The sequence below is a fragment of the Oncorhynchus nerka genome, linkage group LG4 (genome assembly GCF_034236695.1).
Source record: "Oncorhynchus nerka isolate Pitt River linkage group LG4, Oner_Uvic_2.0, whole genome shotgun sequence".
NCBI classification, from domain to species: Eukaryota; Metazoa; Chordata; class Actinopteri; order Salmoniformes; family Salmonidae; genus Oncorhynchus; species Oncorhynchus nerka.
In genome coordinates this window covers 69,644,518-69,716,606 of record NC_088399.1, presented here as the reverse complement: position 1 = coordinate 69,716,606, position 72,089 = coordinate 69,644,518, and the positions used below count along the sequence as shown (strand labels likewise).

Sequence of the window (72,089 nt, the reverse complement as noted above, 5' to 3'; positions counted from 1 at the left end):
GTACTTGTGGATGTATTTCAAGGCCTACCTTCAAACCCAGGGTCTCTTTGCTTGGCATCATTGGAAAATCAAAAGAAATCAGCCAAGACCTCAGAAAAATATTGTAGACCTCCACAAGTCTGGTTCATCCTTGGGAGCAATTTCCAAACTCCTTAAGGTACCACGTTCATCTGTACGAGCAATAGTACACAAGTATAAACACCATGGGACCACGCAGCCATCATACCGCTCAGGAAGGAGAAGTGTTCTGTCTCCTAGAGATGAACATACTTTGGTGCAAAAAGTGCGAATCAATCACAGAACAACAGCAAAGGACCTTGTGAAGATGCTGGAGGAAACAGACACAAAAGTATCTATATTCACAGTAAAACGAGTCCTATATCGACATAACCTGAAAGGCCGCTCAGCATGGAAGAAGTCACTGCTCAAAAACCACCATAAAAAAGCCAGACTACGGTTTGCAATTGCACATGGGGACAAAGATCGTACTTTTTGGAGAAATGTCCTCTGGTCTGATGAAACAAAAATTGAACTGTTTGGCCATAATGACCATCGTTACGTTTGGAGGAAAAAGGGGGACGCTTGCAAGCCGAAGAACACCATCCCAACCGTGAAGAACAGGGGGTGGCAGCATCATGTTGTGGGGGTGCTTTGCTGCAGGAGGGACTGGTGCCCTTCACAAAATAGATGGCATCATGAGGCTGAAAATTAGGTGGATATATTGAAGCAAGACATCAGTCAGGAAGCTAAAGCTTGGTCGCAGGGTAGCCTAGTGGTTAGAGCGTTGGACTAGTAACCGGAAGGTTGCAATTTCAAATCCCCGGTATTGGAGTGGCCATCACAAAGCCCTGACCTCAATCCTAAAGAAAATGTGTTGGCAGAACTGAAAAAGAGTGTGCGTGGAAGGAGGCCTACAAACCTGACTCAGTTACACCAGCTCTGTCAGGAGGAATAGGCCAAAATTCCCCCCAACTTATTGTGGGAAGCTTGTGGAAGGCTACCCGAAACGTTTGACCCAAGTTAAACAATTTAAAGGCAACGCTACCAAATACTAATTGAGTGTATGTAAACTTCTGACTCACTGGGAATGTGATGAAAGAAATAAAAGCTGAAATAAGTCATTCTCTCTACTATTATTCTGACATTTCACATTCTTAAAATAAAGTGGTGATCCTAACTGACCTAAGACTTGGAATTTTTACTAGGATTAATAAATGTCAGGATTTGTGAAAAACTGAATTTAAATGTATTTGGCTTTAGCCGTATGTCAACTTCCGACTTCAACTGTAAATGGTTAACTTATATCACCAATTTCCACTTGAAGCAGAAATCCTATGTACCATCTCTGAATGTGCAAGACACAAGTTTAGCATTTTAGGCAGAAATCCTATTCAACATTTTAGTGTGCTCAAGATGCCAATACATCTGTTATAGCCTAGTGTAGGAACTGTGAGCTACGAGTAGCCTGGCCCTACATAGTAAATGAACTATATGTAGCCAGGCAGTCTCAGTGTCAGCTCTGATGATGATCTTGCTAAACGCAGGACTTCTGTTTGAGAGAGAAACACATACTTCACTCCGCAGGTCCTAACAGCACATACAGATAACTATATAGATAACTTCAGGAAGTGTTTATACCTTTAGCAGATGGTTTTAGATGCTTCTGGTCACATGACTCTGTCTACACACCTGCAATCCCTCTTCTGTCAGACATATAGGAATAATGATGGGTAGAACCTGTTGGAGATTAACCGTGGGTTCTAAGATAAGGCTTTATACTACAGAGAGGGGAGGAGGAGGGATGGGGGGGGGGGGTGAGAGGGAGAGAGAGAGAGCGAGAGAGAGAGAGAGAGAGAGAGAGAGAGAGAGGATGGAGAAGAGTAACTATGAAAGTGGAGATGAGTTACACAATAGCCTGCTGACCTACAGATGTTGAGCCGCTGGGGAATGTTATTACTGGTACCTGACATATCTCCTTGACCCTGAGGAGCCTGTCATGTGACGTCAAAACGTCAGTAGGCTATACCTGTGTAGGCATCAGATCATGGAATAAACCCTGAGCGTGATAAAATGTATATCTCTGCCTGTTTATGAGTGCTCCAACCTGTTCACCAGGAATTTGTATTTTTTTGTAAAAGTTTTCTTTGGTAAACCCTATCACTAGATTACTGTCATTGTTGTTGAATACCCCTCTAGCTTCTTGTGTTTACTGAACTCTTAACTCCACGACTCCATATGTTGCTTCTCAATCCCATAATAGTTGTAGAATACACCGAACTAAGAAATGCTAACAACCTAATGACTGTAAACATAGCCTATTGTATTTGTGTTGATAGCGATGGTGAAAGGTGTCAGGTGGACTCTTTCAGTGTTTAATTTTATCAGCCGGGGTTGACGTCAGCCCGTCTATTGTAAGCACAGTGCACAAGCATGCAGCAGCCACGGCAGGACTCTGGTCCACCCTGTGCATGCTGACTGTTAATATTCTCCCGAAACGATGTGTCAACCACCAGACAGAGGATAAACACGAAGCTAAACCACGAGACAGGCCAGGCGCACCACTTAGACAAATTGAACATTACTGTCATGATGGGGGAAACGTAAGGTAAGCTAGGAGGCTGAATTTTAGTGTTTTGCACTGCAGAAGACGAGGATACAGGGGCTGAATGGATAACCATGGCAACAGCAGCAGGAGAAGCGGTGAGCAGCAGCTTACAGCAGCGATATAACCACTGAACACAGACAAGGCATCATACCTCCATAGATCTGAAAGGCAAGGGTCGCTGTAGGTTGTGAAGCCAAAGCCTTGTGGATATTAGACAGTGGTGGACACTGGTTATTGCGTGGGGATTCGCAGCGCATCAGTGAGCAAGGTAAGGTTTGTTACATTGTAGCTAGCATCCTCATTGTCCATCACAGTGCAGTGGGACAGCCAGAGAATATAACGGGCCGGCTGTTGCTTGCCGCTGTATTGTGAAACAGAATGTTTTGACAAGGTTGTAACAGACCTGTCTGCTAAATTGTTGCCGACGCTCCAGCTCATAATTTAGTTGCGGTTAAAAGGTTGATGAGTCTATAATAGCAGCGTGGGCTGTAACAGCATCACTAAAATACCAACAGTAGAACGTTGTGTCTTCCACGCACGCACTCACTCACTCACTCACTCACTCACTCACTCACTCCTCACTCACTCACTCACTCACTCACTCACGCACACGCACACGCACACACACACACACACACACACACACACACACACACAGAGCAAATCATTTTATGGAAAACATTTGGCAAACCCCCATAGCTGCTTAGTGGAGGGCAGTTGCTTTGTCTGCTACACACTGCATGCAGCTGTCCGCTTGGTGAACAGTCTACTTTCCTAACACCTCAGCAGACCCCTACAGCAGATTCCTGAAGTGACAAAACAAGGATTTTCCAGCTGACTTCAACCCACCCAGGTCCATCCGCTCCGGGCCAAATGTAGTCAAACCACATGGGACTTTCGTGTGAAGACAGCATTGACGTTTCACACAATCTGCTGTTAGACAGATCTTATTCCACCTCCATCAACCCTCCAACCACTGTACCAACAGCCCCAACCGCTGTACCAACAGCCCCAACCGCTGTACCAACAGCACACAGGCCACAGCAATGTTATGTTCCTTGGCTAGTTGGATGACTTGATGGGGTGAATTACTATGATATATTATATTAGAGCCTTTGGAGAAATGTTACACATTGTTATCAGCACAGAACAGAACTGCAAGTTCAGTAAGTCACTGCAACCCTCACCCACTCTTCACCCTTCCAGAAATGTGTGTGTGACTGTGAACGAAACGAGTATTTCTACAGTAGCTAATGTCCTGAGAAGAAGTTGGCCCGGAGTTCACTATCACACCATTGACATAATCTTCTCTCTCCGTTACACAGTCAGTTAGACTCTCCCTGAATCACATATTTTTGCTGCAGCTCCCTTCCTTACTGGGTGCTTCATTCCTGGGGATTGTGACTTTTAAGAAGCGGGTAGTTCACACATCTCATATAGCCTAGTTCCAGTCGGTGCATGGAGGGACAGATCAGTGTAGAAGTTCAGCATGAGCCTACTGCTATTCTTGTAGCTCAACAAAACATTTAGGCTGATTTGTCTTTAAACCAAGAAAATAGCCATTTCATTTATTGTGTGGCATGGAGTATAAGGATACCAGTGTGCTGGAGTGTCTATTCTGTGGCACGGTGTTGTTGTATTCCAGTGTGTTCTATTTATTTGTAGGGACGGTGTGTTTGCCTTTTATTCTAGTCTGCTTCATGAGATGGAGGTTCATTATGAAGTGAGTGTGTGAGATTCATTTCCTGTCATGTGACGGTGTTGTGTAAACATTCAGCCGGTTGTCATGACACTGCGACTGTCCAGAGTGCAGGTAGGAAAGTCTGTGGTGAAAAATAACATTTGAATCCATATTATTGTGATGACCTTAATTTTTCTAGACTATTTCAGGTCTACGAACTACTTGTAGGCTAATGTACGAATACTATGAGCGTACTGGGGTTTGTCCTTATTTCAGTTGTTGAAATGTCAGTCTATTTGCAAGCTGAACATACAAGCCAGGTCAGTGAGAGAAGAGCCAGGGGCTTGTTGTGCTTGCTGTGGTTGAGAGATTAGTGGTGACCAACTCAAGTCCCCCATAGAGCACTAGCATATAACCTGTAATAGCCTCATAGAGCCCCAGCCTCAGTACTGTAACCTGTAATAGCCTCATAGAGCCCCAGCCTCAGCACTGTAACCTGTAATAGCCTCATAGAGCTTCAGCCTCAGCACTGTAACCTGTAATAGCCTCATAGAGCTTCAGCCTCAGTACTGTAACCTGTAATAGCCTCATAGAGCCCCAGCCTCAGCACTGTAACCTGTAATAGCCTCATAGAGCCCCAGCCTCAGCACTGTAACCTGTAATAGCCTCATAGAGCTTCAGCCTCAGCACTGTAACCTGTAATAGCCTCATAGAGCCCCAGCCTCAGCACTGTAACTTGTAATAGCCTCATAGAGCCCCAGCCTCAGCACTGTAACCTGTAATAGCCTCATAGAGCCCCAGCCTCAGCACTGTAACCTGTAATAGCCTCATAGAGCCCCAGCCTCAGCACTGTAACCTGTAATAGCCTCATAGTGCCCCAGCCTCAGCACTGTAACCTGTAATAGCCTCATAGAGCTTCAGCCTCAGCACTGTAACCTGTAATAGCCTCATAGAGCCCCAGCCTCAGCACTGTAACCTGTAATAGCCTCATAGAGCCCCAGCCTCAGTAGTGTTATAATACTCTGCATTAAATAGTCATCTGAAAGTGTGTCTTTAACCCAAGCAGGTGGCACTTTGTCATGATTAGGGTTTAATGATTTCTACCTGCAGGCTCAACAGAACGGCAGAATATGGCCACAAGCAGCAGCACATTAAAGGGTCTATTGTAATTGGACTTCAGAGCATCCCCATCAGCTACTAGCATGGTAAATGGTGAAGAGCATTTTAGGGCTGAACCCATTTAGTCGACTGGTCGATTGTTTGACCAATAGGCTGTAGATGGACCGAGAGGACAGTGACAAATAAAAACATGAACATCATGCCACACAAGACACCTGTCTTATTGGTGCCTGTCTGATTGGACTGATCCATTTGGAGGCTGTGGGGATGGCACAGTCCATCAGTCTGACATGTGGTACTGAAATTCTATATGGTTAAATTATGTAAGAACAATGGTGCAACGCGAAGAAAAATGATACTATTTTAAAACAAATGCACTTTCTCCTGCGTCGGATAGTGGTCGCTGTCCGCGGTTCTGAAACACACCAGTGCACTGTTGAATTGGCACCTTTTCCTCGACCATGTTGCTATGTGCATAATAGCAAAGTTTACCAGCATATCGGAGTTGAGAGCGGATGCAGCAGCAGAATGCGGAGACGAGAAAAAAGCCCTTGTCTTATTGCCTAAGGAAAGTGGCTAGAGAGGAAACCACACAATGAAACCCCATAGCATAGGATATGCTATAGGTCAGGTCCTATTGGTCACGTGCATCCGATGCATACATGTGTCACATAAAGAGAGCGAGGGTTGAGGGAATAGGGAATGTTTTTGGTCACAGAATGGCTGTAATTATGTTGCAGCTTCAGCAACATGGACAGTGTGATAAACACGTTGATGTTCTGTGGTGGTCGCTGCAGCAGGGAGAAGAGAGAGGCAACGGGTGTTTGTCACAGTCACTTGCTGTCTTTTTTTAACACGGCGCAGCAAGTCTGAGCCCGGCCTGGCACAATCAAATCAATTGCTGGTCAGACTCCCTCTAGTCATCTGTGTGTCTTAATGATTTAACCAAACAGTGTGCTTAAAGCATCAGATAAGCTTAGTGAATCGAGTTGATTTGATTGAAACACATAGGATGTATATATATATGTGGAAAAATACACGTTTAAAAATTCAGACCAATCGATTGGTCGACAGAGCAGAAGACTCTTGGTCGACCAAGATTTTTTTTAGTCGGGACAGACCTAGAACATATCATACTGGACAACAATCTCCAGGTCTTAGTATTCTGTCTAGACTTCATCTGTCTTAACACTTGAACTACATTTTAAGTGAAGGTCTCTTTGAATCACAGAGGATCTTTTCTGGCTTATCTTGTACATACAGTCAGCGTCATTTAACTGACTATAGAGAACATTTTGATTAAACTGAGAGACAAAGCCACAGCAGTTGACCCAGCCTGAGACAATGGGTAGCTGGACCAGTGTAGGTGAGGGACAATGGGTAGCTGGACCAGTGTAGGTGAGGGACAATGGGTAGCTGGACCAGTGTAGGTGAGGGACAATGGGTAGCTGGACCAGTGTAGGTCAGGGACAATGTGTAGCTGGAGCAGTGTAGGTCAGGGACAATGTGTAGCTGGAGCAGTGTACTGTAGGTCAGGGACAATGTGTAGCTGGAGCAGTGTTACTGTAGGTCAGGGACAATGTGTAGCTGGAGCAGTGTTACTGTAGGTCAGGGACAATGTATAGCTGGAGCAGTGTAGGTCAGGGACAATGTGTAGCTGGAGCAGTGTTACTGTAGGTCAAGGACAATGTGTAGCTGGAGCAGTGTTACTGTAGGTCAGGGACAATGTGTAGCTGGAGCAGTGTTACTGTAGGTCAGGGACAATGTGTAGCTGGAGCAGTGTTACTGTAGGTCAGGGACAATGTGTAGCTGGAGCAGTGTTACTGTAGGTCAGGGACAATGTGTAGCTGGAGCAGTGTACTGTAGGTCAGGGACAATGTGTAGCTGGAGCAGTGTAGGTCAGGGACAATGTGTAGCTGGAGCGGTGTACTGTAGGTCAGGGACAATGTGTAGCTGGAGCGGTGTACTGTAGGTCAGGGACAATGTGTAGCTGGAGCAGTGTAGGTCAGGGACAATGTGTAGCTGGAGCAGTGTTACTGTAGGTCAGGGACAATGTGTATCTGGAGCAGTGTAGGTCAGGGACAATGTGTAGCTGGAGCAGTGTAGGTCAGGGACAATGTGTAGCTGGAGCAGTGTACTGTAGGTCAGGGACAATGTGTATCTGGAGCAGTGTAGGTCAGGGACAATGTGTAGCTGGAGCGGTGTACTGTAGGTCAGGGACAATGTGTAGCTGGAGCAGTGTAGGTCAGGGACAATGTGTAGCTGGAGCAGTGTACTGTAAGTCAGGGACAATGTGTAGCTGGAGCAGTGTACTGTAGGTCAGGGACAATGTGTAGCTGGAGCAGTGTACTGTAGGTCAGGGACAATGTGTAGCTGGAGCAGTGTAGGTCAGGGACAATGTGTAGCTGGAGCAGTGTAGGTCAGGGACAATGTGTAGCTGGAGCAGTGTACTGTAGGTCAGGGACAATGTGTAGCTGGAGCAGTGTAGGTCAGGGACAATGTGTAGCTGGAGCAGTGTACTGTAGGTCAGGGACAATGTGTAGCTGGAGCAGTGTTACTGTAGGTCAGGGACAATGTGTAGCTGGAGCAGTGTTACTGTAGGTCAGGGACAATGTGTAGCTGGAGCAGTGTACTGTAGGTCAGGGACAATGTGTAGCTGGAGCAGTGTTACTGTAGGTCAGGGACAATGTGTAGCTGGAGCAGTGTACTGTAGGTCAGGGACAATGTGTAGCTGGAGCAGTGTACTATAGGTCAAGGACAATGTGTAGCTGGAGCAGTGTTACTGTAGGTCAGGGACAATGTGTAGCTGGAGCAGTGTACTGTAGGTCAGGGACAATGTGTAGCTGGAGCAGTGTACTGTAGGTCAGGGACAATGTGTAGCTGGAGCAGTGTTACTGTAGGTCAGGGACAATGTGTAGCTGGAGCAGTGTACTGTAGGTCAGGGACAATGTGTAGCTGGAGCAGTGTTACTGTAGGTCAGGGACAATGTGTAGCTGGAGCAGTGTACTATAGGTCAGGGACAATGTGTAGCTGGAGCAGTGTAGGTCAGGGACAATGTGTAGCTGGAGCGGTGTACTGTAGGTCAGGGACAATCTGTAGCTGGAGCAGTGTAGGTCAGGGACAATGTGTAGCTGGAGCAGTGTAGGTCAGGGACAATGTGTAGCTGGAGCAGTGTACTGTAGGTCAGGGACAATGTGTAGCTGGAGCAGTGTAGGTCAGGAACAATGTGTAGCTGGAGCAGTGTAGGTCAGGGACAATGTGTAGCTGGAGCAGTGTTACTGTAGGTCAGGGACAATGTGTAGCTGGAGCAGTGTTACTGTAGGTCAGGGACAATGTGTAGCTGGAGCAGTGTTACTGTAGGTCAGGGACAATGTGTAGCTGGAGCAGTGTACTATAGGTCAGGGACAATGTGTAGCTGGAGCAGTGTTACTGTAGGTCAGGGACAATGTGTAGCTGGAGCAGTGTTACTGTAGGTCAGGGACAATGTGTAGCTGGAGCAGTGTTACTGTAGGTCAGGAACAATGTGTAGCTGGAGCAGTGTTACTGTAGGTCAGGGACAATGTGTAGCTGGAGCAGTGTTACTGTAGGTCAGGGACAATGTGTAGCTGGAGCAGTGTTACTGTAGGTCAGGGACAATGTGTAGCTGGAGCAGTGTACTGTAGGTCAGGGACAATGTGTAGCTGGAGCAGTGTTACTGTAGGTCAGGGACAATGTGTAGCTGGAGCAGTGTACTATAGGTCAGGGACAATGTGTAGCTGGAGCAGTGTAGGTCAGGGACAATGTGTAGCTGGAGCAGTGTTACTGTAGGTCAGGGACAATGTGTAGCTGGAGCAGTGTACTGTAGGTCAGGGACAATGTGTAGCTGGAGCAGTGTACTATAGGTCAAGGACAATGTGTAGCTGGAGCAGTGTTACTGTAGGTCAGGGACAATGTGTAGCTGGAGCAGTGTACTGTAGGTCAGGGACAATGTGTAGCTGGAGCAGTGTACTGTAGGTCAGGGACAATGTGTAGCTGGAGCAGTGTTACTGTAGGTCAGGGACAATGTGTAGCTGGAGCAGTGTACTGTAGGTCAGGGACAATGTGTAGCTGGAGCAGTGTAGGTCAGGGACAATGTGTAGCTGGAGCGGTGTACTGTAGGTCAGGGACAATGTGTAGCTGGAGCAGTGTAGGTCAGGGACAATGTGTAGCTGGAGCAGTGTAGGTCAGGGACAATGTGTAGCTGGAGCAGTGTACTGTAGGTCAGGGACAATGTGTAGCTGGAGCAGTGTAGGTCAGGGACAATGTGTAGCTGGAGCAGTGTAGGTCAGGGACAATGTGTAGCTGGAGCAGTGTTACTGTAGGTCAGGGACAATGTGTAGCTGGAGCAGTGTTACTGTAGGTCAGGGACAATGTGTAGCTGGAGCAGTGTTACTGTAGGTCAGGGACAATGTGTAGCTGGAGCAGTGTACTATAGGTCAGGGACAATGTGTAGCTGGAGCAGTGTTACTGTAGGTCAGGGACAATGTGTAGCTGGAGCAGTGTTACTGTAGGTCAGGGACAATGTGTAGCTGGAGCAGTGTTACTGTAGGTCAGGGACAATGTGTAGCTGGAGCAGTGTTACTGTAGGTCAGGGACAATGTGTAGCTGGAGCAGTGTTACTGTAGGTCAGGGACAATGTGTAGCTGGAGCAGTGTACTGTAGGTCAGGGACAATGTGTAGCTGGAGCAGTGTTACTGTAGGTCAGGGACAATGTGTAGCTGGAGCAGTGTACTATAGGTCAGGGACAATGTGTAGCTGGAGCAGTGTTACTGTAGGTCAGGGACAATGTGTAGCTGGAGCAGTGTTACTGTAGGTCAGGGACAATGTGTAGCTGGAGCAGTGTTACTGTAGGTCAGGGACAATGTGTAGCTGGAGCAGTGTACTGTAGGTCAGGGACAATATGTGTAGCTGGAGCAGTGTTACTGTAGGTCAGGGACAATGTGTAGCTGGAGCAGTGTAGGTCAGGGACAATGTGTAGCTGGAGCAGTGTAGGTCAGGGACAATGTGTAGCTGGAGCAGTGTACTGTAGGTCAGGGACAATGTGTAGCTGGAGCAGTGTTACTGTAGGTCAGGGACAATGTGTAGCTGGAGCAGTGTTACTGTAGGTCAGGGACAATGTGTAGCTGGAGCAGTGTACTGTAGGTCAGGGACAATGTGTAGCTGGAGCAGTGTACTGTAGGTCAGGGACAATGTGTAGCTGGAGCAGTGTAGGTCAGGGACAATGTGTAGCTGGAGCAGTGTTACTGTAGGTCAGGGACAATGTGTAGCTGGAGCAGTGTTACTGTAGGTCAGGGACAATGTGTAGCTGGAGCAGTGTAGGTCAGGGACAATGTGTAGCTGGAGCGGTGTACTGTAGGTCAGGGACAATGTGTAGCTGGAGCAGTGTACTGTAGGTCAGGGACAATGTGTAGCTGGAGCAGTGTAGGTCAGGGACAATATGTAGCTGGAGCAGTGTAGGTCAGGGACAATGTGTAGCTGGAGCAGTGTACTGTAGGTCAGGGACAATGTGTAGCTGGAGCAGTGTAGGTCAGGGACAATGTGTAGCTGGAGCAGTGTACTGTAGGTCAGGGACAATGTGTAGCTGGAGCAGTGTACTGTAGGTCAGGGACAATGTGTAGCTGGAGCAGTGTAGGTCAGGGACAATGTGTAGCTGGAGCGGTGTACTGTAGGTCAGGGACAATGTGTAGCTGGAGCGGTGTACTGTAGGTCAGGGACAATGTGTAGCTGGAGCAGTGTAGGTAAGGGACAATGTGTAGCTGGAGCAGTGTTACTGTAGGTCAGGGACAATGTGTATCTGGAGCAGTGTAGGTCAGGGACAATGTGTAGCTGGAGCAGTGTAGGTCAGGGACAATGTGTAGCTGGAGCAGTGTACTGTAGGTCAGGGACAATGTGTATCTGGAGCAGTGTAGGTCAGGGACAATGTGTAGCTGGAGCGGTGTACTGTAGGTCAGGGACAATGTGTAGCTGGAGCAGTGTAGGTCAGGGACAATGTGTAGCTGGAGCAGTGTACTGTAGGTCAGGGACAATGTGTAGCTGGAGCAGTGTACTGTAGGTCAGGGACAATGTGTAGCTGGAGCAGTGTACTGTAGGTCAGGGACAATGTGTAGCTGGAGCAGTGTAGGTCAGGGACAATGTGTAGCTGGAGCAGTGTACTGTAGGTCAGGGACAATGTGTAGCTGGAGCAGTGTTACTGTAGGTCAGGGACAATGTGTAGCTGGAGCAGTGTTACTGTAGGTCAGGGACAATGTGTAGCTGGAGCAGTGTACTGTAGGTCAGGGACAATGTGTAGCTGGAGCAGTGTTACTGTAGGTCAGGGACAATGTGTAGCTGGAGCAGTGTTACTGTAGGTCAGGGACAATGTGTAGCTGGAGCAGTGTACTGTAGGTCAGGGACAATGTGTAGCTGGAGCAGTGTACTATAGGTCAGGGACAATGTGTAGCTGGAGCAGTGTAGGTCAGGGACAATGTGTAGCTGGAGCAGTGTTACTGTAGGTCAGGGACAATGTGTAGCTGGAGCAGTGTACTGTAGGTCAGGGACAATGTGTAGCTGGAGCAGTGTACTATAGGTCAAGGACAATGTGTAGCTGGAGCAGTGTTACTGTAGGTCAGGGACAATGTGTAGCTGGAGCAGTGTACTGTAGGTCAGGGACAATGTGTAGCTAGAGCAGTGTACTGTAGGTCAGGGACAATGTGTAGCTGGAGCAGTGTTACTGTAGGTCAGGGACAATGTGTAGCTGGAGCAGTGTACTGTAGGTCAGGGACAATGTGTAGCTGGAGCAGTGTTACTGTAGGTCAGGGACAATGTGTAGCTGGAGCAGTGTACTATAGGTCAGGGACAATGTGTAGCTGGAGCAGTGTAGGTCAGGGACAATGTGTAGCTGGAGCAGTGTACTATAGGTCAGGGACAATGTGTAGCTGGAGCAGTGTTACTGTAGGTCAGGGACAATGTGTAGCTGGAGCAGTGTTACTGTAGGTCAGGGACAATGTGTAGCTGGAGCAGTGTTCAGGGACAATGTGTAGCTGTAGTGTCAGGTCAGGGACAATGTGTAGCTGGAGCAGTGTTACTGTAGGTCAGGGACAATGTGTAGCTGGAGCAGTGTACTGTAGGTCAGGGACAGCTGGTTACTGTAGGTCAGGGACAATGTGTAGCTGGAGCAGTGTACTGTAGGTCAGGGACAATGTGTAGCTGGAGCAGTGTTACTGTAGGTCAGGGACAATGTGTAGCTGGAGCAGTGTTACTGTAGGTCAGGGACAATGTGTAGCTGGAGCAGTGTTACTGTAGGTCAGGGACAATGTGTAGCTGGAGCAGTGTACTGTAGGTCAGGGACAATGTGTAGCTGGAGCAGTGTTACTGTAGGTCAGGGACAATGTGTAGCTGGAGCAGTGTAGGTCAGGGACAATGTGTAGCTGGAGCAGTGTTACTGTAGGTCAGGGACAATGTGTAGCTGGAGGGACAAGTGTACTGCAGGTCAGGGACAATGTAGCTAGCTGGAGGGACAGTGTTAGCAGTGTAGGTCAGGGACAATGTGTAGCTGGAGCAGTGTAGGTCAGGGACAATGTGTAGCTGGAGCAGTGTACTGTAGGTCAGGGACAATGTGTAGCTGGAGCAGTGTACTGTAGGTCAGGGACAATGTGTAGCTGGAGCAGTGTAGGTCAGGGACAATGTGTAGCTGGAGCAGTGTTACTGTAGGTCAGGGACAATGTGTAGCTGGAGCAGTGTTACTGTAGGTCAGGGACAATGTGTAGCTGGAGCAGTGTAGGTCAGGGACAATGTGTAGCTGGAGCGGTGTACTGTAGGTCAGGGACAATGTGTAGCTGGAGCAGTGTACTGTAGGTCAGGGACAATGTGTAGCTGGAGCAGTGTAGGTCAGGGACAATATGTAGCTGGAGCAGTGTAGGTCAGGGACAATGTGTAGCTGGAGCAGTGTACTGTAGGTCAGGGACAATGTGTAGCTGGAGCAGTGTAGGTCAGGGACAATGTGTAGCTGGAGCAGTGTACTGTAGGTCAGGGACAATGTGTAGCTGGAGCAGTGTACTGTAGGTCAGGGACAATGTGTAGCTGGAGCAGTGTAGGTCAGGGACAATGTGTAGCTGGAGCGGTGTACTGTAGGTCAGGGACAATGTGTAGCTGGAGCGGTGTACTGTAGGTCAGGGACAATGTGTAGCTGGAGCAGTGTAGGTAAGGGACAATGTGTAGCTGGAGCAGTGTTACTGTAGGTCAGGGACAATGTGTATCTGGAGCAGTGTAGGTCAGGGACAATGTGTAGCTGGAGCAGTGTAGGTCAGGGACAATGTGTAGCTGGAGCAGTGTACTGTAGGTCAGGGACAATGTGTATCTGGAGCAGTGTAGGTCAGGGACAATGTGTAGCTGGAGCGGTGTACTGTAGGTCAGGGACAATGTGTAGCTGGAGCAGTGTAGGTCAGGGACAATGTGTAGCTGGAGCAGTGTACTGTAGGTCAGGGACAATGTGTAGCTGGAGCAGTGTACTGTAGGTCAGGGACAATGTGTAGCTGGAGCAGTGTACTGTAGGTCAGGGACAATGTGTAGCTGGAGCAGTGTAGGTCAGGGACAATGTGTAGCTGGAGCAGTGTACTGTAGGTCAGGGACAATGTGTAGCTGGAGCAGTGTTACTGTAGGTCAGGGACAATGTGTAGCTGGAGCAGTGTTACTGTAGGTCAGGGACAATGTGTAGCTGGAGCAGTGTACTGTAGGTCAGGGACAATGTGTAGCTGGAGCAGTGTTACTGTAGGTCAGGGACAATGTGTAGCTGGAGCAGTGTTACTGTAGGTCAGGGACAATGTGTAGCTGGAGCAGTGTACTGTAGGTCAGGGACAATGTGTAGCTGGAGCAGTGTACTATAGGTCAGGGACAATGTGTAGCTGGAGCAGTGTAGGTCAGGGACAATGTGTAGCTGGAGCAGTGTTACTGTAGGTCAGGGACAATGTGTAGCTGGAGCAGTGTACTGTAGGTCAGGGACAATGTGTAGCTGGAGCAGTGTACTATAGGTCAAGGACAATGTGTAGCTGGAGCAGTGTTACTGTAGGTCAGGGACAATGTGTAGCTGGAGCAGTGTACTGTAGGTCAGGGACAATGTGTAGCTAGAGCAGTGTACTGTAGGTCAGGGACAATGTGTAGCTGGAGCAGTGTTACTGTAGGTCAGGGACAATGTGTAGCTGGAGCAGTGTACTGTAGGTCAGGGACAATGTGTAGCTGGAGCAGTGTTACTGTAGGTCAGGGACAATGTGTAGCTGGAGCAGTGTACTATAGGTCAGGGACAATGTGTAGCTGGAGCAGTGTAGGTGGACAATGTGTAGCTGGAGCGGTGTACTGTAGGTCAGGGACAATGTGTAGCTGGAGCAGTGTAGGTCAGGGACAATGTGTAGCTGGAGCAGTGTAGGTCAGGGACAATGTGTAGCTGGAGCAGTGTACTGTGTAGCTGGAGCAGTGTAGGTCAGGGACAATGTGTAGCTGGAGCAGTGTAGGTCAGGGACAATGTGGGACAAGGTCAGGGACAATGTGTAGCTGGAGCAGTGTTACTGTAGGTCAGGGACAATGTGTAGCTGGAGCAGTGTTACTGTAGGTCAGGGACAATGTGTAGCTGGAGCAGTGTTACTGTAGGTCAGGGACAATGTGTAGCTGGAGCAGTGTTACTGTAGGTCAGGGACAATGTGTAGCTGGAGCAGTGTTACTGTAGGTCAGGGACAATGTGTAGCTGGAGCAGTGTTACTGTAGGTCAGGGACAATGTGTAGCTGGAGCAGTGTTACTGTAGGTCAGGGACAATGTGTAGCTGGAGCAGTGTTACTGTAGGTCAGGGACAATGTGTAGCTGGAGCAGTGTTACTGTAGGTCAGGGACAATGTAGCTGGAGCAGCTAGGAGGGACAATGTGTAGCTGTGTACTGTAGGTCAGGGACAATGTGTAGCTGGAGCAGTGTTACTGTAGGTCAGGGACAATGTGTAGCTGGAGCAGTGTACTATAGGTCAGGGACAATGTGTAGCTGGAGCAGTGTTACTGTAGGTCAGGGACAATGTGTAGCTGGAGCAGTGTTACTGTAGGTCAGGGACAATGTGTAGCTGGAGCAGTGTTACTGTAGGTCAGGGACAATGTGTAGCTGGAGCAGTGTTACTGTAGGTCAGGGACAATGTGTAGCTGGAGCAGTGTTACTGTAGGTCAGGGACAATGTGTAGCTGGAGCAGTGTAGGTCAGGGACAATGTGTAGCTGGAGCAGTGTACTGTAGGTCAGGGACAATCTGTAGCTGGAGCAGTGTACTGTAGGTCAGGGACAATGTGTAGCTGGAGCAGTGTTACTGTAGGTCAGGGACAATGTGTAGCTGGAGCAGTGTACTGTAGGTCAGGGACAATGTGTAGCTGGAGCAGTGTACTGTAGGTCAGGGACAATGTGTAGCTGGAGCATTGTAGGTCAGGGACAATGTGTAGCTGGAGCAGTGTAGGTCAGGGACAATCTGTAGCTGGAGCAGTGTACTGTAGGTCAGGGACAATGTGTAGCTGGAGCAGTGTTACTGTAGGTCAGGGACAATGTGTAGCTGGAGCAGTGTTACTGTAGGTCAGGGACAATGTGTAGCTGGAGCAGTGTACTGTAGGTCAGGGACAATGTGTAGCTGGAGCAGTGTACTGTAGGTCAGGGACAATGTGTAGCTGGAGCAGTGTTACTGTAGGTCAGGGACAATGTGTAGCTGGAGCAGTGTAGGTCAGGGACAATGTGTAGGTCAGGGACAATGTGTAGCTGGAGCGGTGTACTGTAGGTCAGGGACAATGTGTAGCTGGAGCAGTGTACTGTAGGTCAGGGACAATGTGTAGCTGGAGCAGTGTAGGTCAGGGACAATGTGTAGCTGGAGCAGTGTAGGTCAGGGACAATGTGTAGCTGGAGCAGTGTACTGTAGGTCAGGGACAATGTGTAGCTGGAGCAGTGTACTGTAGGTCAGGGACAATGTGTAGCTGGAGCAGTGTAGGTCAGGGACAATGTGTAGCTGGAGCAGTGTACTGTAGGTCAGGGACAATGTGTAGCTGGAGCAGTGTAGGTCAGGGACAATGTGTAGCTGGAGCAGTGTTACTGTAGGTCAGGGACAATGTGTAGCTGGAGCAGTGTTACTGTAGGTCAGGGACAATGTGTAGCTGGAGCAGTGTTACTGTAGGTCAGGGACAATGTGTAGCTGGAGCAGTGTAGGTCAGGGACAATGTGTAGCTGGAGCAGTGTTACTGTAGGTCAGGGACAATGTGTAGCTGGAGCAGTGTACTGTAGGTCAGGGACAATGTGTAGCTGGAGCAGCTGGAGGGCAGTGTGTAGGTCAGGGACAATGTGTAGCTGGAGCAGTGTACTGTAGGTCAGGGACAATGTGTAGCTGGAGCAGTGTAGGTCAGGGACAATGTGTAGCTGGAGCAGTGTTACTGTAGGTCAGGGACAATGTGTAGCTGGAGCAGTGTACTGTAGGTCAGGGACAATGTGTAGCTGGAGCAGTGTTACTGTAGGTCAGGGACAATGTGTAGCTGGAGCAGTGTTACTGTAGGTCAGGGACAATGTGTAGCTGGAGCAGTGTTACTGTAGGTCAGGGACAATGTGTAGCTGGAGCAGTGTACTGTAGGTCAGGGACAATGTGTAGCTGGAGCAGTGTTACTGTAGGTCAGGGACAATGTGTAGCTGGAGCAGTGTACTGTAGGTCAGGGACAATGTGTAGCTGGAGCAGTGTGTTACAGTCAGGGACAATGTAGCTGGAGCAGTGTAGGTCAGGGACAATGTGTAGCTGGAGCAGTGTACTGTAGGTCAGGGACAATGTGTAGCTGGAGCAGTGTAGGTCAGGGACAATGTGTAGCTGGAGCAGTGTAGGTCAGGGACAATGTGTAGCTGGAGCAGTGTTGTAGGTCAGGGACAATGTGTAGCTGGAGCAGTGTTACTGGTCAGGGACAATGTGTAGCTGGAGCAGTGTACTGTAGGTCAGGGACAAAGCTGGAGCAGTGTGTAGGTCAGGGACAATGTGTAGCTGGAGCAGTGTTACTGTAGGTCAGGGACAATGTGTAGCTGGAGCAGTGTTACTGTAGGTCAGGGACAATGTGTAGCTGGACTGTAGGCAGCTGTTACTGTAGGTCAGGGACAATGTGTAGCTGGAGCAGTGTTACTGTAGGTCAGGGACAATGTGTAGCTGTAGGTCAGGGACAATGTGTAGCTGGAGCAGTGTACTGTAGGTCAGGGACAATGTGTAGCTGGAGCAGTGTTACTGTAGGTCAGGGACAATGTGTAGCTGGAGCAGTGTAGCTACTGTAGGTCAGGGACAATGTGTAGCTGGAGCAGTGTTACTGTAGGTCAGGGACAATGTGTAGCTGGAGCAGTGTTACTGTAGGTCAGGGACAATGTGTAGCTGGAGCAGTGTTACTGTAGGTCAGGGACAATGTGTAGCTGGAGCAGTGTACTGTAGGTCAGGGACAATGTAGCTGGAGCTGGAGGGACAGTGTAGCTACTGTAGGTCAGGGACAATGTGTAGCTGGAGCAGTGTTACTGTAGGTCAGGGACAATGTGTAGCTGGAGCAGTGTACTGTAGGTCAGGGACAATGTGTAGCTGGAGCAGTGTTACTGTAGGTCAGGGACAATGTGTAGCTGGAGCAGTGTTACTGTAGGTCAGGGACAATGTGTAGCTGGAGCAGTGTACTGTAGGTCAGGGACAATGTGTAGCTGGAGCATGTGTGCTACTGTAGGTCAGGGACAATGTGTAGCTGGAGCAGTGTACTGTAGGTCAGGGACAATGTGTAGCTGGAGCAGTGTTACTGTAGGTCAGGGACAATGTGTAGCTGGAGCAGTGTAGGTCAGGGACAATGTGTAGCTGGAGCAGTGTAGGTACTGCTGGAGCAGGTCAGGTCAGGGACAATGTGTAGCTGGAGCAGTGTTACTGTAGGTCAGGGACAATGTGTAGCTGGTCAGGGCAATGTGTGGTAGGTCAGGGACAATGTTAGCTGGAGCAGTGTAGGTCAGGGACAATGTGTAGCTGGAGCAGTGTTACTGTAGGTCAGGGACAATGTGTAGCTGGAGCAGTGTTACTGTAGGTCAGGGACAATGTGTAGCTGGAGCAGTGTTACTGTAGGTCAGGGACAATGTAGCTGGAGCTAGGTCAGGGACAATGTGTAGCTGGAGCAGTGTACTGTAGGTCAGGGACAATGTGTAGCTGGAGCAGTGTACTGTAGTGTAGCTACTGTCAGGGGACAATGTGTAGCTGGAGCAGTGTGTAGGTCAGGGACAATGTGTAGCTGGAGCAGTGTCAGGGACAAGGTCAGGGACAATGTGTAGCTGGAGCAGTGTTACTGTAGGTCAGGGACAATGTGTAGCTGGAGCAGTGTTACTGTAGGTCAGGGACAATGTGTAGCTGGAGCAGTAGGTCAGGGACAATGTGTAGCTGGAGCAGTGTTACTGTAGGTCAGGGACAATGTGTAGCTGGAGCAGTGTTACTGTAGGTCAGGGACAATGTGTAGCTGGAGCAGTGTTACTGTAGGTCAGGGACAATGCTGTAGCTGGTCAGGGCAGTGCTACAGTGTTACTGTAGGTCAGGGACAATGTGTAGCTGGAGCAGTGTTACTGTAGGTCAGGGACAATGTGTAGCTGGAGCAGTTGTGTAGGTCAGGGACAATGTGTAGCTGGAGCAGTGTTACTGTAGGTCAGGGACAATGTGTAGCTGGAGCTGGAGGTCAGTGTACTGTAGGTCACTGTAGGGGACAATGTGTAGCTGGAGCAGTGTACTGTAGGTCAGGGACAATGTGTAGCTGGAGCAGTGTTACTGTAGGTCAGGGACAATGTGTAGCTGGAGCAGTGTACTGTAGGTCAGGGACAATGTGTAGCTGGAGCAGTGTAGGTACTGCTGGAGCAGGTCAGGGACAATGTGTAGCTGGAGCAGTGTTACTGTAGGTCAGGGACAATGTGTAGCTGGAGCAGTGTACTGTAGGTCAGGGACAATGTGTAGCTGGAGCAGTGTTACTGTAGGTCAGGGACAATATGTGTAGCTGGAGCAGTGTTACTGTAGGTCAGGGACAATGTGTAGCTGGAGCAGTGTAGGTCAGGGACAATGTGTAGCTGGAGCAGTGTTACTGTAGGTCAGGGACAATGTGTAGCTGGAGCAGTGTTACTGTAGGTCAGGGACAATGTGTAGCTGGAGCAGTGTTACTGTAGGTCAGGGACAATGTGTAGCTGGAGCAGTGTACTGTAGGTCAGGGACAATGTGTAGCTGGAGCAGTGTAGGTCAGGGACAATGTGTAGCTGGAGCAGTGTTACTGTAGGTCAGGGACAATGTGTAGTTGGAGCAGTGTTACTGTAGGTCAGGGACAATGTGTAGCTGGAGCAGTGTTACTGTAGGTCAGGGACATTTAGCAGCATATATTAAATTCTGTGGTTCAATGCCATTCATTCAGCATGTGGATTCTTTGTTACCAGGCTGGTACACTGTGCAATCAGCCCCACACATCTCTTCTATTGCTATGACTAACCCACTACTGTACATTCAGCAGGCTTCTTCACGTCAATAGTCAACTTTGAAATGGAAGCTGATGGCTCAACAGAGTAGTAGAGACGAGATGGTAAGGTCCATTTTTTCATCATCATCCTCCTCCTCATCGTCATCCTTCCCCTCATCCTCATCATCATCAGCGCAGGCAGACACGCTCAGTAGAAGTAAGGGAATTATTGCAAACATGTAATACCCTTGAAACTGTTTGTGTATCACAGAGATCCTGTCAAAGTTCTATGCAAATCTATGGTCTGGAGATACTGTGCCTGTGACCTATTTACATTCAACTATTGATCAACTTCTGCCTCGGTTGATTAGCAGGGGAGATAATGCAGCCGCTGCCATATACAGTACTTCTGTTGACAGTCAGCATGATCTAGCGGTTACCCTGGGGTTCTGTGTGTGTGTCTGTGTGACAGCGAGAACCAGTGAGAGAGATTGACTGATATGCAACCTCCTGTGTTTCTGTAAGGCACACAGTGTTCAGTCCCAGCTGTAGCCTGTATATGTCCCAGACAGAGAGATGAAAATGCAGAGCTCCTGCTTTTGACTCAATGTGAGACAACTGATAACAGCTGACTAGAACTGGGCTCAAGTGAGACTTGGGAAAATGTTGACTAAGCCAAATAAATTACGCCTTTTCCATTGTGTAATACACTTTAGACAAAATAATGTAGAATACAGCACTGATGTAGAATACAGCACTGATGAACAATACAACACTGATGTACAATACAACACTGATGTACAATACAACACTGATGTACAATACAACACTGATGAACAATACAACACTGATGAACAATACAACACTGATGAACAATACAACACTGATGAACAATACAGCACTGATGTACAATACAACACTGATGTAGAATACAACACTGATGAACAATACAACACTGATGAACAATACAACACTGATGTAGAATACAACACTGATGTACAATACAACACTGATGAACAATACAACACTGATGAACAATACAACACTGATGAACAATACAGCACTGATGAACAATACAACACTGATGAACAATACAACACTGATGAACAATACAGCACTGATGAACAATACAACACTGATGAACAATACAACACTGATGAACAATACAGCACTGATGAACAATACAACACTGATGTACAATACAACACTGATGTACAATACAGCACTGATGAACAATACAACACTGATGTACAATACAACACTGATGAACAATACAACACTGATGTACAATACAACACTGATGTACAATACAACACTGATGTACAATACAGCACTGATGTACAATACAACACTGATGTACAATACAACACTGATGTACAATACAGCACTGATGAACAATACAACACTGATGTACAATACAACACTGATGAACAATACAACACTGATGTACAATACAGCACTGATGAACAATACAACACTGATGTACAATACAACACTGATGAACAATACAACACTGATGTACAATACAGCACTGATGTACAATACAACACTGATGTACAATACAGCATACTTTACACAGCAGCACAATATCCTCCACATATTATCTCTCCACCAGCTGTTCAAGGCTGCTGGGTCAAGGCTCTGTGTCAGGACAGGTCACTGTTAATATGACCCATGGACCGACAGCACAAACCTCAGTTCCCTCCCATAACGTTTATTAAAGTAGCCAGTTTGGGCAGGGGTGTGTGTGTGTGTGTGTGTGTGTGTGTGTGTGTGTGTGTGTGTGTGTGTGTGTGTGTGTGTGTGTGTGTGTGTGTGTGTGTGTGTGTGTGTGTGTGTGTGTGTGTGTGTGTGTGTGTGTGTGTGTGTGCGTGTGTGTGTGTGCCTGCCCCCTCACATGTTCATGTAACACAAGAAGTCATGTCAGCAGAAGGCAGCAATGCTGTGTGACATATATATTCCTTCCCTTTAGCTGGTTTTCAACAGCAATGGGATAATGGACCACACAGTGGTGGAGAACGAGGCTTTGTTATTGTGTTTCTCTTTGCTTACTTCTGCCTAGTTGCTTTACGGCGTCAAATGATTGTTATGATCCGTTATCCCTTTGTTTTCATGTGTCTGTGAAGCTAGAACAGTCTAACGTGGACAAACAGCTTTGTGAAGTAGATTTGAGTGCAGATCATGTCACATAGCAAATGTGATGCTTAGTTTACTGTCCTACAGGCACGGCTATGCTGTTGTTTCATTGGCTCAGTTGGTAGAGCATGGAGCTCGCACTGTCAGTGTGGTGGGTTACATTCCCGTGGGCCAACTACAGTATATTTCAAATGTATCATCTGTTAAATGGCATATATTATTTGATTTGGTAGAGTTATTAAATGGGGATCAAACAAGCTCAATTATCAACTCTTGAATAACTGTGACTCGTTAGTAGAGGTTTAGCATGTCAGCCTCTGGGCTTTAAATCTGAATTAAAACAGGCAATAAACACAACGGCTACTATGTTACTATAGTAACTGTAGCAGTGCGGCAACGGTAACAGTGCGGTAACAATCTTACCCATGCTATTGCCAACTACCTCTACTACTATCATGAGAAGAAGGCTAGAATTCTTTATTCGTGACTGTGAAATATGTGGTTGTTTTAAGTTGAACGCACTGACTGTAAATCGCTCTGGATGAGAGCGTCTGCTAAATGACCAGCGTGTACATGTCTTAAAGAACACAGACTTCAACATGATATTGTGAGTCAACACTTTCCATCCCATCAATTTATAACCGTTTTCTAAAACTTCATCGCGGGTGTCTCTCTCTCCATTCCTCTCAATGTTTCATGCTGAGGTTGTGTGCAGTCTGTTGAGTGTTGGCTCTGTGAATAGCTCCCTGGGAGATGGAAGGACCAAGGCAAACGCTTCCTGAATGACTCATTGTTTGTCTAATTAGAAACCATGGTGGAGGAGTGTGTGTGTGTGTGTGTGTGTGTGTGTGTGTGTGTGTGTGTGTGTGTGTGTGTGTGTGTGTGTGTGTGTGTGTGTGTGTGTGTGTGTGTGTGTGTGTGTGTGTGTGTGTGTTTCTGTGTGTGTGCGTGTGTGTAGAGGAGCTTCTATATCCAGTCTGGGGTTACCTCCCTAAATGCCAGTGTGCTTCTCACTATGAGGCCTCCGGAGGTCAACAAGTCATAGAAGCACTACAGTGAAGAAGACAAGTGACAGTGTTCAATGATTAGATGATAAACGGTTTGATTCGATTTTGATTCCTTGTGAATGCCTTTTTTTGTATTTTTTGTATGAAAGGATGCTTCGTTGGCCATGAATTCACTGAATCATGAAGGTGCTAATGGCTTTGTCACTTCAATCATAAAACAGTGGGGGTAGTGCAATAGAGCATTTTCCAGTGTGCTCCTCACACTGCAATACAGTATGCATCCAGATGTGTCTATTGGGACTCCATTTTTACCCATCTTATATCGATGGATATATTCTCTTTCCTCTCTGCAGGGGATGACCTGGAACGTGTCATGTCTGAAGTACAGGGGACGTTGGAGTTTTCTGTAGAGCTGAACAAGTTTCACAATGTGGATCTCTTCCAGAGAGGGTGAGTGTAATGGAGGTGGACCGGTGAACCCCGCTCCTGGGATGAGTAAACTTGCCTTGAGACCTGAAGACTGCCCAAGCTAATCATTAGGCTTTAGCTCAGAGGGCTAACACACTCCTGTGGAATGTAGGAAACTTGGGTTGAAACAGTCTCCACCTGTATCTCTGGCTGCTTCATAGTTCATATTAATTCCCACTGACAGTCTCCACCTGTATCTCTGGATGCTTCATAGTTCATATTAATTCCCACTGACAGTCTCCACCTGTATCTCTGGCTGCTTCATAGTTCATAGTAATACCCACTGACAGTCTCCACCTGTAGCTCTGGCTGCTTCATAGTTCATATTAATACCCACAGACAGTCTCCACCTGTATCTCTGGCTGCTTCATAGTTCATATTAATTCCCACTGACAGTCTCCACCTGTATCTCTGGCTGCTTCATAGTTCATATTAATACCCACTGACAGTCTCCACCTGTAGCTCTGGCTGCTTCATAGTTCATATTAATTCCCACTGACAGTCTCCACCTGTATCTCTGGCTGCTTCATAGTTCATATTAATACCCACTGACAGTCTCCACCTGTATCTCTGGCTGCTTCATAGTTTATATTAATACCCACTGACAGTCTCCACCTGTATCTCTGGATGCTTCATAGTTCATATTAATTCCCACTGACAGTCTCCACCTGTATCTCTGGCTGCTTCATAGTTCATAGTAATACCCACTGACAGTCTCCACCTGTATCTCTGGCTGCTTCATAGTTCATATTAATACCCACTGACAGTCTCCACCTGTATCTCTGGCTGCTTCATAGTTCATATTAATACCCACTGACAGACTCCACCTGTATCTCTGGCTGCTTCATAGTTCATATTAATACCCACTGACAGTCTCCACCTGTAGCTCTGGCTGCTTCATAGTTAATATTAATACCCACTGACAGGCTCCACCTGTATCTCTGGCTGCTTCATAGTTCATATTAATATCCACTGACAGTCTCCACCTGTATCTCTGGCTGCTTCATAGTTCATAGTAATACCCACTGACAGTCTCCACCTGTAGCTCTGGCTGCTTCATAGTTCATAGTAAAACCCACTGACAGTCTCCGCCTGTATCTCTGGCTGCTTCATAGTTCATATTAATACCCACTGACAGTCTCCACCTGTATCTCTGGCTGCTTCATAGTTCATATTAATTCCCACTGACATTCTCCACCTGTATCTCTGGCTGCTTCATAGTTCATATTAATACCCACTGACAGTCTCCACCTGTAGCTCTGGCTGCTTCATAGTTCATATTAATTCCCACTGACAGTCTCCACCTGTATCTCTGGCTGCTTCATAGTTCATATTAATTCCCACTGACAGTCTCCACCTGTATCTCTGGCTGCTTCATAGTTCATATTAAAACCCACTGACAGTCTCCACCTGTATCTCTGGCTGCTTCATAGTTCATAGTAATACCCACTGACAGTCTCCACCTGTATCTCTGGCTGCTTCATAGTTCATATTAATACCCACTGACAGTCTCCACCTGTATCTCTGGCTGCTTCATAGTTCATATTAATACCCACTGACAGTCTCCACCTGTAGCTCTGGCTGCTTCATAGTTAATATTAATACCCACTGACAGGCTCCACCTGTATCTCTGGCTGCTTCATAGTTCATATTAATATCCACTGACAGTCTCCACCTGTATCTCTGGCTGCTTCATAGTTCATAGTAATACCCACTGACAGTCTCCACCTGTAGCTCTGGCTGCTTCATAGTTCATATTAATTCCCACTGACAGTCTCCACCTGTATCTCTGGCTGCTTCATAGTTCATATTAATACCCACTGACAGTCTCCACCTGTAGCTCTGGCTGCTTCATAGTTCATATTAATTCCCACTGACAGTCTCCACCTGTATCTCTGGCTGCTTCATAGTTCATATTAATACCCACTGACAGTCTCCACCTGTAGCTCTGGCTGCTTCATAGTTCATATTAATTCCCACTGACAGTCTCCACCTGTATCTCTGGCTGCTTCATAGTTCATATTAATTCCCACTGACAGTCTCCACCTGTATCTCTGGCTGCTTCATAGTTCATATTAATACCCACTGACAGTCTCCACCTGTATCTCTGGCTGCTTCATAGTTCATAGTAATACCCACTGACAGTCTCCACCTGTATCTCTGGCTGCTTCATAGTTCATATTAATACCCACTGACTGTCTCCACCTGTATCTCTGGCTGCTTCATAGTTCATATTAATTCCCACTGACAGTCTCCACCTGTATCTCTGGCTGCTTCATAATTCATATTAATACCCACTGACAGTCTCCACCTGTAGCTCTGGCTGCTTCATAGTTCATATTAATTCCCACTGACAGTCTCCACCTGTATCTCTGGCTGCTTCATAGTTCATATTAATACCCACTGACAGTCTCCACCTGTATCTCTGGCTGCTTCATAGTTTATATTAATACCCACTGACAGTCTCCACCTGTATCTCTGGATGCTTCATAGTTCATATTAATTCCCACTGACAGTCTCCACCTGTATCTCTGGCTGCTTCATAGTTCATAGTAATACCCACTGACAGTCTCCACCTGTATCTCTGGCTGCTTCATAGTTCATATTAATACCCACTGACAGTCTCCACCTGTATCTCTGGCTGCTTCATAGTTCATATTAATATCCACTGACAGTCTCCACCTGTATCTCTGGCTGCTTCATAGTTCATAGTAATACCCACTGACAGTCTCCACCTGTAGCTCTGGCTGCTTCATAGTTCATAGTAATACCCACTGACAGTCTCCACCTGTATCTCTGGCTGCTTCATAGTTCATATTAATACCCACTGACAGTCTCCACCTGTATCTCTGGCTGCTTCATAGTTCATATTAATTCCCACTGACATTCTCCACCTGTATCTCTGGCTGCTTCATAGTTCATATTAATACCCACTGACAGTCTCCACCTGTATCTCTGGCTGCTTCATAGTTCATATTAATACCCACTGACAGTCTCCACCTGTAGCTCTGGCTGCTTCATAGTTAATATTAATACCCACTGACAGGCTCCACCTGTATCTCTGGCTGCTTCATAGTTCATATTAATATCCACTGACAGTCTCCACCTGTATCTCTGGCTGCTTCATAGTTCATAGTAATACCCACTGACAGTCTCCACCTGTAGCTCTGGCTGCTTCATAGTTCATAGTAATACCCACTGACAGTCTCCACCTGTATCTCTGGCTGCTTCATAGTTCATATTAATACCCACTGACAGTCTCCACCTGTATCTCTGGCTGCTTCATAGTTCATATTAATTCCCACTGACATTCTCCACCTGTATCTCTGGCTGCTTCATAGTTCATATTAATACCCACTGACAGTCTCCACCTGTATCTCTGGCTGCTTCATAGTTCATATTAATTCCCACTGACAGTCTCCACCTGTATCTCTGGCTGCTTCATAGTTCATATTAATTCCCACTGACATTCTCCACCTGTATCTCTGGCTGCTTCATAGTTCATATTAATACCCACTGACAGTCTCCACCTGTATCTCTGGCTGCTTCATAGTTCATATTAATTCCCACTGACAGTCTCCACCTGTATCTCTGGCTGCTTCATAGTTCATATTAATACCCACTGACAGTCTCCACCTGTATCTCTGGCTGCTTCATAGTTCATAGTAATACCCACTGACAGTCTCCACCTGTATCTCTGGCTGCTTCATAGTTCGTATTAATACCCACTGACAGTCTCCACCTGTATCTCTGGCTGCTTCATAGTTCATATTAATACCCACTGACAGTCTCCACCTGTAGCTCTGGCTGCTTCATAGTTAATATTAACACCCACTGACAGGCTCCACCTGTATCTCTGGCTGCTTCATAGTTCATATTAATATCCACTGACAGTCTCCACCTGTATCTCTGGCTGCTTCATAGTTCATAGTAATACCCACTGACAGTCTCCACCTGTAGCTCTGGCTGCTTCATAGTTCATATTAATTCCCACTGACAGTCTCCACCTGTATCTCTGGCTGCTTCATAGTTCATATTAATTCCCACTGACAGTCTCCACCTGTATCTCTGGCTGCTTCATAGTTCATATTAATACCCACTGACAGTCTCCACCTGTAGCTCTGGCTGCTTCATAGTTCATAGTAATACCCACTGACAGTCTCCACCTGTATCTCTGGCTGCTTCATAGTTCATATTAATACCCACTGACAGTCTCCACCTGTATCTCTGGCTGCTTCATAGTTCATATTAATTCCCACTGACAGTCTCCACCTGTATCTCTGGCTGCTTCATAGTTCATATTAATACCCACTGACAGTCTCCACCTGTAGCTCTGGCTGCTTCATAGTTCATATTAATTCCCACTGACAGTCTCCACCTGTATCTCTGGCTGCTTCATAGTTCATATTAATACCCACTGACAGTCTCCACCTGTATCTCTGGCTGCTTCATAGTTTATATTAATACCCACTGACAGTCTCCACCTGTATCTCTGGATGCTTCATAGTTCATATTAATTCCCACTGACAGTCTCCACCTGTATCTCTGGCTGCTTCATAGTTCATAGTAATACCCACTGACAGTCTCCACCTGTATCTCTGGCTGCTTCATAGTTCATATTAATACCCACTGACAGTCTCCACCTGTATCTCTGGCTGCTTCATAGTTCATATTAATACCCACTGACAGTCTCCACCTGTATCTCTGGCTGCTTCATAGTTCATATTAATACCCACTGACAGTCTCCACCTGTAGCTCTGGCTGCTTCATAGTTAATATTAATACCCACTGACAGGCTCCACCTGTATCTCTGGCTGCTTCATAGTTCATATTAATATCCACTGACAGTCTCCACCTGTATCTCTGGCTGCTTCATAGTTCATAGTAATACCCACTGACAGTCTCCACCTGTAGCTCTGGCTGCTTCATAGTTCATAGTAATACCCACTGACAGTCTCCACCTGTATCTCTGGCTGCTTCATAGTTCATATTAATACCCACTGACAGTCTCCACCTGTATCTCTGGCTGCTTCATAGTTCATATTAATTCCCACTGACATTCTCCACCTGTATCTCTGGCTGCTTCATAGTTCATATTAATACCCACTGACAGTCTCCACCTGTAGCTCTGGCTGCTTCATAGTTCATATTAATTCCCACTGACAGTCTCCACCTGTATCTCTGGCTGCTTCATAGTTCATATTAATTCCCACTGACAGTCTCCACCTGTATCTCTGGCTGCTTCATAGTTCATATTAATACCCACTGACAGTCTCCACCTGTATCTCTGGCTGCTTCATAGTTCATAGTAATACCCACTGACAGTCTCCACCTGTATCTCTGGCTGCTTCATAGTTCATATTAATACCCACTGACAGTCTCCACCTGTATCTCTGGCTGCTTCATAGTTCATATTAATACCCACTGACAGTCTCCACCTGTAGCTCTGGCTGCTTCATAGTTCATATTAATACCCACTGACAGTCTCCACCTGTATCTCTGGCTGCTTCATAGTTCATATTAATACCCACTGACAGTCTCCACCTGTAGCTCTGGCTGCTTCATAGTTAATATTAATACCCACTGACAGTCTCCACCTGTAGCTCTGGCTGCTTCATAGTTCATATTAATTCCCACTGACAGTCTCCACCTGTATCTCTGGCTGCTTCATAGTTCATATTAATTCCCACTGACAGTCTCCACCTGTATCTCTGGCTGCTTCATAGTTCATATTAATACCCACTGACAGTCTCCACCTGTATCTCTGGCTGCTTCATAGTTCATAGTAATACCCACTGACAGTCTCCACCTGTATCTCTGGCTGCTTCATAGTTCATATTAATACCCACTGACAGTCTCCACCTGTAGCTCTGGCTGCTTCATAGTTCATATTAATTCCCACTGACAGTCTCCACCTGTATCTCTGGCTGCTTCATAGTTCATATTAATTCCCACTGACAGTCTCCACCTGTATCTCTGGCTGCTTCATAGTTCATATTAATACCCACTGACAGTCTCCACCTGTATCTCTGGCTGCTTCATAGTTCATAGTAATACCCACTGACAGTCTCCACCTGTATCTCTGGCTGCTTCATAGTTCATATTAATACCCACTGACAGTCTCCACCTGTATCTCTGGCTGCTTCATAGTTCATATTAATTCCCACTGACAGTCTCCACCTGTATCTCTGGCTGCTTCATAGTTCATATTAATACCCACTGACAGTCTCCACCTGTAGCTCTGGCTGCTTCATAGTTAATATTAATACCCACTGACAGGCTCCACCTGTATCTCTGGCTGCTTCATAGTTCATATTAATATCCACTGACAGTCTCCACCTGTATCTCTGGCTGCTTCATAGTTCATAGTAATACCCACTGACAGTCTCCACCTGTAGCTCTGGCTGCTTCATAGTTCATATTAATTCCCACTGACAGTCTCCACCTGTATCTCTGGCTGCTTCATAGTTAATATTAATACCCACTGACAGGCTCCACCTGTATCTCTGGCTGCTTCATAGTTCATATTAATGATAAAACGGACAGTTATTATTTAGGAAAGTGTCATCTTTATGCCGTACAGTAGGATGTGTTTGAGGACAGATATTGGACCTGTTAGTACGCTACATTGGGAATGGGGTGCTATCTGGGACACAGACACAAGGTAGAATAGGGTCAGATTATAACCAGGCATCTGGCTAGCCTGTGGGATGTGACTCTGGCAGAGTGAATGGCCAGCTTTACTCAGATTAGATTTTCCTGGCTCCAAACAGGACAGGGAGGGCTCAAGCTTTTGGCCAAATATAATCCTGCTTAGCTGAGCCTGAGTGCACTAATATATTTGTTCTTATGCATGTTTCCGCCCCGAACAGCAACATGGAGGAAGTAGGTCTGATCGGAGGACAGAACAGAGGGAGAGAGAGTCAAAGACTCCTGTCCAAGTGACTGCTGGTGTAAAGAAAACAGTCATTGGCTATTGTGAGATAAGGAGCAATGTACAAAGAAAGACCATTAGGTTTAAACATCTATTCAAGTCTTATATACAGCCCTGAAAAAGCTATTCCCATGTACGTTTTATACAAACCCTATAGAAGAGTGATTGTATTAAACGAAAGTCTGTGTTTGATGTTTTAAACCAGGAGAGGGTGATAAGAGCAGCACAGGCCTTTTAGTTGAGCTGAGCGGATGGCGAATTAGTCACGTTGCTCTTGATGCTCTAATCAGGTTTGATTGATAATCCCGGCTGTAGTTTCTAGGAGCATGCCCATTTGAAGTCCATTTCAATCACAGTGTGTGATACCCAGAATGCACTTCTTCAACCACGAAGCATTTGTTTCTGACGTTCTAACTAGTACAATGAATGAATGTTTGCTCTTTTGTTTTTATTGGAAACGTGCTCATATGTTAATGATGTAGTGCATCAGGACAAACTACAGGTATACTGTATGTCATTCACATCTCTTTCTCTCTGCTGTCTTTTTCCCACAATACACTCTAACCATAACATGTTCTACAATGGGTTTCACACAGTCGTGCTGTGATCTGCCTTGAACCTTTTTCGTAGCTAAGTCTATATCCTTATTTATCAACCTCCAACACCTTTTCCCTGCTTTTCACTGTCACGCCTCCGTTTCCCAGAGGCGGTCGCTTGCTAAAACCCTGATGGTACCATGTCTGTTCACAGCTAGGCTCTGGTCTCTTCCATCGCCTTCCGATGGGTCTCAAATCAAATTGTATTTGTCACATGCGCCGAATACAACAGGTGTAGGCCTTACAGTGAAATGCTTACATACAAGCCCTTAACCAACAATGCTTTAAAAAGTTAAGAAGAAAAATGCGTTAAGTAAAAAATTGATAAATAGTTTTAAAAAATAAAATAAAAGTAACAAATCATTAAAGAGCAGCACTAAAATAACAATAGCAATAGCAAGGCTATATACAGGGGGTACCAGTACAGAGTCAATGTGCGGGGGCACCGGTTAGTTGAGGTAATTGAGGTAATATGTACATGTAGGTAGAGTTAAAGTAACCATGCAAAGATAATAAACAGAGAGTAGCAGCAGCGTAAAAAAGGACTCTGGGTAACCCTTTGATTAGCTGTTCAGGAGTCTCATGACTTGGCGGTAGAAGCTGTTAAGAAGCCTTTTGGACCTAGACTTGGCGCTCCGGTACCGCTTGCCGTGTGGCAATTTTTAGGGCCTTCCTCTGACACTGCCTGGTATAGAGGTCCTGGATGGCGGGAAGCTTGGCCCCAGTGATGTACTGGACCGTCCGCACTACCCTCTGTAGTGCCTTGCGGTCAGAGGTCGAGCAGTTGCCATACCAGGCAGTGATGCAACCAGTCAGGATGCTCTCGATGATGCAGCTGTAGAACCTTTTGAGGATCTGAGGACCCATGCCAAATCTTTTCAGTCTCCTGAGGGGGTATAGGCTTTGTCGTTCCCTCTTCACGACTGCCTTAGTGTGTTTGGACCATGTTAGTTTGTTGGTGATGTAGACACGAAGGAACTTAAAGCTCTGAAACCTGCTCTACTTCAGTCCTGTCGGTGAGAATGGGGGCATGCTCAGTCCTCCTTTTCCTGTAGTCCACAATCATCTCCTTTGTCTTGATCACATTGAGGGAGAGGTTGTTGTCCTGGCACCACATGGACAGGTCTCTGACCTCATCCCTATAGGCTGTCTCATCATTGTTTGTGATCAGGCCTACCAGTGTTGTGTCATTGGCAAACTTAATAATGGTGTTGGAGTCGTGCCTGGCCATGCAGTCATGAGTGAACAGGGAGTAGAGGAAGGGACTGAGCACGCACCCCTGAGGGGCCCCGGGTTGAGGATCAGCGTGGTGGATGTGTTGTTACCTATCCTCACCACATGGGGGTGTCCAGTCAGGAAGTCCAGGATCCAGTTGCAGAGGGAGGTGTTTAGTCCCAGGGTCCTTAGCTTAGTGATGAGCTTGGAGGGCACTATGGTGTTGAACACTGAGCTGTAGTCGATGAATAGCATTCTCACATAGGTGTTCATTTTGTCCAGGTGGGAAAGTGCAATTGCAGGGGACACAATGTGTTTTTACACAGAACCACATCCATTCACACTCCAATACTGAAAGTGATCTTTTCATACCCATATCTTTTTTTTTACGAAGGAATGCTGTATGTCAGCATTTGCAGGATGATAATAGTATGCATGAGGCAATTCCAAATGATAGTATTAGGGATGTAGTATCAGTTTGATCAGCTATTGTTCAGAGCTCTACTACCGTTGACCTTCAAGCACAGACAGCAGCAGACTCCACTGAATGGTGCATTACGATGAGTCATTTCTTATTTATTTGCCATTTTATCCGGTCCTCGTTAATAATGAAGGTAAATTTGTACAATTCCTTAGCAGCTGTGTTTAACATGACAGTGCTAGCCCCGGGTCTGTTGTCATGGAAAGCAGCAGTTCTTTCCATTCCATTATGGACATTGATTTTATATGCTATAGTGTGTGTGTGGTATGTGTAGTGATGCGTAGCACCGGTATGTGTAGTGATGCGTAGCACCGGTATGTGTAGTGATGCGTAGCACCGGTATGTGTAGTGATGCGTAGCACCGGTATGTGTAGTGATGCGTAGCACCGGTATGTGTGTATTAGCTATTTGCAGATGCCGTATCTTCATTTGATCCTCCTGTTGTTGAAGGAATTTTCCTGCACGGCAGGTAATGCAAACTTGTAGTGTATTTGAGTTTTAAAAAAGGCTTCTACAGTTTGTAATTTCCACTTTAAAATGTCAGACTTGATTTGCCCTTATTAAAAATGGATCGACCCCTACAAAATATTTCCATTCATTATAATCCACATAATAATTCACAGTTCCTGTTGCTGCAGGTATATTGTTCTGCTGTAGCAAACTGGCTCAAAATGAATATCCTACATCTGTGTAGTAACTGAATGTATTGCATGGTTTTCTCCCTCCAGATTCTACCAGGTCCGAGCAGGGCTGAAGGTCTCTCCTCGTGTACCACACAGGTTGATAGCGACAACACCAGGGAATACAGGTAATGTTCTCACATAGAGTTAAATCTGAATAATGTTGGGTGTTTTTAATGGATCGTTTGTACTTTGAAGCAGCAGTATGTTTTCCATTTGCCATAGATTGGGCCAGGAGTTTTTTTCCTGAGCAGGTTCTGGTCAGGTCATGCTGAAATATACATAGATGCCATAGAACAGTTTCTTAGTTTTACAGATACTAATTCCCACATAAATGTACCTCACTGATTCCAGCAATGGGCAGGTGGGCTAGACCCACACCAGCTTGTAGCATACCGAGACTTCTATACAGGTAGTTTGAGTTCATGCATAACATACCAGTGGTTGGGACACTGTGTCTATGCAGTCTGTTAGGCCAGGGACTGTTGTGGGTTGAGTGTGAGATGATAATGCTTGTCTGGTTACCCTGCTACATGATTACAATCATCTTCTGTGATCCACATTCTTAGCCACAATGACACACATGCTGAAGTACAGTTTCCTTTGATGTTTCTGAAAACAACACCTGCTTTTTATTGCATTTGGCCACTGAAACTATAGTGTATGGAAACAGTAGTGTGTTGCTGGTGTGCTGTGTTGGAGCCTTGGTCTTGACTTTTTATCAGGGGGCTCGACGTTTTGGAGGAATTAAGTCTGTGCCACATGCTAGCTGTTTGTATGGCCCATATTATTGATGTTTCTGATGTGTTATACCATCTGGTTAGGCCTCATACAACAGGCCACCATTAGCACCTAACTATGGGTGCTTCAGGGTTGCATAATGTGCAGGAATCTGAGACAGCCATGAAAACGGCCTATCTTTGTCTTAGAGGTGTGAAACCAAAATGTTTATTGAACATCATCGTTTTGACTAATGATTTAAACAGTGCAAGTGTCACAGCTGCCTTTAACACATGCAAATTCATTTGTATTGCATTGAGTTTTGATGGAGACTATGCATGTTCCGCACCGGAGAAAGTAGTCCCTCTCTTCTCGAGAAGATACAGTCCCACAGAAAGAGACAGGACAAAGTTCCCATTGCCACCGAGTGTCTCCTGCCTGTCTTACAATCGGGTTTAGGGGTGTGAACGTATTCACAAGAAGATCAAAGGCTTTTGTTGTAACATGACAGAGTTGAATGACGAGTTAAAACAGAGGAAAGCTGGCATTGGACACACCAACAGAGAAGTAACAGTGTGTTACTTCTAGCTGACCGCTTCCTCTCGTGTTCTCTGTTTAGTAGTAATAAGCCTTGTTGTTACTGGTGGAGAGTGCTTCCTTCTCTCTCTGTGAGGAACGTCAGGCTGATGAATCTGGCTGAAGTACATGATGCGGTTCCTCCCTTTGTGGCGCATTTACAACTGCACTTTTTGTTGACTTCAGTGGCCGTTACTAAAATGTTAGTGTTGAGAATATATTTTCTCGGTGCGCAAGACCGTTCCAGTAGACCGGGCTGACACACACTGTCATTGTGCTGTACTGTAGTCCCATCAGCATTAGCAGACAGATCTGGTCCCCTGGATAAGCAGGAAGCCATATCCCAGGCGTCTCTGATTTGCTGTAATAAAAAAATCTATTATTAGTACATTATGATTGGAACAGGACACAGTGTGTGTGTGTGTGTGTGTGTGTGTGTGTGTGTGTGTGTGTGTGTGTGTGTGTGTGTGTGTGTGTGTGTGTGTGTGTGTGTGTGTGTGTGTGTGTGTGTGTGTGTGTGTGTGTGTGGGTAAGTGTGTGCATGGTTCGGGCTGCAAAAGCCGTTTATTGTGTTGGTCTAGACCCTGACATTGAGATGTGACACTCAGGCATTTCTTCAGACCCTCCAGCCACCTGGTCCTAGCCTCCTACTGACTGTGATAATCTGGATGTCACTCTGACCTCTGTGGGGAAGTCAGGGAGGGATTGATCAGACCAACGCGACCTGTTGTATGGTGGAGCTTCACAAGGTGCTGTGCAGCATAAAACAGCACAGTATTTTACTGTATCAATTTGTGAAGTACAGAGCAGTATATAATGAGAGGTTGGCTGCATCTTTCACTACCGTATTATTAGATCCAATATATGATTGGATAGGAGAACTGCGTAGAGTGGAGGGCATCAACTTGAACGACTTTGCAGCTTTTAGCCCCCATAATATGTCCAGTCCGTTGTCGATAATGTTTAGTTTATTGTCGATAATATGTTGACTTTCAGCAATAATAGGTTGTAGTGATGATCTCTGCACTGCCAGATGATAACATCAGCAAATCATTTGCTGTAGTGCAGAATATTCATATAGCCTAGCCTAGTATCAGGATTCCCTGCACACACACAGTGCAGCAGTGCCAGAGTATCTGTACACAGTGAATGTCGCTAGCTCCATTGCAGCAATGGAACGTACAGTAACATAACAGTATGTATCCATATTCTAATTGGAGGACTTAGCCGCAGTCCCCTTCCCCATCTCCCTCCCCTCTCCTGCAGCTCCTCCTCTACAAGGTCACGTATTACGGCCAAAAGCCTGGCAGACAGACAGGACAGACAGGGCTCCCAGACATAAATTCACCAGCCAATGACACGCTCCGTTCCAGGCAGCCAGGACAAAGACATTTATCAACCACAAAGACTTGGGAAATGATCCACCCAGAGTACTGTGGGAAATTAAAGTGTTGTGTACTTGACATTTCAAGCAGAGAAATGAAAGGTGTGACGGATTGTCTCGCTTCTGAAGCCCGGCCATTTAATGTCTGTGATTCATACAGACAAACATTGTGGTGTGTTAAGTCAGGATGGTGTTATATGAATTAGCTTAGTATTTACCGTTCTGCTGCCTCCTTACAGTAGCTTAACTATAAAGGTATTATGTCACACAAACAGTAGGAGAATATCTGAGAAAAAGAGAGAGAGAGAGAGAGAGAGAGAGAGAGAGAGAGAGAGAGAGAGATTGAGAGAGAGAGATTGAGAAAGAAAGAGAGAGAGAGATTGAGAGAGAGATTGAGAAAGAAAGAGAGAGAGAGAGAGAGAGAGAGAGAGAGAGAGAAAAAAGAGGGTAGAAGGAGCAAAAGAGAGAGAGAGTGAGATTTCTTATTTATTTTACCTTTATTTTACTAGGCAAGTCAGTTAAGAATAAATTCTTATTTTCAATGACGGCCTAGGAACAGTGGTTAACTGCCTGTTCATGGGCAGAATGACAGATTTGTACCTTGTCAGCTTGGGGATTCGAACTTGCAACATTTCAGTTACTAGTCCAACGCTCTAACCACTAGGATACCCTACCGCCCCGGGGAAGGGGAAGAGAGGGGAAGAGAGAGATACAAGGGCAACCAGTGAAGAACAAACATCATTGTAAATACAACCCATATTTATTTATTTCCCCTTTTGTACTTTAACTATTTGCACATGGTTAAAACACTGTATATAGACATATGACATTCAAAATGATTTTATTATTCTGGTACTTGTGCGAGTGTTTATTTCACTTTTGCTTATCCTTTGAACTTGCTTTGGCCATGTAAACATATGTTTCCCATGGCAATGAAGCCCCTTGAGTTGAATTGAATGATATTGAATGGAGTTGAGAGAGAAAAGAAAGCGATAGTGAGTGTATGTGCAGCAGTGAGCCGGTCACCTTCCGTCTCCTTCCGGAGACACCTGAAACCCCACCTCTTTAAGGAATACCTAGGATAGGATAAAGTAATCCTTCTCACCCCCCCCCCTTAAAAGATTTAGATGCACTATTGTAAGTGGCTGTTCCACTGGATGTCATAAGGTGAACGCACCAATTTGTAAGTCGCTCTGGATAAGAGCGTCTGCTAAATGACTTAAATGTAAATGTAAATGTAATGCAGAGGCACAGTGGTTGAAGGCTTAACGTTGGAGGGTCTAAACACTGGGGAAACTCCCTGTAACTCCTGTATGTTGCTTTAGAACATGAGCCCTTTGATTGCGTACACGAGTAATTGCGTTCCTTTAAATCACATGTAGTGCCAGAACGTGTAAACGATGTACAGTATTTTGATTGATAACTTGATTAGTACCTCATTATCACAAGGAGGAGTCTCAGTGAAGCCTCGTTAATGCCTTGCTAGTTCCTCTCCCTCTATCCCTGTAGAGCAGAACTAGAGATGCTGTGTTTTTAGATTGGCCGGGAGCACTGAGCATTCACCCTCATTACAACTCTGTTGACAAACGGACTGTTCCTCTGTAACAGCCAGGCTATGATTGGTTTGGAATTAAATAAGACTATTTGCGCTTGCAGTGTCACATCATGCTGCCAAAACACAACATTCTTTCACTAAATCTAAATGTTGTACAAAATAGCCTGCCACTCGTGCTGGTTGAAGCGACTGTTCTTTCTGGAGAGGGCTGCCGAGAGAGGGAGAGAAGGGGAGAACAGGGAGAAGAAACAGAGAAACCGAGGCAGAGAGAGAGAGAGAAAGAGAGGAGGGGGTGTAGAGTGCATGTCGAGGTAGATAAAAGGAGAGCACCTCAGTGGGATGCTTCCTTCAAAGGCCTATCACAGCTGCACATCCAGCAGCCGGATGCAGACAGCTGCTCCCTCACATCTACTTTTCAGGAACAAGCAGAAAACACCACTGACTAAATAGAGATGTAATGGAAAACCATTTATTTTGATACCCAGAGAAATGTCAGATTGTATATTTATCCATTCAGCTATGTAATAGTCACTGCTTCTGAGTCTCAGTTACAGTATGTGGAGGACATGAAATGAAAGTGATGGGAAAGTTGATGTGTTTGTCATGTATGATGATGATCAGGGACGCCTCGAGGCTTTGGGGGCCCGAAGCCAGATCTGGTCGGGGGACCCCACCACTTTGCGGGCAAAACCTTTTAAATTATTTTCCTGCAATTTTGCCATGGGGCAGAGAGAGCATTTTGCAGTTTTAATTAAAACTAATGTCATGCAATTCAACTAATTTTGCCATGGGCAGAGAGAGCATTTTGCAGTTTTAATTAAAACTAATGTCATGCCATTCTACTAATTTTGCCATGGGCAGAGGGAGCATTTTGCAGTTTTAAAAGCTAGTTCCCAGCAATTTTGCCATGACTTAAACCAGGTTCATGTGATATCTGAGTGAGAGTGACTAATAAAATCAATGTGGGCTCCCAGGGGCTCAGGGCCCCTGGGCACGTGCCTTGCTTGCCCGGTAAGTAATTCAGTAATTCAGCCCTGATTACTACAAGGTTTAGATAGCTGGCTGGACTAACTTACCTAGCAATCTATAGAATGTTAGCTGACATGGATTAAGTGAGTGACTGTCAGTGACTGACATAACAAGATAAAAAGTGCTGATGTACAACTACATGTCAAATTTGCACCTTGTGTATTCCACTATTCTAACTCCCAACAGTAAATTGAGACCCCCAGCTGACTCTCAAAAAACATAGCACCTCGTCTGCGTATCGGCAGACGATGACGACGAGGGTACCTGATGATGCTCTCAACCCCCCAGGTGACTGTAGTTTCAGCTCTGCGGGGGTCCATGATGGGGTCCATGAGGACACTATGGTGTTCAGTCGGATCTTCCAGATCCTCTACCGGAACGAAGAGGTCAACATCGATGACCGCATGCTCTTCAAGGTCCACCTATTGCTGGATGGGGAGAGGGTGAGACACACACACACACACACACAATCACACACACACACACACACACACACACACACACACACACACACACACACACACACAAGCACACAAGCACACACACACACACACACACACACACACACTAGCTCAATTTAACCCCTTTAAACAGTTTATTTCCAAAATGCTATATCCAATCAATTTTTCACATTTGTGTTTTTTCCTGAGAAATGATACCTTATTGGTACCTTCATACCTTCATATATATTTAATCTGTTTTAATATAAGCCTGTAACTTAACAAAATGTGGAATCAGTATCAATACTTTCCAAATGCACTGTACAGGTATCTTACCTACAATCTAACCTACAGAGTCAGAATGTGACTGTTAGAATCATCAGCTTATTGGCTACATGGCAGGTCAACTCATCTAATTTATTTATTTTAATGTCGGTTACCTACCTTTGATGTCTCCTAAATTTAGATTTTTTTCATTAAATGTATGACACATTATTTATGCAAAGGTGGTGAGAGAGAGGCTGTCGGCTGGAACGTCGATCAGATTTCAGACATCCCCTTTTCTCTCTCTGTCTATCGCTCTCTCTTACTCCCTTTTTCCCTCTCCCCTTCTACCCCCGCTCTCTCTCTCCCTCCCTCTCATTCCTCTCTTTCCCCTCTCTCTCTTTTCCCCCCTCTCTCTCTCTTTCCCCCCTCTCTCCCTCTCCCCCTCTCCTCCACCTCTCTCACACTCATTCTCTATCTCTTTGTCTCTCTCTCTCCTTCCCTCTTCTTCCCTCACTCTGATAAGAAGGACAAAATATAACTCGATTTCCCCAGTGTGTGTGTTTATCCAATCAGAATTTCAATAGGATTTGACAATGCTGTTTGTTCTGCTACACAGGGCATGTTGTGTATTTGTGTGTGTGTTTGTGTGTGTGTGTGTGTGTGTGTGTGTGTGTGTGTGTGTGTGTGTGTGTGTGTGTGTGTGTGTGTGTGTGTGTGTGTGTGTGTGTGTGTGTGTGTGTGTGTGTGTGTGTGTGTGTGTGTGTGAAGAGAGTGAGATGAGAGTGAGAGGGAGGGAGGTAGCCAGAGAAAGAAGAGAGAGAGCACGAGAGAGAGGAGAGAGAGACAGGGAGAGATAGAGGAGAGAGAGAGCAAGAGAGAGGAGAAAAAGCGGGAGAGAGAGGAGAGAGAGAGTGAGAGAGAGAGGAGAGATAGAGAGAGTAAGCTAGAGGAGAGAGTGGGAGGGAGAGGAGAGAATGAGAGAGGAGAGAGTGTGAGAGAGGAGAGACAGAGGAGAGAGAGAGGGAGAGAGAGAGAAAGAGAGAGGGTGAGAGAGAGGAGAGAGAGATGTGAGAGATAGTGTAGAGAGAGAGAGTGAGAGAAGAGAGAGAGGGGAGAGAGAGAGGAGAGAGAGGAGAGAGTGGGAGAGAGAGAAGTAGGATGTGTGAAAATAAATGAGAGATACAGTAGGGAGAGATACAGTAGGGAGAGATACAGTAGGGAGAGATTTCTTCCAAATGATTGTTAATTTCTCTCAACGACGTACTCTTTAGTAGTGTATGGCTTTGTTGTTTTCCACTGCTTTATTCAAATAGGGTTAAATTGATTACCCCAAATCCAACTACCTGCCTTTTACCTTCATAATGATAGGAACCATACTGTTCAGTCTACAGCGTAACCAGACAGAAGACACAGTAGAGATACTAATGCCAACACTATACACACATTAACAGCTGCTCATGGTTTAACGTCTCACGATAGTGTTGTTACACTGGTATTGTTTTACACCATTTCTTTTCTATACCCATTGAATTTCATTGCTGATTTGTCTAATTCTAGTTGATCCAGTCTTGTTGATATTGTGACTGTGTTTCTGTTCTCACAGGTGGAAGAGGCTCTGAGTGAAGTGGACTTTCAGTTGAAGCTGGATCTTCACTTCACAGACAAGGAGCAACAGTACGTTTAACACTCGGCTACATACTCCCTTTTCTCTGGCACTTTTCTTTTCACCTTCTCCCCATCTCTCCTCCTTTCCCCCCTCCCCTATCTGTCCTGTCGGTTGTGAGAGGCCCTCAGTTAGTAGTGCTGAGGCCCAGGTCTTAATGATGTCCTGCCAGTGAAAAGCCTCTGGCTCTAACAGACTGGCAGACTGCACTGTCAGGAAAAAACACTAGTCAATTAAAAACACTACTTTACCCACGTCTCTGTGCAGACTTGCATGTGTTGTGCATGCGTGTGCACATTTGTATGAGTGTGACTCTGTGCACGTGTGCATTTGTCTGTCTGTCTGTGTGTGTGTGTGTGTGTGTGTGCGTGTGCGTGTGTGTGTGTGTGTGTGTGTAATAAAGGATGAGTTACTGTTGAATGCTGTCACTCCAACGTCCAACGTTTGCGTGTTTGTGCTGTGGCTCTGCTCAGTAGCTCGACAGTTACTGTAGGCCACCGACAGGTGATAGATGACTTGTAATGTGTCCTGGAGGGCTCATTAAACATCCCATTTGGAGCGCGTACAACTTCTCAGACTTTGCTGCTCAGAACTTGTGCCAATCGGAGTCACCCGGTGTTAGTGTGTGAAGAGTATTACCATGTTCAAGTTTCAACGTTATTGCCCCAGAGGGAGATTCATTTGTTCACCACACCGGTGTGCTTTCTTGAAATGTCTATTGTCCTAGCTGGATGATAACCCATTACATGATGTCCTTTAAACGGGTAATAGTTTGCACAATGCATTTTAAACTGGCATTCACTGTCTTTGGCATGATGTTGTAACTGTATACTGTTCTGGCATGGCCTCTCTCTGCTGTTCTCAGGCGGGGTTAGATGCTAACTGTGTTGTCTCTAGGTTAGGGGACATCGTGACAGTCCCAGTCATCAGCAGTAGAACCCTGGGTCTCCACTTCCACCCCAGGAGCGGTCTCCACCACCATGTACCTGTCATGTTCGACTACTTCCACCTGTCCGTCGTCTCTGTCTCCATACACGCATCCTTGGTGGCCTTGCATCAACCACTCATCAGGTAACGCTGCGTGTGTGTCTTTGTGTGTGTACATGTCACACTGATGCTCACTTCGTAGCTCTCACACCACGTATCTCCTCTCCTGTTAGAATGGGTTTAGTTTGGCAACCTGCTCTGAGAGTGCATCCACTGGCCTGCTGCTTGAATAAGTTGTTTTTCAAACACTTGATGAATCCACTTGGCAAAATCTTAACCTGAATGTTCAGCTATTTTCCCTGATTCCACCAGAACTGAATTACATAATGACTAACTGCTCTTCTCTCTCGCTCTCTCCATAGTTTTGCCCATACAGGGAAGGGTTCCTGGCTGGGAAAGGGCTCCCCAGAGAACGGTACTGACCCGTCAGCCATGGGGGTGTCCATGGAGAACCTGATGTTCGGGGCTGGATACTGCAAACCTGTCATCACAGAGGTACAGTCAAATCAAGTCAGTGCACGAGTACAAGGTTTCTCAATAAACCTTACAGAGGACAGTTACTGGTCAACACAAACAAGCCTAGTCCTTGACTTAAAGTAATGCTCAAATGGCAATCTGAATATGGGAAAGTGGCCCACAGAGTTCACACTGAAGATGAGAGAGCCAAGAGACAGAAGAACAGAATCAAAGCTGTCTTTCTCTGTCGCTCCCTCCCTCCACTATTGTAAGGACAGGTCATCAGTCAGGTCCCTCTAGAAGTATTAGAGACAGTGAGGCTGGACACTGAGGCTGCGTCCCTATTAATGTCTCATTAACCCACGTGGCCAGACCAGGCTCGCAGGACACTGAGGCTGCGTCCCTATTAATGTCTCATTATCCCACGTGGCCAGACCAGGCTCGCAGGACACTGAGGCTGCGTCCCTATTAATGTCTCATTATCCCACGTGGCCAGACCAGGCTCGCAGGACACTGAGGCTGCGTCCCTATTAATGTCTCATTAACCCACGTGGCCAGACCAGGCTCGCAGGACACTGAGGCTGCGTCCCTATTAATGTCTCATTATCCCACGTGGCCAGACCAGGCTCACAGGACACTGAGGCTGCGTCCCTATTAATGTCTCATTAACCCACGTGGCCAGACCAGGCTCGCAGGACACTGAGGCTGCGTCCCTATTAATGTCTCATTATCCCACGTGGCCAGACCAGGCTCGCAGGACACTGAGGCTGCGTCCCTATTAATGTCTCATTATCCCACGTGGCCAGACCAGGCTCGCAGGACACTGAGGCTGCGTCCCTATTAATGTCTCATTAACCCACGTGGCCAGACCAGGCTCGCAGGACACCGAGGCTGCATTTAAAGAACACCTTATTCCTTATATAGTGCTCTACTTTGGACCGGAACCCAAGATGCTGTTCAAAAGCAGTGCATTTTGGGGGTTCCTTTTCGGACGCAGCCCGAGGCTAGCAGGACACTGAGACCGGCTGAGCGACTGTGGCCTGGCGTCTGGAGGAGAAACGACAGCAGCACTCAGTCACAGGAGGTTGGTGGCACCTTCATTGGGGAGGATGAGCTCGTGTTCGTGGCCGGAGTGCAATCAGTGGAATGGTATCAAACAGATCAAACGCATGGTTTCCATGGTTTCCAGGTGTGTGTGTGAGGGTGTGTGTTTGAGGTGTGTGTGTGTGTTTGTATGAGGTCTGTATAAAGTGTGTGTGTGAGGCTGTGTGTTTGAGGTATGTGTGTGTTTGTATGAGGTCTGTGTAAAGCGTGTGTTTGAGGTGTGTGTGTGTGTTTGTATGAGGTCTGTGTAAAGTGTGTGTGTGAGGGTGTGTGTTTGAGGTGTGTGTGTGTTTTTTATGAGGTCTGTGTAAAGTGTGTGTGTGAGGGTGTGTGTTTGAGGTAAGTGTGTGTTTGTATGAGGTCTGTGTAAAGCGTGTGTTTGAGGTGTGTGTGTGTTTGTATGAGGTCTGTGTAAAGTGTGTGTGTGAGGGTGTGTGTGTGTTTGTGTTTGTATGAGGTCTGTGTAAAGCGTGTGTTTGAGGTGTGTGTTTGTTTGTATGAGGTCTGTGTAAAGTGTGTGTGTGAGGGTGTGTGTTTGAGGTGTGTGTGTGTTTGTATGAGGTCTGTGTAAAGTGTGTGTGTGAGGGTGTGTGTTTGAGGTATGTGTGTGTTTGTATGAGGTCTGTGTAAAGCGTGTGTTTGAGGTGTGTGTGTGTTTGTATGAGGTCTGTGTAAAGCGTGTGTTTGAGGTGTGTGTGTGTGTTTGTATGAGGTCTGTGTAAAGTGTGTGTTTGAGGTGTGTGTGTGTGTGTTTGAGGTGTGTGTGTGTTTGTATGAGGTCTGTGTAAAGTGTGTGTTTGTATGAGGTCTGTGTAAAGTGTGTGAGTGATAACGGTATGGTTGTCCTCCTCCGGCAGAGCAGCTACTTTTCACTAGTCTTATCCGGCGTAGGTCGCTACTGTGATTGCAAAAGCTGTTGCTCACACCAACATGTGCCTCATACACACACCTACATCCAGCCCTTTGGCCCTGTGGACAGATGTCACAGACTGAGCACTAAATCTTAATGAGAGCTGGGTTGCCCCCCTCATAGCCCCTCCTCTCGGTTTGGCCCCCTTGTTCATGGGTTACACACACACCGGGCTCGTCCCCCCTGTTCATGGGTTTTATACAGCGCCTCCAACAGGGAACTTTAATAAGCACTGCATTTAGCCGGGCGGGGGGCGGTGTTTGATCCCCGTAATGAGAACTCCTCCAACTGCCACGTAGCTTACCTGCAGGAGAAATGTGTACAGAGCACCGTGTGAGTGTGTGTGCATGCGTGTGTGTGAGTGCCATCCTTCTCTCCCTTTCTCCTCTCTTCAAACCCCGTATTTATGTACGGCTCTCTACCTGGAGGGTATAAGCACATTTTCAGCACTACCCTATTTATACTGCCACAGCTTTTCCACACTCTTTCTTTGTTCATTATTAAGAGTGTTGTTATTGCACCATCTGGACACGTGTCGTTGGAAAATTGTGTTGATGTCAGCTGAATTATAGTGGTGCTGCCTTTTGTGGTGGGCAGAACATGGATGTGGACTTTCTTTACATCGTTCACATTTCCTCATTGGTATAAAAATGTGTATCTCAGAAATATCAGAGGCGATATAGATTTTCTGAGGGAGATACTCATCTTGGACCCTCGTGGGGTGGTTGAGAATGTCAGGTACCAATGCAAGAGCAAGAGGCAGGATACCTTCAGATACTGAAAGCACACAGTCTCAGTCCTTTTCGAGAGAGAGACCTGTCCTGATATTTTTACCAGCCTGTCTGCCTGACAAGCTGCTGGCTTGTCCCATGTTCCTGTTGTATGTAGATGTATAGTGAGCCATAGAAATATAATTACTAGAGCAGGAATTCCCATTCATGTCATTGTTTTGTAACTCTGAGTTCTATTTCTGTCGGAGCAGATGGACCCCCTGTAACTACGTACTGCACTGCAGCAGCCATCAGATCCAGCGTGTAACCTGTGTACTCAGCCTTGTGCTCCTGTAACAGACGGTCAGCTTTGCATGTGGCTGCTGCTGACAATTAGGACTTAAGAAGACTGTAATACAGTATCCAAAGAAGGTTACTTCGCATAAGAAATATACTGTATTTACACAAAGATTGCCTCGGCCCCTCTTGCTTGGTAAGCTACTCTGGCACCCCAAGCCCCCTGGTAGATATACACTACACAAGGCAGACTTCCTCTCTGGGTGGAACGCAATGACGATGTGGACAAAAGTTTGCTCCCAAAAATCTGATTCCGCCCATGCACATGCTCAGATGTTGATCGATGGAGTGAAGTGTGTTGAGACTCTTAGACTTGTCAGTGAGGAAAAAAAGAGAGTTTTGCTTTGTGGGGGAGGGGATAATGACTGCTTTGTGGGGAGGGGGATAATGACTGCTTGGGGGGGATATTGACTGCTTTGTGGGGGAGGGGGATAAGGACTGCTTTGTGGGGGAGGGGGATAATGACTGCTTTGTGGGGGAGGGGGATAATGACTGCGTTCATAGTGACAGAAATAGCTATTTTTCATTTTTACCCCTGGAGGTGTTCCATGTCACAACCCCCATATCCCAGTATGCCACTATAAAGGTCAAAGGAACTATGAAAGTAAACATACAGATGTTCCTTCCTGGTTGTGGAGGATCCAGAAGTATTATCTGTTATTACAGAGCAGAGTAGAGCTATGATGATAGAGCACTGCGCTTTACTGCCCCAAGGTAAATTATAGTGCACACACACATACAACAGTATTACATGCCTTTAAAACTCACACACATACACCAGTATTACATGCCTTTAAAACTCACACACATACACCAGTATTACATGCCTTTAAAACTCACACACATACACCAGTATTACATGCCTTTAAAACTCACACACATACACCAGTATTACATGCCTTTAAAACTCACACACATACACCAGTATTACATGCCTTTAAAACTCACACACATACACCAGTATTACATGCCTTTAAAACTCACACACATACACCAGTATTACATGCCTTTAAAACTCACACACATACACCAGTATTGCATGCCTTTAAAACTCACACACATACAACAGTATTACATGCCTTTAAAACTCACACACATACACCAGTATTGCATGCCTTTAAAACTCACACACATACACCAGTATTACATGCCTTTAAAACTCACACACATACACAGGCATTATCCAAACATACACCATCATTATATATCTTTAAAACAAAACTGCCAAAGCAGCCAGAACAGCCAGCCAGTCACAGGAAGATGGACCCTGTCCAGAAAACAGTGACAGAGGCCAGGCGCTGGCATCCCAAGGGGCTGGGGCCTGTGTGTTTTGAGACTGGTTCAGTGTCAGAGGTGAAAGTGCTGTGGGTTTGCGGTTAGAGAGCCACCTGCTGGTGAGAAATAGGAATTACTACTAATAAATACTTTCCTTAAAATGGTAGTACAGTAACATTGATGAACAGATTGGCTAAACTTTCAATCCATTACCTTCCCAGTCTAATATATGTTGTATGAAACATCACCAGTGATTGTTACTGATGTCTGGGTAGTTGGTGGTTACTGGGTAGTGTGAGGTTAGTTAGTTCTTGTCCACAGGACATGTTAAATGTCATACAACTACTGTAGGGTCACGTCTTCTATATCTTCCAGTACCACGTCCACATCAATGTTGTTTTACTACCGGGTACCAAGCTATGTTTAGGAGCTGCTTGAGTCCAAAACCTCCTGTGGTGACTGAGACTTTACACGTTGGTGTTAACTCACTAGACAAGGTCCTAAATAAAGTCCTGTTCCAGACCAAGATCAATGGCAAGGCTACACAGAGGGAGCTCATTGGTTCCTACTGGGGAGGCCGTAGAGTCCCAGTATGTGGACTTGGCCGTCGTTAAAGCAGCTCATTATCGTTTGACCTAGATGGAGTAACATATCTCTTTTGTTCCTGGTCTCTTCCCCTTGTCTCTCCGTCTCTCCTGTCTCCCATGTGTCTCTCCGTCTCTCCTGTCTCCCATGTGTCTCTCCGTCTCTCCTGTCTCCCATGTGTCTCTCCGTCTCTCCTGTCTCCCATGTGTCTCTCCTCTCTCTTCCCCTTGTCTCTCCGTCTCTCCTGTCTCCCATGTGTCTCTCCGTCTCTCCTGTCTCCCATGTGTCTCTCCGTCTCTCCTGTCTCCCATGTGTCTCTCCTCTCTCTTCCCCTTGTCTCTCCGTCTCTCCTGTCTCCCATGTGTCTCTCCTCTCTCTTCCCCTTGTCTCTCCGTCTCTCCTGTCTCCCATGTGTCTCTCCGTCTCTCCTGTCTCCCATGTGTCTCTCCGTCTCTCCTGTCTCCCATGTGTCTCTCCGTCTCTCCTGTCTCCCATGTGTCTCTCCTCTCTCTTCCCCTTGTCTCTCCGTCTCTCCTGTCTCCCATGTGTCTCTCCTGTCTCCCATGTGTCTCTCCGTCTCTCCTGTCTCCCATGTGTCTCTCCTGTCTCTCCTGTCTCCCATGTGTCTCTCCGTCTCTCCTGTCTCCCATGTGTCTCTCCGTCTCTCCTGTCTCCCATGTGTCTCTCCTCTCTCTTCCCCTTGTCTCTCCGTCTCTCCTGTCTCCCATGTGTCTCTCCGTCTCTCCTGTCTCCCATGTGTCTCTTCGTCTCTCCTGTCTCCCATGTGTCTCTCCGTCTCTCCTGTCTCCCATGTGTCTCTCCGTCTCTCCTGTCTCCCATGTGTCTCTCCGTCTCTCCTGTCTCCTATGTGTCTCTCCTGTCTCCCATGTGTCTCTCCGTCTCTCCTGTCTCCCATGTGTCTCTCCTGTCTCTCCTGTCTCCCATGTGTCTCTCCGTCTCTCCTGTCTCCCATGTGTCTCTCCTGTCTCCCATGTGTCTCTCCTGTCTCCCATGTGTCTCTCCATCTCTCCTGTCTCCCATGTGTCTCTCCGTCTCTCCTGTCTCCCATGTGTCTCTATGTCTCTCCTGTCTCCCATGTGTCTCTCCTGTCTCCCATGTGTCTCTCCGTCTCTCCTGTCTCCCATGTGTCTCTCCTGTCTCCCATGTGTCTCTCCGTCTCTCCTGTCTCCCATGTGTCTCTCCTGTCTCCCATGTGTCTCTCCTGTCTCCCATGTGTCTCTCCGTCTCTCCTGTCTTCCATGTGTCTCTCCTGTCTCTCCTGTCTCCCATGTGTCTCTCCGTCTCTCCTGTCTCCCATGTGTCTCTCCATCTCTCCTGTCTCCCATGTGTCTCTCCTGTCTCCCATGTGTCTCTCCTCTCTCTTCCCCTTGTCTCTCCGTCTCTCCTGTCTCCCATGTGTCTCTCCTGTCTCCCATGTGTCTCTCCGTCTCTCCTGTCTCCCATGTGTCTCTCCGTCTCTCCTGTCTCCCATGTGTCTCTCCCCTCTTCCATGTGTTTATCCTCTCTCTTCCCCTGTCTCTCTCTCTCTCCTGTCTCCCATGTGTCTCTCCTGTCTCCCATGTGTCTCTCCTGTCTCCCATGTGTCTCTCCCCTCTTCCATGTGTTTATCCTCTCTCTTCCCCTGTCTCTCTGTCTCTCCTGTCTCCCATGTGTCTCTCCCCTCTTCCATGTGTTTATCCTCTCTTTTCCCCTTGTCTCTCCTTCTCTCCTCTCTCTTCCCCTGTCGCTCTGTCTCTCCTGTCTCCCATGTGTCTCTCTGTCTCTCCTGTCTCCCATGTGTCTCTCCTGTCTCCCATGTGTCTCTCCTGTCTCCCATGTGTCTCTCCTGTCTTCCTGTGTCTCTCCTGTCTCCCATGTGTCTCTCCTGTCTCCCATGTGTCTCTCCTGTCTCCCATGTGTCTCTCCTGTCTCCCATGTGTCTCTCCTGTCTCCCATGTGTCTCTCCTGTCTCCCATGTGTCTCTCCTGTCTCCCATGTGTCTCTCCGTCTCTCCTGTCTCCCATGTGTCTCTCCGTCTCTCCTGTCTCCCATGTGTCTCTACGTCTCTCCTGTCTCCCATGTGTCTCTCCTGTCTCCCATGTGTCTCTCCGTCTCTCCTGTCTCCCATGTGTCTCTCCTGTCTCCCATGTGTATCTCCGTCTCTCCTGTCTCCCATGTGTCTCTCCTGTCTCCCATGTGTCTCTCCGTCTCTCATGTGTCTCTCCGTCTCTCCTGTCTCCCATGTGTCTCTCCTGTCTCCCATGTGTCTCTCCGTCTCTCCTGTCTCCCATGTGTCTCTCCGTCTTTCCTGTCTCCCATGTGTCTCTCCTGTCTCCCATGTGTCTCTCCTCTCTCTTCCCCTTGTCTCTCCGTCTCTCCTGTCTCCCATGTGTCTCTCCTGTCTTCCTTTGTCTCTCCTGTCTCCCATGTGTCTCTCCCCTCTTCCATGTGTTTATCCTCTCTCTTCCCCTGTCTCTCTGTCTCTCCTGTCTCCCATATGTCTCTCCCCTCTTCCATGTGTTTATCCTCTCTTTTCCCCTTGTCTCTCCGTCTCTCCTCTCTCTTCCCCTGTCTCTCTGTCTCTCCTGTCTCCCATGTGTCTCTCTGTCTCTCCTGTCTCCCATGTGTCTCTCCTGTCTCCCATGTGTCTCTCCTGTCTCCCATGTGTCTCTCCTGTCTCCCATGTGTCTCTCCTGTCTCCCATGTGTCTCTCCTGTCTCCCATGTGTCTCTCCTGTCTCCCATGTGTTATCCTCTCTCTTCTCCTTGTCTCTCCGTCTCTCCTGTCTCCCATGTGTCTCTCCCCTCTTCCATGTGTTTATCCTCTCTCTTCCCCTGTCTCTCTGTCTCTCCTGTCTCCCATGTGTCTCTCCTGTCTCCCATGTGTCTCTCCTGTCTCCCATGTGTCTCTCCTGTCTCCCATGTGTCTCTCCCCTCTTCCATGTGTTTATCCTCTCTCTTCTCCTCCTCTCCTTCTTCCCTCTTCCCCCCAGGGGAGTTTCTACGTCCCCAGTGAGAACTGTTTACAGAGAGCTCACACATGGCATGGTAGACTCTGTCGCCTCCTACTGGTGGTACACAGAGGCCTACGTTCCTACTACACCACTGTGATGAAGGAGATACCACAGCTGGACCAGGTGGACATAGGTGAGGCATCAACATGTTACAATAGCATTTCCTCGTTATTTAGCTATGTCAATTGTGGCAATCAATCAAGTCAATCATTTATTGTTCAATTGTATTTTTTAAATATTTTTGTTTTTACAGTGGGTTTACTTCATACGGTGTAAGACTGAGTAGAGCCACACTTTGCTGTAATAATCTCTTTCTCTTGTCTTTCTCTCCACAGACGAGCTTCCTGTGGAAGAAACACTAAATCTGCTCAGAACAGAATTACAGGTAGGTGGGTGTATGAGACATACAGTACCGATTAAAACCAAGATCAGTATCCACATTTATATTAGCTATGTTCTGTTTCCTCTCCAACTAGTATTTCCATAAAACAATTCCATTATTAAAGTGTTTCACTTTATCAACATACAGGTAACTGCCAAAATAAAGGAGACACCAACACAACAGAGCATCTTAATAGAGTGTTGGATCTCCACAAGCCAGAACAGCTTCAATGCACCTCGGCATAGATTCTACAAGTGTCTGGAACTCTATTGGAGGGATTGCCACACCATTCTTCAATGAGAAATGACCCAATTTGGTGTTTTGTAGATGGTGGTAGGAAACACTGTCACAGGCCCCACTCTAGAATCGCCAACAAGTGTTCAATTGAGTTGAGATCTGGTGACTGAGCCCGCCATGGCATATGATTTACACCGTTTTCATAATAATCAAACCATTCAGTGACCACTCGTGCCCTGTGGAGGGGGGGCATTGTCATCCTATGAGGGCAAAGCCACGCCAGCCAAAATAATGGCCTGCCAAGAATTTTTATACATGATCTTAAACATGATGGGATATTAATTGTTTAATGAACTCAGGAATCACATCTGTATGGAAGCACCTGCTTTGAATATACTTATCTATTTATTCAAGTGTTTCCATTATTTTGGCAGTTACCTGTACTTTTACTATATACAGTATCTAAGATACCATAAATGAATTGAGCATATAAAGAGATACTATCTGTATCCACTCTCTCCTCCATTAGAAGGCAGCAGAACATATCAGTAGACCTGACACAGCTCTGCTCTACCTAACCTGCCCTTTGACCTCTAACCAGCCTCTATCCCCTCTAACCAGCACCACACGCTGACCCTAACCCTCGTCTGTCTCCTCTCTCCTTTCCTTCTCTAGCTGCAGGAGGGGCATGAGAAAGTAGCAGAACAGATCTGTAGAGACCTGACCCAACTCTGCTCCCAACTGTCGGCCCTGTGGACACGCTTCCTGGAGGCTGCCGTTCCCAACACACATATCCTGTCCCACCTGGCCCAGGAACACCACACACTCAGGGTGAGCCCTAACCCCTGACCTCCAACCCCTGACCTCCTCAGGAACATCACACATATACATTCTATCTAATCTATTTTAAAGCCGATGTCTTGAACTCTCCAAAGCCCACTATTCTGATTAGGTTTTGTGTGTCAGATTGCGTAAGAGTATTACTGCCAGGTAAAATACACCAACTTAGTCCCTATAGACCTCTATGCCTTGAATAGACATTATATCTGAGAATCCCAAATGTAATTTCCATCTAATCATTGGAATGATTCATATTAATGTAAACTGTCTCTCACAGTGTTCGTTTCAGATCTCCTGTCTGTCTGTCTGTCTGTCTGTCTGTCTGTCTGTCTGTGAATCATAATGAACACAGTATGTCTCCATGTTAGTTTACCCTCAGTGGTTAGTTTCATGCTTCCACCCACAGGATGGGTGTGATTTCAATAAACATTTATTCTGTATTTATCCTGATGTTTCTGACTCTCTGTCTCTGTCACGCTCTGACTTTATAAACAGAAGACAGGTTTAGTTCAGTGGGGATTATTCTTTTTCTGATAATGCATGGTATCAAAGTCAACATGGTATTGAAACTGTTCAAATAAATGACATTTGCAAAATGCCAGAAGTCAAACATAATTGAACACTTTATTTAACATGAATTATTTACCATATTTATCGTTCATACATATAACTGCCAAAGTAAAGAACACACCGACATAAAGTGTGTTAATAGGGCGTTGAGCCACCAGAAACCTCCAGAACAGCTTCAATGCACCTCGGCATAGATTCTACAAGTGTCTGGAACTCTATTGGAGGGATGCTAAACCATTCAACCTTTCAACTGGGTTGAGATCTGGAGCCTCATTTATAACCGTTCAGTAAATTTCACACTAAATATCTGTGCCATTTCTAAAAAATGATTTGTAGTCTAAAAATATTTTGATCAATAAACTTGACATATGCCATACATAGCATGTTTCCCATTATAAATCAGACCTGTCGCAAACTTTGCCCGCATTCTGCAAGATTGAAAAGTAGGTAACGACCCACACTTCTATGCAAAGGATGAATTGTTATTCAATATTTTGTTCATCAATAGAGTATTGTGTTTCTATGTCCTGCCTTGGTATTGGCTCTGAGATTAAATAGGCTTATGATGTCACTCTCCTATCGCACAGCAAACCTGTAGCCTATGCATACTGTCAAATATTTTACATGAATTACTGGTCTATTTACTGTGTTGGCAGAATGTACGTTTTATTTTGTAGTAATTTTTACTGTATTTGGCAAAGGACTGTGACAGTTTCTGAAAGAGAGAACATTTGAATTCAACAATGTTTTGCAACAACTTTTCGCCCAAACTGAACATGCTGTCAATGCTACTACTAAAAACGAATTACAGTGGGCTACATACAGTAGTAGCATACAGTGCCTTCGGAAAGTATTCAGACCCCTTGACTTTTTCCACAATTTGTTACGTTACAGCTTTATTCTAAAATGTATTAAATAGTATTTTCCCCGTCAATAATCTACACACAATAGCCCATAATGACAAATCAAAAACACGTTTTTAGAAATGTTTGCAAACTCTAGAGCACTGTCAGAGTGACCATCGGGTTCTTGGTCACCTCCCTGACCAAGGGCCTTCTCCCCCAATTGCGGGCGGCCAGCTCTAGGAAGTGTCTTGGTGCTTCCAAACTTTTTCCATTTAAGAAAAATGGAGGCCGCTGTGTTCTTGGGGACTGTCAATGCTATATAATTGTTTTGGTACCCTTTGCCAGATCTGTGCCTCGACACAATCCTGTCTCGGAGCTCTATGGACAATTCCTTCGACATCATGGCTTGGTTTTTGCTCTGACACGCACTGTCAACTGTGGGACCTAATCTAGACAGGTCTGTGCCTTTCCAAATCATGTCCAAACAACTTAATATACCACAGGTGGACTCCAATCAATTTGTAGAAACATCTGAAGGATGATCAATGGAAACAGGATGCTCCTGAGCACAATTTCGAGTCTCATAGCCAAGGGTCAGAATACTTATGTAATGAAGTTATTTTTTTGTAATTTTTTTTACACATTTGCAAATATTTCTCAAAACCTTTTTTCGCTTTGTCATTATTAGGTATTGTGTGTAGATTGCTGAGGAACAAATAAATAATTGAATCCATTTTAGAATAAGGCTGTAACGTAACAAAATGTGGACAAAAGGAAAGGGTCTGAATACCTCCCGGAATGCACTGTACATACTTCATAGTAAAAGAGCAACTGTTTTGATGTTCACCTAATTAAAATGATCTGTAGGCTATAAACCGCACTGCTCATGGGATCACATACAGCCAAACTTGAAATGCTTAGCCTATCTATTTAAATAGGCCCAGTTAAATTAGAGAAGCGCATGGTGATGTGTCGTCTGGTACCATCAGTAATGTGAACCCATCACAGCTACGAAAGGTGAGGAATTTATTCTGCAATGGTTTTTAAAAAATGACAGAAATAGGAAATGGATTCCTATGTCTAATTATTTTACATTCCAACTAAAGGAAATAGGCTACATTGTGTCATTATGATTATTTGATCAATAAGCCTGTCATCATATCCCCCACAAAATACCTGCTTGCAATAAAATACTTCAACCACTATAAGATGTACGTACGCATGGTCTGAAGTTTGCGTGGAGGAAAGGAAATTGTCACGTTAAGTTCAATTTTTATAAACGCTAACTTTTGCTGGAAAACAGGCACAAGCACACTTTGGGAGTGTGTACGCACGGTTTATAAATGAGGCCCCTTGTGACTGAGATACACACACACACACACACACACACACACACACACACACACACACACACACACACACACACACACACACACACACACTCACATCCGTTAAACCTCCTATACTCCTTTGAGACCCCTCTTTCATAGTCACTGAGATCTCTTCTAGCCAAAATAATGGGCAACTGGGCATTTTCTAAGTATGATGTAACGTTAATTCTTAACTAACTCAGGAACTCCACCTGCGTAGAAGCACCTGCTTTCAAAATACATCGTCCCGCTCATTTACTCAAGTGTTTCCTTTATTTTGGCAGTTACCTATATTTGAACCATTTTTACACTATTAACTTTTACACCATTTTGAAGATCAAATCTTTGCCTTTCATGCATACAGTACTAACTCTGTAGGTTTCTCAGTGAGAAAATGAAGGTGGTTCTCGTTTGTATTTTGTGCTGGTGTCAGGTCAGGCGGTTTTCAGAGGCATACTTTTTCACAGAACACCCCAAAGAGAAATCCCTGACATTTCAAGAGGACCTGTGAGTATTGGCATGATGTAGTTTTGTCACTCTGTTTTACACTAAATGTTACATTCATGCTTCACCTGAGATTTCATTCTATGAATGGAGGAAATGTGTCCAATGTGTTCGAGTCGTTATGTCATCTTAAGTCATCTTCTTCTTCTTTCTCCTCTTACTGTAACATCGTCTTCTTCCTCTATCTTCTTTCTCCTGGTTAAAGGATCAACAGACACGGTCAGATAGCTGTGGAGGTGCGTAGCTCCAACTACCTGACCAGGATGCCACCGTTACCTGTAGAATGCCTGGACATTGACGGAGACTGGAACAGCCTGCCTATCATCTTCGAAGATAGATATGTAGAGTCTCCACGGACAGGTGAGTTGACTAAGTCCGGGATTTCATTCAGCAGCGATGTACATTTAAAGACATTTTCCTCTACATTCGCAGAGATCATAATCGCTGATGGCTCAACAAGAATTCACCTTTAAGTAGTGCATAGGTTGTTAATCTGTTTTATTTTGAATACTGGCCTGAGTCTGCTTTTATTTGTGCTAACAATACGCTTTTATCTGTTTCAGATTCCTACTTTTCAAGTAGTGTAGATAAGCCTAATTCAAACATCTAGTATTAGTATTTATCCATCTTTCCTTCTAGATTGGGGATCATATATACCAACACCTATGTCCACCAGTGAGCAGGCCATCCCCGACCCTCCTGTCACTGATGCCAACAATAGCCCTCCTCCCCTGGACAGGCTCACCAACTCACCAGCAATACCAACCCAGGAACCTAAAGACAGTGAGGACTGCATGGACCTGTCTACACACGGGTCTCTCATAGGAGAGCAGAGCACCAGCATTATTACTGACAAGACAGGAGAGACATCATACCCAGACAAGGCAGACCCAGACCAGGGAGAACCAGACGAGGGAGAGCCAGTCCAGCCAGGGGATCCAGAGGAGCAGGCCAAGGCAGAGGAGATATCAGAGGAGAGCCCTGGTTTAGGCCTGAGAATAATCAGAGTCAGGCCCACTGATGTGGATCCATTCAGAGGAGAGGCAGTGCTAATGATCTCCTCCAACCACAAACAGTGTACGGACCCACAACATACCTCTAACCGTGAAGACACGACTTGGAAAGACTTGGAGAACCACCAGGACATCATCACACAGAGATACCAGAACATTATCAGTACAGGAATTGACTTGGATGTAGAAGAGAATGACATTGCTATGGACGACGACAGCAAGTATGTTCCTCTGAGCCGTCTAACCACTTACCCCCAGACTCCACTCAAAGATCATCCCCTCACGCACCCTCTACCTACGGACCTGAGGAGAGAGCTGGCCCACAGAGGGGTGGTGGGGGTGGGGGGCCCAAAGATAATGAACCGCTCTCCCTCCATCATCTCTGACTCAGGCATCGAGAGTGAGCCCAGCTCAATGGCCTGGCTCCTGGACACTCACCGGACTGGAGGAGGGCGCCCTCTGGAGGAGATAATGGTACTGCAGCGCCTGGAGAGGAGACACCCAGCCCACCGCAGCTCCCTGGAGGGCCTGCAGACAGAGAGTGGAGCCAGTGGGGGCAGCCTGCCCGGCGGAGGGGGTGGCAGTATGGGTATCCAGGCCTCCCTCACCTCCATCTCGTCCCTGCCCTACGAGGACGACGAGGAACAGAGGTACCAGCAACAGCTCAGTAAACTGACCAAGTCAGTCTCAGCTCCTCAGATCTCCAGCCCTGAGGACACAGAAGAGGACCAGGGAGGAGCGGAGGCGGAGGTAGACACGGAGAGCGAGGGGACCAGCGGGTACCAGGACCAGGAGGTGGGATGCTCCTCCATCTCCACTGCTCCCACCCATGTAATGCCTGGGGACTTGATTGGACACCAGGAGTCCTTATCCGGGGGAAACTACTCCTCTCTAGAGGACATCCAAGAGGGAGAGCTGCCTGAGGTTGGTCTGTTGGACTGGGTAGCTGCGCCCTCACCACCCCAGCATGTGACCAGAGCTCATGTAGAGAGTTGTCATGTTCTTAAAGAAACTCTTAGATCTAATGATTCTGCTTTGCCAGTGGCCCTGTCAGACACTCAGGACATGAAAGCAGTGTTAAGTGGCATTAGTCGAGTACCGGAAGTCTTGCTGTTCCAACAGTATGTTGAATGCCATGATGATGTGAAGGATCCAGCTGTAGTCAGTCAGATGGAGGATAAGAAACATCACAGAGGAGATAGCCGTGGTGTCCCAAACTCAGTGGACTCAGGTCCCTGTGAAGTAGACTTCGCCCCATGTAGCTGTGAGACAAAACCCTGTGAACATGACAGCGGTGTGCTGGTGGATGATGTGGAGGATAATCCAGTCAGGAATGACTGTCAGAGTCTCCATCAGATTGGGTTGAAAGACCTTGTTGACCAGGACCTACTGGATCATCATCATACTCCCTGCCAGAGCCTCCATCGGGTCGGGCTGCGTGACCTAGTGGTGGTCTCACAGAGGAAGAGCCTCCATGACCCCAGGCCTATCCCCTCTATCCCCAACCACACAGAGAGACCCATCCACCTAATAGGCCTTACTGTCAATGATAGGGCCAGGTCTGATGACCTCATAGGGCTCCCGGCCAACGAGCGAGAGCAGCTGGATCTCAACGGTCAGACCAAGCCGGCTAAGATTCCCAGTAGCTCGGAGTCAGGGTCAGGCTCGGGGTCAACCTCAGGGTCAGGCCTGTCCTTTATGAACAGGAAGGTGGTGGAGGTGGTGAATATGTCTGTGTCCTGTGCTCCGACCTGTCTTCCCTTCTCCTCCGTCCTCCGGGACTCACCGTCCATTAGCGGCATCTCCACTCGACAAGCCGCATCCCCCATTACCCATCAGCCCCTGGGGTCCTTCGGCATCATCTCCTCATCCTCGTCCAACTCCCTGGGGCCAGACGACGACACAAACGAGAGGATGCTGCAGTGAGTTGTTTTTTCTTTCTAGTTTTTGAATGAGACGGAAGTCAGATGTTTGCTCTTTGACCTCTTTGATGATGAGTCCTTGTGAGTGTGTGATTTCCCATAATGATGCTGTTGTTATTTCCAACAATGATTCAACCTCTGACCATCACTTGTCCCCTCTGCCCACACTGTTTTCCAGTTTCTACAGGTCCAAAGAGGATCTGGTGAAAGACCTGGTGTTCCAGGCAACCCTGTACAGTGACCTCCCTCACCTGGCCTCCGACCTGCCCTATTTCCCCCCTGAGGAGGAGGATGAGGAGTTTGAGGATGGCATACACCTGGTTGTCTGTGTCCACGGCCTTGATGGTGAGACAATCAATCAATCAATCAATCAAGCAATCAATTAAATCAACCAATCACCTGATCCACCTGATTGTATATGTCCATGGCCTGGATGATAAAACAGCATACAATGTTGTCCAATGCTAGGACAATGCAACTTTAATCAAAACAACTGAACAGTCCAGAATATGGTTTGGGTCCCCCCTCTATGCTTACATACAGATCAGGGGCCAGCAGTTTGAAGGTGTATTGTTTTATTGTGTCCTCCTAGGGAACAGTGCAGACCTTCGCCTGGTGAAGACCTTCATAGAGCTGGGTTTACCAGGGTCCAGACTGGACTTCCTCATGTCTGAGAGGAACCAGGTAAAATACAGAATATTCTGTCTGCACATTAATACAATAAACATAGATTTTTGTAAATCGATAATCCTGTGAATATGCTTTATATTGTAGCTACTTTATACCAGAGCACCCTTGTTAAAGAGGTATTTGAATCTCTATAGGATTTCCTGGTTAAATAAATGTAAAAATATGTTGGTTGTTTTCCTCTCACTTGGCTGCAGACTGACACGTTTGCAGATTTTGACACCATGACGGACAGGCTAATAGACGAGATCATCCAGCACATTCAGCTGTACAACCTCACCGTCGGACGGATAAGGTCAGTATCCTAACCACTACACAACATTACGGTCACGTCTCCTAACCACTACACAACATTACGGTCACGTCTCCTAACCACTACACAACATTACGGTCACGTCTCCTAACCACTACACAACCTTAAGGTCAGTATCCTAACCACTACACAACATTACGGTCACGTCTCCTAACCACCACACAACCTTAAGGTCAGTTGTAACTATCACACATTTATTTTGTGAGATAGAAAAATAGAACTTCTACAATCAAGACAGGATAACCATATTATTTTTTGTAGTACATTTTTTCTCAACTTGTTTTTTTATTACTTTCTAGCACTTCAAGCTATATTACAGAGTAGCTAGCTAACTGCCAGCTAACTGCTAGCTAACTGCCAGCTAACTGCTAGCTAACTGCTAGCTAACTGCTAGCTAACTGCCAGCTAACTGCCAGTGGCAAGTGGCCTAGTGGTTAGAGTGTTGGACCAGTAACCGAAAGGTTGCTGGATCGAATCCCTGAACTGAATAGGTAAAGATCTGTTGTTCTGCCCCTGAGCAAGGCAGTTAACCCACTGTTCCCGGGGTGCCGTGGGTGTCTGTTATGGCAGCCCCCTGCACAGCTCTGATCCAGAGGGGTTTAGTTGAATGCATTCAGTTGTACAACAATGTATCCCATTGTAGCCATGGATTGTGCATCTTCTGTTGTTTAGCTAAGTCACTAGCTGGTAACAAGGGCAGATGAAAGCAACATCCACCTCCACAAATTCTGTTTGCATTGATAACCATACTGAATGAAGCTGTTAAGGGACCTCACGGGCACCCTTAACTTATTCCCCTAATTGCATGGGGGAATTCACATTAAAATGTTTTGTGCAACTGACTTAAAGTTAAGGAAACTAAAGAAAGAAAATTAACTTAAGGTGTTTTATGCAACTGGGCCCATTGCCTTAACTACCACACAACAATTAATGCAGTTCCAACTGCCACACAACATTAAAAGGTCTGTGTCCTAACCCTCACACAACATTAAGGTCATTTCTAACTACCACACAACATTAATGTCAGTGTCCTAACCACAACACAACATTAAGGTCCGTTCTACCTACCACACAACATTAATGTCAGTATTCTGACTACCACATAACATAAAGACACAGGTACAGTAATAGGAGGCAATGGAGAAACAGAACAGCCCAATAGCCACTAGATGGCAGCATATGAATACATTATGATATTCACTGGGAATTGCATTCAATTGCATCCTCCTCACGTCCTCTCTCCTCGTCACCTTCTTAAAACCCATTGTATGAGAAAGGCAGAGGTTCCTACTCCTCCAATTAGTTTTGAGAAGGAGACGAGGAGAAAGCACACTAGGAGTATGCGTCCTCTCTCCTCCGTCTTCTCTCGCCTCCTTTTGAAATAGGTCAAAGGAGAGTCTGCGAGGAAAGTGAACGTGGATGAAATGAGACGGCCGTCATTAGGCAAATGATGTTTACAGGGGTGGATCCCCAAATAAATGTGTAAAGTGATCAAACAAATGAAGTTAGTTGTGCAAGACATGTTATAGATGAAAAAATTAGTCGTTTTTAAACATGTGCATGTTTCTTTGTCCTCTGACATGAAAGCTGATTCAAAGGGGTTGTGGCAGATAAAAGCTCTTCCACCTTAGGATACACATGAGTATCCTCGATGAAAGGTGGCTATCGAGAAGTGGAGGACACTTTCGTTTGCCTACTAATGAATTGACACACTCCTCGACCACTTATCGGTTTCGGGGCACGGAGGAGAGGATAGAGTACGGGCTTTTGCCCAAATGAGAAAACCCCCCTATCTCAGTTCAATCCTCAACCCTATCAAACTGATTGCCAGTTAGAGCAGAGGAGGCTGGTGGGAGGAGCAATAGGAGTACGGGCTCATTGTAATGGCTGCAATGGAAGAAATGGAACGGGGTCAACCGGTTTCCATATGTTTAATGTATTTCATATCGTTCTATTTCTTCCATTCCAGCCATTACAATGAGCCCGTCCTCCTATAGCTCCTCTCACCAGCCCCCTCTGAGTTAGAGAAGGTTTTAATAACCCAGTAATGGGGGATATTCCCATGCACTTTCAACCACTTAGCATTGTCTTTGATGTGAAGAACTGAAACATATTTCTCTCCGCAGCAGAACACTAATGGATCCAAATCAAGTACAGTGATTCATCATGTACAATAATTGCCCTAAATATGCCAATTTTCCTATCTGAGTTTCCGTGTGTGCTATTTAAGTATGCATTCTTTTCAACATAGTTTATGCTCTGGAGAAATGTGACTAAAGACATGGAGTGCCACAGTAGCAGCTGTCTCTCTCCTCATCGCCTCTACTATATTTAGTGTTAGAGGAAACAGATGAGGTGGTTTGTAGCTGGTGTTAAGGGATGCTGCCCAGTACTGTGATGACGGTGATACTACTGTAATTAGCAGATGAGAACTTAACATCTAAGGAAATCTAACGCCCCATGGACTACTGGGGTAAAGCAGCTAATTACTATCTTAGCCATTAAGACGTCAAGACGTTACCTTGCTTTGGAGGACGCTTATTTGGACATTAATCATCTCTATGGAGTTAAAAACATAAATATCTATTTTCTTGACAAAACTCAAGGGGCTAGATTGGGATGAGCTACCCTCGTCCTGAACACGTTATACTGATAGAGTAAATACCAGGGGGCCAAGGAATTGGAGGCACTTCTTGCTGTGCATAGTTTCTATTCTATAATAAGAAACTGTGCAGTCAGTCTTGGCAGTCTTTTCATTTGATCATTCTTTAGGCTTAACGAGACCTGGGCAGCAGCAGAGTAATGTATTGATCTGTTCTGTTTGTCTGTTTTGTTTCTGTTCTGTTTGTCGGTTCTGTTTGTCTCCTTTTTCCGACCCTCAGTTTCATCGGTCACTCTTTGGGGAACGTGATTATCCGGTCGGTGCTGACAAGGCCTCGGTTCCGCTGCTACCTGGTCAAGTTGCACACCTTCCTGTCTCTGTCCGGACCACACCTGGGAACGCTGTACAACAACAGCACGCTGGTCAGCACAGGTGAGGTAGGGAGGGAGGTCGGGTCAGCATACTTACCTACTTACTTAGGTCTTTGTAATCCTTGCAAAACATAGGGCATCGTTGACTTAGCATGGAGAATAGAAACAGTGCAGACTGTATATACTCTATTACCCCAAAGACTGTTTCTGATTCTGGTTTTGTCTCCTCAGCAGCTTCCTACCAGTCTGTATTAATTGTACTGTATTTAGCTCTGCCCTGAGATCATCCCAGGGTTGTCTTCAATGGGGGATGTGTGTGTCTTTTATTCAGATGGTTGAATCAGGTCTCTGGCTGTCTGTGGTTGATTTAGATCTCTAGGTGATGTCTGTGGTTGTTTTAGATCTCTAGGTGATGTCTGTGGTTGTTTTAGATCTCTAGGTGATGTCTGTGGTTGTTTTAGATCTCTAGGTGATGTCTGTGGTTGTTTTAGATCTGTAGGTTATGTCTGTGGTTGATTTAGATCTGTAGGTGATGTCTGTGGTTGTTTTAGATCTCTAGGTGATGTCTGTGGTTGTTTTAGATCTCTAGGTGATGTCTGTGGTTGTTTTAGATCTCTAGGTGATGTCTGTGGTTGATTTAGATCTCTAGGTGATGTCTGTGGTTGATTTAGATCTGTAGGTGATGTCTGTGGTTGTTTTAGATCTCTAGGTGATGTCTGTGGTTGTTTTAGATCTCTAGGTGATGTCTGTGGTTGTTTTAGATCTGTAGGTTATGTCTGTGGTTGTTTTAGATCTCTAGGTGATGTCTGTGGTTGTTTTAGATCTCTAGGTGATGTCTGTGGTTGTTTTAGATCTCTAGGTGATGTCTGTGGTTGTTTTAGATCTCTAGGTGATGTCTGTGGTTGTTTTAGATCTCTAGGTGATGTCTGTGGTTGTTTTAGATCTGTAGGTTATGTCTGTGGTTGATTTAGATCTGTAGGTGATGTCTGTGGTTGTTTTAGATCTCTAGGTGATGTCTGTGGTTGTTTTAGATCTCTAGGTGATGTCTGTGGTTGTTTTAGATCTCTAGGTGATGTCTGTGGTTGATTTAGATCTCTAGGTGATGTCTGTGGTTGATTTAGATCTGTAGGTGATGTCTGTGGTTGTTTTAGATCTCTAGGTGATGTCTGTGGTTGTTTTAGATCTCTAGGTGATGTCTGTGGTTGTTTTAGATCTCTAGGTGATGTCTGTGGTTGTTTTAGATCTCTAGGTGATGTCTGTGGTTGTTTTAGATCTCTAGGTGATGTCTGTGGTTGTTTTAGATCTCTAGGTGATGTCTGTGGTTGTTTTAGATCTCTAGGTGATGTCTGTGGTTGTTTTAGATCTGTAGGTTATGTCTGTGGTTGTTTTTAGATCTCTAGGTGATGTCTGTGGTTGTTTTAGATCTCTAGGTGATGTCTGTGGTTGTTACAGGTCTGTGGCTGATGTCTGTGGTTGTTTTAGATCTCTAGGTGATGTCTGTGGTTGTTTTAGGTCTGTAGGTGATGTCTGTGGTTGATGTAGGTATGTGGCTGATGTCTGTGGTTGTTACAGGTCTGTGGCTGACGTCTGTGGTTGTTTTAGGTCTGTGGCTGATGCAGAAGCTGAAGAAATCTGGATCGTTGCTGCAGCTCACCTGCAGAGATCACACCGATCCCCGGAAAACCTTCCTCTATCTTCTCAGTCAGAAACCAGGTAGGTACGGCTATAATGTAGGAGGAACTACACTGTAAGAGCACAATGAGCTCAAATATTCATTAAAATGTTGTTCATCTTGTCTTTTTTTTTCTCTTTTCCTTTCCATATGTAATTTGGCTAACACACAGACTCCACTAGCTAGCTAGCTCTGTTCTGGGAAGCACCCCCACTGTGTGAGATGAACAAAGCATCCGTTTGTCAAAGACTCCAAGTACATAAGCCAGAAAAACACTTTTTTTCTTCGAGCTGTGCCGGGCTGACAAAATGATCCAAACCCTGTCATTTGAAACCCAGTAGTGCACTCTTTTAAGAGCACAGTGACAGGAGACACGAGAAAAAACACAGCCTCATCAGTCGAGGGCTGTCAAACAATGATGATGGCACCAAGTAATATAGAAATATAACCCACACACACTTTCTGTCTCTCTATTTCTGTCTCTCTGTCTACGCCCACTGTTTGTCTGGTTTCTCAGGGCTCCAGTTCTTCAAGAATGTGGTGTTGGTGGCATCGCCTCAGGACCGATATGTTCCCTTCCACTCTGCAAGGATAGAGATGTGCAGGACTGCACTCAAAGACAGGACCACAGGTTAGCACCACTCACTGCAGCTCCTATGTTCCTATTAAACATACCAGATGCCTGCATTCTCCACCAAATACATCTAAGAATCATGGTTTGCATGGTAAACAATCGTCATCACGTACTGTACCTTTGTCTCTGTTGACGTGCGTGTTTGTCTCCATATTCAAGGTCCAGTGTACACAGAGATGATCAACAACCTACTCCAGCCGTTGGTGGGGGCTAAGGACTGTTGTCTGATTCGCCAGAATGTGTTCCACGCCCTGCCCAACACCGCCAACACTCTGATTGGCCGAGCCGCTCACATCGCTGTGCTCGACTCTGAACTCTTCTTGGAGAAGTTCTTCCTGGTCGCAGGGCTCAACTACTTCAAATAGAACTTAAAACTACTTCAAATAGTACTTCAAACTACTTTAAAGGGATACGTCAGGATTTTCGACAATGAAGCCCTTTAGCTATTTCCCCAGAGTTAGATGAATTTGTGGATTCCATTTTTAGGTCTCTGTGTGCAGTTTGAAGGAAGTTGCTAACTAGCAGGAGCACAATTGCAAACTAGCGTTAGGGCAATGACTGGAGGTATATGGAAACTGCGAGCCTGCTAGTTGATACAGCAGACTTCCAGTCAATGGGCTGACTCTAGTTAGCATTGGCTCACGAAACTACCTCTGACTTCCTTCATACTGGATGCATTGACAAAAAAATGGTATCCACTAGTTCATCTGACTCTGGGGAAGTAAATAAAATGCTTAATTGACAAAATCCTGAAGTATCCCTTTAAATAGAGGCTCAAATATTTAAAAAAGTAGAACCACTACTTCAAATTGAGCTGTAGCTCTCGAGAAACTGGCTCAGAGAGGCTCTAGGTGTATATGAAGATCTCTTTGTTGTGGTTAACAGGATAGGAGGATTTGGTGAGAGAAAGGGGGTTGCACCATGACTATGTACAGTGTATATTTAAAGTATGTATACCTATGTTACCCCTGTTGTCAAAGAGGTGGTCATAAGCTCTATACATCCCATCCATATTAACAGCCGTATACAAGTATGTCAAGTGAAACAACTGACGTGGCGCATCGTGTGGCTCATACTGGTGTTGTATAGGCCTTATGAACCCCTTCATCCCTTACCCCTTCATCCCTTACCCCTTCATCCCTTACCCCTTCATCCCAAAGTGTAGTCAGTATAATGTACAACTAATGTTCATCCCAAAGCGCTACCAAATCAAGAACATTTCATTTTGGTATGTATCCTGACCTGAAGTGGCTAGTCTGAATGAATCACTGGACGAAGGATCTACGAATCACTGGACGAAGGATCTACGAATCACTGGACGAAGGATCTACGAATCACTGGACAAAGGATCTACGAATCACTGGACAAAGGATCTACGAATCACTGGACGGAGGATCTACGAATCACTGGACGAAGGATCTACGAATCACTGGACGAAGGATCTACGAATCACTGGACGAAGGATCTACGAATCACTGGACGAAGGATCTACGAATCACTGGACGAAGGATCTACGAATCACTGGACGAAGGATCTACGAATCACTGGACGAAGTATCTACGAATCACTGGACGAAGGATCTATGAATCACTGGACGAAGGATCTATGAATCACTGGACGAAGGAGTACATGTATGCATTTGTTTAAAAAACGAAGGAGATAGTTGTTTGGAATTTAACTCCGTAATTTTAAATGTTATAATACATGTATCAAACTCCACATAGAACTGTGGTGATGTTATATTGTACAAATGTTTCTTTTTAAGAAAATTATTTATATATAATTTTAAATAATGTATTTTAAATTATACCATATCCATACGTTTGTCAGACTATGACCATTGTGTTGTGGATTTTATATCATACAATTTCAACACATAACATGAAGGCCAAATCAAGAGGTGAACCTTCTATACATACAATGCCAGAAAAAGGCGGTCTATATATTTCTTGTATACGTTTATATACAGTATATTACATATCTAAAAAAGTGTATGTTTGTTGAAAGCATTTGTGTGTCCATCAAACTGCTGAGTTGAGTTGAAGGCTTATCAACCTTGTAATGCCTTTGTGTTCTTTAAAATAAGGTATATCCCAACTTCCTTCATAAGCTATTATGTACCTTCTACCGACTGTAGTGATCCTATTGAGATATGAGTATTACTACTACTACTACTAAGATATGAGTATTTCTATACTGGTATATGAGTATTACTATACTGAGATATGAGTATTACTATACTGAGATATGAGTATTACTGCGACTGAGTCCATTGTGTAATTTATCTTGGTTGATTAATATTTGAAATAGATTTGAAGTATGAATCACTATGGCTCATATCCCTTGGAAATGACCTATAGATCTCTCTCTGATTTCTCATACTGTACGTGCGCTGCTTTTAGAGTTAGATTTTGTATGCATTGAACCTTTAATGTCGCTACCTTGTCTGTGCCAGGAACAGTATAATAAGGAGGGAGTCACCCTGCATCCCAGAACAGTGTCTCTACTATGGGCACTTACTAGTAGGTACTATGCTTCTGTCCATCGAGATTAAATGAATGTTTACATTTTCATATACCAACACAGACCTGTAGTTATTCTTTGCACTGGTTTGACTGACAAGTACACTTTATGCTGGACGTTTACAGCAAGTAGACCTACAGATACACTTGCTTGACGAAGTCCTTGCACTCCAACATTGTCCTTCGTGTATGGCTGTTTCAATTGATATTGTACATACTCCGTTCTCCGCTCGCGGGTCAGCTTTCAAAGATGTGCCCATGCAGCTAGCGGCAAGCGACAAAGCTTGACCTTACTCGTCTCCTATTGTAATGTCCCATCTCCTGGTGCTCTGCTGTCACTGTCATTAAAGCCCTTTCCTAGTGTCCTTGCAGTGCAAAAGCTGACATGTCCAAGTCGTCTCCTGCGGCTGCTCTGTTTGCTGCAGTGCTGACTGGTAAGCAGAGTGTCACTGGGATTGACTTTAATTAAATGGCTTCCGTTAAGACGTACGCACACACACACACACACACACACACACACACACACACACACACACACACACACACACACACACACACACACACACACACACACACACACACAGCAATGGAAAGGGGGCTGGGTTGTTCCCGTCAGGACAATGAGGGAATGGCTGGTTGCGAAACCTCTACAGAAGCTGTGTCAGCAGTCTGGTAGAGCTAGCAGGCTTCACGCAGAATTTCCTTCTGACATCCCTCTTGCCTGTTTGCTTTTACCCCCAAAAGGGCCATGATCTGTTTGTCCAAAAGGGCCATGATCTGTTTGTCCAAAAGGCCATGAACTGTTTGTCCAAAGGGCCATGATCTGTTTGTCTAAAGGGCCATGATCTGTTTGTCTAAAAGGCCATGATCTGATTGTCCAAAGGGCCATGAACTGTTTGTCTAAAGGGCCATGATCTGTTTGTCTAAAAGGCCATGATCTGATTGTCCAAAGGGCCATGAACTGTTTGTCTAAAGGGCCATGATCTGTTTGTCTAAAGGGCCATGATCTGTTTGTCCAAAAGGCCATGAACTGTTTGTCCAAAGGGCCATGAACTGTTTGTCTAAAGGGCCATGAACTGTTTGTCTAAAGGGCCATGAACTGTTTGTCCAAAGGGCCATGATCTGTTTGTCCAAAGGGTCATGATCTGTTTGTCCAAAAGGCCATGAACTGTTTGTCCAAAGGGCCATGAACTGTTTGTCTAAAGGGCCATGATCTGTTTGTCCAAAGGGCCATGATCTTTGTCCAAAGGGCCATGATCTGTTTGTCCAAAGGGCCACGATCTGTTTGTCCAAAGGGCCACGATCTGTTTGTCTAAAGGGCCATGATCTGTTTGTCCAAAGGGCCACGATCTGTTTGTCCAAAGGGCCATGATCTGATTGTCCAAAGGGCCATGATCTGATTTTCCAAAGGGCCACGATCTGTTTGTCCAAAGGGCCACGATCTGATTGTCCAAAGGGCCATGATCTGTTTGTCCAAAGGGCCACGATCTGTTTGTCCAAAGGGCCACGATCTGTTTGTCCAAAGGGCCATGATCTGTTTGTCCAAAGGGCCATGATCTGTTTGTCCAAAGGGCCATGATCTGTTTGTCCAAAGGGCCATGATCTGTTTGTCCAAAGGGCCACATATTTCATGAATTAAAGATTTGAGTTTTCATGCTCTCCAAGGGCAGGTGTGGATTGGGATTTTAATATTCATGCTTTACAGGTTGTGTGGTTTAATTCATTGACATGTCATACTAGTTTTTTGTGAGCTTCTGTGTTTTCCCTGAAGGTACATAATACAGTAGCTGTAGGCCTACATGGACTTTATGCCTTATGTTTCTTTGGTTTAGCAAAACATTCTGATGGGAAAAAACTTGCCTGCTTCACACAGTCAGAGAGGGCTGCTGTTCTGGTGCTGTTATGAAGAGAAACACTTCCCATTTCAAATGATTTAAAACATTAATATTTTCCTACAGAAGACATGACTTACCTCTGTCAGCAAAGCAACCCCTGATATGTTGACTGAACTTTTTCTATTTTATTTGATTATTATTTGTCATTGGGAGAGTGAATCGTCCTTTGTTACACTGTGTGTGTGTGTCACAGGAGGTTGGTGGCACTTTAATTGGGGAGGACGGGCTCATAGTAACGGCTGGAATGGCATGCATGGTATGGTATCGAGCACCATTCCGTTCACTCCATTCCAGCTAAAATGAGTTGTCGTCCTCCTCTCAGCAGCCTCCTGTAGTGTGTGTGTGTGTGTGTGTGTGTGTGTGTGTGTCCTCTATGTGTGCTTTTGCATAAAATGCTCCAAGGCAGCTTTGTGACATGTTTGTGTAGTGGTTTTATTTATTATCATCGTCTGTCTGCTGAGGATTATGACCCATTTCCAGCTGTTCGGTGTGAATGTTCCATAAAAACATTTGACTTGTGAGTGACATTGTATTTATTTATTTAATCAAGTATTTTCTTTTTTGCTAACAATATAATAGAACTTAATCTGTGCCAATAATACTACTATTTTTCTAAGTTTGCTTACTGTATGTGTTCCTTAGTAGCTTGTGTCCATGTAAAAAATATACATACATATATTTCAGAACATTATGATAAACAATATCAACATTATATTATAATAAAACAAGTATGTTTCTTTATGCAATTGTGGAGCTTGCCTTTGTTCTCAGTTAAAGAAACTCATTGTAAATGCAATATGTCTGTATTAAGCTTAGTACAGTTGACTACAACCATCAGAGAACAAAGCCTTATAGCATAAAGGATGAAGGATGGGACTAAAAACAAACAAAAAGATAACTATTGTCAAATATACTGTCTGTAAAAACAAATATACTACTGTATAAGTTGGAAGTAGAAGCCTAAGTGTTGTCGTTCATTAGTTTACTCCAATTAGGGGAGGGTTTCAGGGTTAGGGGAAAATAATAAAGGAAAATCTATGTATTTGATATATATATTTACAAAAAAACATGGGGGATTGGAAATTATGCAGACAATTACATTGATAGTAGTCACAATCTACCTTCAATATTATAGCTGATCTACCCCCTAAAAAAAGGCTAGTACCATATGGTTGTGCAGTTTAATAGGACTGTATCCCACAAAATACGATCATATCAAGTATGATATTTACTATCCTTACCAATACATAAAAAACTATGATCTCACTCATCTTTCTAATATTATGTTGCGCAGTACAGTACAATATAACACAAGTTTCATTACTGTAACGTATAGTTGAAGTCGGAAGTTTACATGCACTTAGGTTGGAGTTATTAAACCTCATTTTTCAATCACACCACAAATTTCGTGTTAACAGACTATAGTTTTGGCAAGTCGGGTAGGACATCTACTTTGTGCATGACACAAGTCATTTTTCCAACAATTGTTTACAGACAGATTATTTCACTTCTAATTCACTGTATCACAAGTCCAGTGGGTCTGAAGTTCACATACACTAACAGCTTGGAAAACTCCAGAAAATGATGTCATGGCTTTAGAAGCTTCTCATAGGCTAATTTACATAATTTGAGTCAATTGGAGGTGTAACTGTGGATGTATTTCAAGACCTACCTTCAAACTCAGTGCCTCTTTGCTTGACATGATGGGAAAATCAAAAGAAATCAGCCAAGACCTCAGAAAATGGTAGACCTCCACAAGTCTGGTTCAACCTTGGGAGCAATTTCCAAATGCCTGAAGGTACCACGTTCATCTCTACAAACAATAGTACGCAAGTATAAACACCATGGGACCACACAGCTGTCATACCGCTCAGGAAGGAGACATGTTCTGTCTCCTAGAGATGAACGTACTTTGGTGAGAGAAGTTCAAATCAATCTCAGAATAACAGCAAAGGACATTGTGAAAATGCTGGAGGAAACAGGTACAAAGTATCTATATCCACAGTAAAACGAGTCCAATATCGACATAACCTGAAAGGCCGCTCAGCAAAGAAGAAGCCACGCCACGGCTCCAAAACCGCCATAAAAAAGCCAGACTACGGTTTGCAACTGCACATGGGGACAAAGATCGTACTTTTTGGAGAAATGTTCTCTGGTCTGATGAAACAAAAAATTGAACTGTTTGGCCATAATGACCATTGTTATGTTTGGAGGAAAAAGGGTGAGGCTTGCAAGCCAAAGAACACCATCCCAACCGTGAAGCACAAGGGTGGCAGCATCAGGTTGTGGGGGTGCTTTGCTGCAGGAGGGACTGGTGCACTTCACAAAATAGATGGCATCATGAGGACAAGAAATTACATGGATATATTGAAGCAACATCTCAAGACATCAGTTAAACTTTAAGCTTGCTCACAAATTAGTCTTCCAATTGAACAATGACCCCAAGCATACTTCCAAAGTTGTGGCAAAATGTCTTAAGGACAACAAAGTCAAGGTATTGGAATGGCCATCACAAAGCCTTTACCTCAATCCTATAGAAGATTTGTGGGCAGAACTGAAAAAGTGTGTGTGAGCAAGGAGGCCTACGAATCTGACTGTTACACCAGCTCTGTCAGGAGGAAATGGGCCAACATATTGTGGGAAGCTTGTGGAAGGCTACGTGAAACGTTTGACCCAAGTTAAACAATTTAAACGCAATGCTACCAAATACTAATTGAGTGTATGTAAACTTCTGACCCACTGGGAATGTGATGAAATAAATAAAAGCTGAAATAAATCATTCTCTTTACTATTATTCTGACATTTCACCTTCTTAAAATAAAGTGGTGATCCTAACTGACCTAAAAGAGGGTATTTTTTACTAGGAATGGCAGGAATTGTGAAAAACTGAGTTTAAATGTATTCGGCTAAGGTGTATGTAAACTTACGACTTCAACTGCAGATAACTAGTCATAGTGTGCAACACATTCCACTATTCTCCCTTCGAGGGCAAACATCTGTTTGCTAAGTCGGTAAGTGCAAGTAGCCTTACAGAGAGCTGAACATGTCTAATAGATTTGACTCAAAGGGCATGAAAGTCATTCCACCTGCTCAGTGAGGCTGCTGCTGATTGGTCCTGTACCGTCCACCTGGGCAGGCCTCTACAGGTCACCACCGTACAGGGGGACAATGTTCTACACCACTGCACAGAGAAAATCTCTCTTTCTATCTCTCTCCCCCTCTATCTCTACCCCTTTCATAATTACTGACCACACACAATGGAATCAATTTCTCAGTTTCATCCCATTGTATTAA

At 45.5% G+C, this 72,089-nt stretch overlaps 1 protein-coding gene across 1 annotated transcript; it reads left to right on the top strand.

Moving 5' to 3' along the window:
- The first annotated feature begins 23,370 nt into the window (after positions 1–23,370).
- On the top strand, positions 23,371–64,935 carry LOC115128523 (protein FAM135B-like). Its single transcript, XM_065017784.1, has 19 exons — positions 23,371–23,461; positions 33,434–33,484; positions 38,909–39,092; positions 40,960–41,030; positions 41,917–42,090; positions 42,369–42,501; positions 50,396–50,549; positions 50,752–50,801; positions 51,711–51,866; positions 55,094–55,167; positions 55,370–55,524; positions 55,804–58,099; positions 58,278–58,444; positions 58,692–58,783; positions 58,984–59,081; positions 61,982–62,133; positions 63,675–63,785; positions 64,262–64,375; positions 64,538–64,935. Exons 1-19 carry the CDS (start codon positions 23,385–23,387, stop codon positions 64,741–64,743), a joined length of 4,515 nt encoding a protein of 1,504 aa, XP_064873856.1. The 5' UTR covers positions 23,371–23,384; the 3' UTR covers positions 64,744–64,935.
- Positions 64,936–72,089: the final 7,154 nt, after the last annotated feature.

Bases quoted from the DNA above. Each gene is read 5' to 3' on its own strand.
- LOC115128523 (XM_065017784.1), top strand. From the start codon at position 23,385: ATGTCTGAAGTACAGGGGACGTTGGAGTTTTCTGTAGAGCTGAACAAG. The intron at 42,091-42,368 runs GTAACGCTGCGT...CTCTCTCCATAG, and splicing joins TTGCATCAACCACTCATCAG to TTTTGCCCATACAGGGAAGG. The intron at 42,502-50,395 runs GTACAGTCAAAT...TCTTCCCCCCAG, and splicing joins GCAAACCTGTCATCACAGAG to GGGAGTTTCTACGTCCCCAG.